Source organism: Anopheles coustani, chromosome 3 (genome assembly GCF_943734705.1).
Source record: "Anopheles coustani chromosome 3, idAnoCousDA_361_x.2, whole genome shotgun sequence".
NCBI lineage: Eukaryota > Metazoa > Arthropoda > Insecta > Diptera > Culicidae > Anopheles > Anopheles coustani.
In genome coordinates this window covers 52,764,025-52,835,890 of record NC_071288.1, presented here as the reverse complement: position 1 = coordinate 52,835,890, position 71,866 = coordinate 52,764,025, and the positions used below count along the sequence as shown (strand labels likewise).

Below are 71,866 nucleotides of genomic sequence, written 5' to 3'. Positions count from 1 at the left end.
TCTTTTCAATTAAGACGAGAAATATAATAAGGGAAAGTATTTCAAGGAGCCTCGATGATGTAAGATGTAACGGCACTATTTTACAGAATGATTTCGTTTCAAAATAAAGGAAATAATCCTATTAAAACTTCACGGCCTCAAATTAACTTTTCATAGAGAAAACGAGAAAAACAAATGATACCATCATTTTAGGTAATACAAGTGTCAAAATTATATACTTAAATCGACCAAATATTTTTATAGTACCTTAAAATGTTGTTTAACGATATCCAAAGGAAACTGTTTTAAAAACTTTAACATTTTAAATAAAAGGGAAAACTGCACCGGCATACGTGTGGCAAAACGCCCTGACATTGAAAAGATTGAGGCATACTGCACCGTCAACAAAGAGCAACTCAAAGTTGGGCCCATGCTGCCGTCATAACCCATGCATTGTGCATTTCAATATGCAGTATATTGAACAAGAGATGTGAGTTTAATTGAAACGGATAGGGCCGGGGTTTCATACGAAATTTAAGTAATTTTCTTGTGATGGTAAACTATGTTTTCATATCATAGGTATACAGGATAGCAAAATATCAAATATTGACTCCTCCAAAAGTGCTACAAGTGGATGATGTAAATATAAAGGTTATGCTAAGACGACATGTATGAAAGGCTATAAACAGAAAAATGTTCAATAACTGTCTTTGGAACACTACACCACAAAACTCTGACCAATGCTTGTTATGTGGATTCACTATCGAACTGTTTACTTGCGCTTCTGCATAGACTAACCATTCGACAAGCAACCTTTGGTGCTTCTTCTGTTTGTTGCGGGTAGTCTTGCCCATGTTTAAGAAAGTGCATTATGCCTCGCCATCCTGCCCAATCCGTCCCACAAGTATCAATGAAGTGAATTTGATGTGTATTTGCATATTTTTCGTAAATAAAAAAAAATGTTTAAAATCCAACAATTAACATTTGGAATATGTTTCATTAACAGAGTGGCAGAAAGAGGAGCATTTTCGATTCTTCTTTTTGGCATAACGATCGTCTTGGTCCGTAACACAAAACTTGAAATTTAACGCCAAGTCAATATGCCGTAAAATATTAAATCTGTAAGGTGCCTACTATATGAACAGGTAATGAAAAACAAATGAGACCAAGAGAAACATGCAAAAAACATCTTTTTTACCATACTTTTCACTGATCAGTGTAATATAAGTTATGACCTTTTCCGAAGCCCACATCCTTCTTTGACTTCTGTGGTAAAAATTTGGAGAAAAAAACCAAAACAAAAAACCGTTCATCAGCCTTTGCTACCAATCTTCGCGTTCGTCCGTGGCCAACGGCTTTTTCTTTTCTGCGGACGGAACAAACATCAGCCAAGATAAAAGCGTGGCGGTCGAGGAAACAAAAAACCGTGATCCTGGGGTTGCGAATGTCCACTCGACAAAGGGCCAGAGGGGCGAGCGAAGGGCTGGAAGAAAAAACTCCCTTACGGCCCACGGCTCACAGAGGAAAATGCGACACCGAACGTGACTGCGAGCGTCCGTACGAGTTTTCCCCGGGTAAGTGGCCAACACCGCCGACTCTTCCGGCGACGGTTTAGCGCAATTTTCTTTCGCACAGTTTCCCCCTTTTTCACTGTGCCTTAGATCCACGATACACATATATATGTGCGTGAATGTGTATGCGTGTGTGTGTTTGCAGTTCAATCGAATGCGAATGCAGGGGATTCCATCATGCCACATCGGTTAGGGCATTTTTCTTCGAAAAGAAATCGCCCCAGTTCGTCTACTTCTCGACGTACATCAAAACGGCGACGTGGACAACGAAAGCCTGCAGCGAAGTTTTGTTTTTTGCCCTTTCGCTGCAAAGCTAGCCCTGGCTTCCATTGCGTGGGATTTATTTAGGATTTCCACTGGCCGTGGTGGAAAACGCCGTCGGCCATCGTCGAAGTGGGCACACTTTGGAGACCGGAAAAAGTGGGTTTCTCTCCAATGCGTCTTTGCCAAAGCCCTCATCGGGACATCGATGTTTGGTCTTTGCTCCATAGCTGGATTCTCGCGTGTGTGTGTGTGTGTGGGTAATTTTTATTTTGTCTCAGGCTCGATCGAAAGATGTGCCGTTCCGTTTTCATCTTGGCATCGCGAAAGGTCCCTTTTTTCTTTTCACCTACCGAAGGCTAGACGTGTGCAAAAACTTGAGCACAAGAGACCAAAACCCATCCAGCACAAGGATGGTTTCGAGCTTCAACATCGGCCCTTACCCCGGCCTATGCCCACGGCCGCGGATGCGATAGGTTTCCACACACCTTTCCTTCATCCGATCCTACGGCATGGAACCCCTTTCTCCAGCCGTTCAAAGCAGCGGCACAATTTGGCCGCCAAGACTTCCTTTACTCCTCCATTCTTTTGACTCCAAAAAACGTCATGCGTCATGGTTGTTGTTTTTTTCTGGTTTCTTATTGTTTCGATTTAGTTTTTTTTTTGTTTTGTTTTGCTCTGCCAGCATCATCTTTTGTCCAGCGCGCTGCGACGCGGAAAACCGGTACGTGCCGTTTAGCGTCGTTTGCGTGCGGACGTCGTGTGTCGCCTCGCGTTCACGCTCGAAAGCCAAGGATATGGAAAAGGTTCCGTCCGTCCGTCCGTCCGTCTAGGACTCCGTCATTCCGGGCAGCTGGCAGTCGGTTGCGAACGGGTTGAGGAAGCACATTTTCTACACAACAATCAACCCGACCGAAAAGGCGGACGAAAACATGGAAGGAAGCACTTGGTGAGAAGGGAAGGTAGGGCGGAGTGAAGAGCGAAAAAAACCCCGCTAAGCAGAAAGTCCTTTCGTGTGTAACCAACGCCGACGAAAGGCCCTACCCCCGCGGTCGTTGTCTCCCTCGACGGTTGTCAGTGTCAGCGCGGAGAGTTGCCCTGCGGAAATGCGACTGCCTTGAATTAAAAACACGCAGAGGATGGAAAAGACGAACAACCGCAACAAACAAGGCGCGCAAAGAAGATGAAAGGCGACGGCCAAAGGATATGTGTGTGCCATGTCGCGGAAAAATTTCCATTACAACCACCTTCGTCCTACGTCCGCGGACCGCCGTGTTCGACCTCGATGCTTCGTCCCCCGGCCTCTGAAAACGTTCCTTGCTCCTTTCGGTTTACCGCTTTTATCCCGGTTTTCGTTCGTTAATCACTGAACATCTCTGGTCACGGTCACGGAAAGGGGTCTTCTTGGGCCGCAGGGCCACACGCTTCCTTCGTACGTGTGCGTGTACGTGTGTTTGTACTTCTTTTCGCCTTTGTGCGGGGGTGTGCGAAGCAGGGCCGACAATGAGATGAGAACCGTTTTGCGCCGCTGACCGAAGGAGAAAAAGGCCCGTAGGTGACAAACGTAGGTTTTTTTTCTCGAAAGGAGGAAGAGAGTTTTCCTACGAATAACGATGTGCTCGCGGATGCGTGGGTCGTTTTCCACGTGTATGCGTGTGTCCACCGCCCTGATTCATGTGTGTGATTGTGTAAAGGACAAGATTTGGAAACAAAAAGAAAGAAAGAAAGCGGATAGCAATCTGCACACGGCGCCCTGCGGCCTCGCGAAAAAAGAAGGGACGTAGCTCGGGAATAGCCGGTCATCCCTCGACCGGTGGACAACGGTGAAAGCACGCACACGGGCGCGGGGGAAAATCTCATTCGCCGGGGCAGAATCCTGCCACGGTGGCCCGCTTTGTCGCGTTTACCTTCCCGACGCCGTTTTCTATCGCTTCACCTCACACTCGTTATCGTTATCTCTTTCGCCCTCGATCAATCGATTGCTGGAGAGGACTTTCCAAACCATTTCCCTCCTCTTTTTCGTGTCCCGGAGCAGTCGCCGGACATCCTTATACGTTTTGTTTTGTTCTTCTTGATGTTTTCTTGCGCTCAACTTAAATATACACCATCGGTGTGAACTGCCTCCTTTCACTGGCCATCATTTTGTGCTACCTTTCTCAGAGCCCGCGGTTGTAAATTTCGGGAAACGTATAAAGATCCATGCCACAGATACTATTAGTTAAATTAACGGTTGACGAAAAACACCGGACCAGCAATGGTTACACTCGCAGAACGATGTGCTAGCTTAGCACGGACGCTATGTTTGTTTTCAAAAAAGTTTTGGGGTTCCTTTGGGTTTAAGAAACTAACAAAATGTGCATAAGCAGGTTGACAGCCAGTGTCCAGTCTTAACCAGTTTTAACATTACTTGAAAAATCTTACGAATTAAAATGCACACACAACTTCTAATCTATTTTACAAACCATTCTCCCACGAATTCGATTACTTCTAATATCGTTCTGCGCGAGTTCCCCACGAAGGGCGTATTAGTTTTCAATTTAAACTATGCTTGGCTGGCTTTTTTTCGTCGAAATATCTCATTCTTATTTAATTTTTATCCAAACTTCTTGAATATTTGAAACATACTTCATAATAAATTCTTTAAATTTAAAAGACAACGCACCAAGCTGAAGGGAACGATATTATCTGTATTCTAGTGTGAAAGTATGAACTATCAAAAATCGAAAGCCTTACTCCAGCTAACAAAAATGTTATATATTTTATCATGTTGAGGATAAAACGTACAAACAACATTATGTTGTAACATCCGATATTTTATTTGAATAATGTATAAGTGGGTTTTTCAAAATAACTATGTGTATAAATCAAATAAAATCAAATGATAAATTTGTAACACGCGATCTTAATTGGAAAAACGGCCAAAGCAATTGGATCAGTGATAAAAAACAAAAACGAAATTCGAAATAAATAAAGACCACAGGCATTAAAAAAAATCTTAAACATCGCAGCTCTCAAAAATACCCCTCAACTCATAACAGTACCATTTCTTTTAGCACTCATTCAAAGCCAATCAACCATACGTAGAATGGCATGTGGAAGTTGTAAACGGTGTCCATATTTCACCGGTGACCATTGATTGGCCACCGCACAAATTTTCTCCAATTTGCAGCTGCAATTGTTGCGTACCTTTCCCGTCGCGAAAGCCCGTCCCGGCCAGACCCTCGTAGAATGCAATATGCCTGACTCAGTCACCCAGAAAAGGTTTCCTGCGAAGAGAAGTTTCAATTGAAGTGCGGTGATTTGTGCTGCATTCATTCCTATTTCATGCGGGGTTAATTTTATCTCGCTTTGATCTCTTTCGTAGTGTGTGGAACTGTCCAAAATTTAACGAGAAATAAACTCGGCTGCTTCTTCGTCCTCGGTATGCCTTAGCGAAAGAATAACCATGTATCTTCCTTTTTCATTTCCCGGGTTTCCTCAGTGCAACGGGACGTAATGTTCCGCGAACTCTAAGCCAAACCTCCACCATGTGCATAGTGTCGAAGCGCCGGAAAAGCGATGAGCGTGCGGAAGTGGCACGGATTTTACAATCGAAGAAATTTGTTTGCACAAATCGCGCGCGGAGGATGTAAAAGAAAATCATCCAGGTACACACGCTCAGGGACAGCTTCGGAGTTGCAACGATAGCAAAAAAAACTGCTGTAAATCTTCCGAACGAAGTCCACCGTCGGACGCGCAGTTCTTCTGGCGAGAAGGATGCAAAGGGCAAGCTAGAGAGCCCGAGAGGGAAGCAAGATAGAGCAAGATGCAACACACACCGGAAGTCGGCAAGGATTGAAGCTGGCGAGGATTAAATGCAGCAAAGAAAGTGTACATAAAACGAGCGCCGGTCGAGCGTGCACTCTCTTCTTTGCTGACCATCGGCCCATCATCGTCCTGGCCAGGTCGCAAGAAAAGAAGCCTGGCGACGACTCACACCCCGGAACGGCCGGACGCAAGGATATGCATACGAGGTCTCGTGCGTACGTGCGAGCATGTGTCGCTCCCTATGTATGTGTATATATTGAGCTCGCTCGTCCGTTTCCGTGCGCCTTGGCAACGGGATGCCCATCCTTACAGTCCCTTCCCAGCGTCCTGCCACTGGGCCACTCTTTCTTAACCGTATCACCGCCCCGCTCGCAGGCGAAAGTCGATTCGGGAGTCAGCGGCGCTTCGAAGCTGTATGCTAATATCTTTCTCGCAAGGACTCGCTCCCCGGCAGCAGCGAACTCCACGACGCCGACGACTGGACGGGTCCTCAGTTGGACGTACATGTTCTTTCTTTCCCTTTTTCTGTCTTCCCTGTCCGACCCATTTGCTTCCACTCCCCTTTGCCACCCTCCAGCAACCCTCTCCTAGCGCTTTTGCGATCGATCCAAGATGAATGGGCACCGAGCTGCTGGACTTTCGTTCTTCCGTCCGGGATGCAGCAAAAGATAGACCTAGAATGGACCAACCCTTCGCCGTTCCCTTCCTCAACGCTTTGCCCGGCTGGACATCTTCGCCCATTCCATCGCATCTGTGAAGTGGCTCGAAATTCGTTTGGAGATTTGGGCAGTTCCGCAAGCGAGGAACTCGAGGAGCCGGGGACATTTTGGGCCCGACGATCAACGGAACGGTAATATTTCATCCTCGACCTGGGAGGCACGGTTGCCATTCAGAAAGAAAGACTAATTTGCTGGAGGGAAGTGATTTTTAGACCTTTTTCAGCGAGACGACAAACTCAAGCAGGGAATGTTGAGAGCGACATCAGTGAAGGGAAGGAGTGCATTATTTATTTATGAAATGACCGCACCGTAGCAATTTGGATATAAATGGACAGTAGCTTAACCCCTGAGTTTAGGGTTCCAGTTAGATCATTTCAATGTTAAATAGCTAACTTTCCCGGTCAGAAAAAGGCTTGATATTTGTGAAATTGTGAAAATAAAATGGGACGAGTTAAGACAGCAACTAATTGAAAATACTTTTAATAAGTTCCTTACACTTTGATTCAAAAACAAATAATCATTTCATTGCTACGAGTATAGAAGTTATCTTGATAAGTCATACAGTGCATCGCAAACGGTTCTCTTGAACCGAGTTGAATTAGTTACCCGACCTGGAAAACCAAACCTCGGATGGCACAGATTTTAACCCTTTCTCCAAGTGGATCGCAAACAAACGCAAACGCATGTGCGTTCCAAATGCATCTCAACCCATCTTTAAACGCCGCTCCCGAAAGAACTGTTGGAAGAAAAGTTTGCAAGACGCAAACTATCATCACACCCACCGGACCCCCTTTTATCTATCAGCAGCTGGGGATGCGTGCTCTAAAAAGAAGCTGCTCGCACGCACTCGGTACGCATACGCATCCGTCTCTGGTGCAAAATATGTATGTACTTGACGCAGACCCGGTTCACACAGCGTCGGAAAAGTGCCCCCCGGAGAATAAGGAAACAAGGACCAAGGTTGTGGGAGGGAAAGAAAAAGAGAGCCTGCGAGAGAGGGAGAAGTCAAGGATGTGAGGGTGAAAATGAGCGAGAGGGTTGCGGGTTTGAAGAATGATAAATAAGCTCGCCCATGCATTACCTTTTTCCGGTGTCTTCAACGGCGCAACGACAAAAAGGCATCTAGATAGAGGAAGATGGTCCGGCGATAAAAAATAGAAACACTAAAAGCTAGCCGAGCAAGGGATAAGAAGTGCGCTGGCTGGCGCACTGGCAAACGGCATGCGTGGTGGTGAGGATAAAAGGCATTTTCCTCCCGCTGCTAGCCAGAAGGCCGTGTATCGCTCAGCCTCCTGCCATCGAGCCGCATCATCTCACGTCCGGCCTAAGAAGCCCAAGCTCTTGTATACCACCTAAAATACAAACACACGCATACACACGAGCGCGTACGCATCTCGCGGTCCGAACACATATGCACTGGGCCAGATCGGAACGCAATATTTAAAATGAGATCTCGTCCCACCCCTCCCGTGCGTTGGAGATGGCACTTTTCCTCCGAAATCTATAATCTTCGGTCCACACAAAACTCCCCGACGCGAAAGTGGGGAGGGGAGTGGGGAAGGGGATTCTCTGCATGTCCGGCGCGATGTAGGCCGATGTCGTCAAGAAAATGCTGGAAAAGTGCGCAAAATTTTCGCGCAAACTATCCTCGGCCTTGCTATCCCTTTCCTTCGGCCACACACACTCACGTGCGAGCTCCATTAGCTTCTTTCTCCGGTATTTTGCCGTTTGTCTAAAACCATACCACTCGCTTCCCCCATCTCCCAACCGACCCCAACCCAAGTCATTGCCGGACAAGGGCGGCTTCGTGGAAAACTAGATGCTGAAGCACCTGACGCGCGCTTCTCGGTTCGTTTCTTGCACGTCGGGGGTACGAGAAGCACACCATTTCTCAAATGCTCCCCCACCACCTCATGCATGCTATTTTTCCCTCCCTACACCACTTCCCCTCTCTCTCTCTCTCTCTCGCTCTCTGTCACTCTACAGCGTGTGGAAAATCGCATCCGTTCGCAAACGACATCGACATCCCAAATGGAAAACCCCACGCACGGGAACCCTGCTGCGGCCGAAACGTCCGGTCAAAGCGATCGAAAAACGTACCAAAACCCTTGCTCGCCCAAACGCGGTCAGCGAAGAAGCTCGAGATGGACACATCCTCCCCGCACAGCCTGCTCTTCTTGCCCTCCTCGTTCACCATAGGATCTCTAGGAACGACGACGACGACGACGAAAGTGTTCGGGGACCAGGAGAAACCCGGGGGCAAGAAACCCGGAGACAGTGAAGGTAGCAAGAGCAAAATTTTCATTCTCTAAAGTCCTCCCTCCTTCCCCCGTAACTTTCCTCTGCCTTCCCTCATTCGACCACCCACATTTTGTATGCCCTTTCGAAGAAGTCCAACGAGGACGTGGTCATCGTTTTCTATTTCGCCTACACACCGCCATACGGGCATCGGATATTTCGCCAATCGAGCGACGACGGAACCCCTAACCCCCATCCACACTCATGCACACACACACACACCCACACACCCACACACAAACTGACCAACTCCTTTCGTCCCCGAAGCGGTCCTTTCGAGGTGTGGGGAAAGTGTGGCAAGCGGATGCGAGAGGCACGAGGTTACAACTACACGGGCAAAATAAATTTTCTTAGCTTTACTCACTTGGTCAGCCTGCGCTTGCCACCCCTACCACTCCGGTGCCGCCATGTGAAACATGTGCCGAGTTTTCGTTTCCTTCCTGCCGCAAGTGGGGCTGCTAGCTGAGAAAATGAAGCATCGTTCCGCTCGCGGCCAATTTTTCCCTCCGTCGTTTGTGCGTTGCTAGGCTATCGGCTTGGAAAAAGGATCGGCCATCCTTGGCCGAGCCGAGGAAAAACAACCGTCGGCGCACGAAAATCGCCAATGGTCAGCTGATGGACTTCGGGTTCGCGAGAAAATGCGAGCGGGAGAGAAAGGGAGATAGCGAGAGAGTGAAAGAGGGACAGAAAAACTCGCGGCAAGTGAAATGGATTTTTACGTGACTGTGTGTGTGTTGGTTGTTTTAAACGAAGTGCTACGAGACGCGGGCGAGAAAGAGAGCGCCCGATAAAGCACGTGCAAAACTGCGGCTGAATAAAGAGGGACGGGAAAACCCGGGAACCAACGTGACTTTCCGTCCGGTGAGCGAGTACATAGTGCTGGTTTAGTTGGAAATGCTGCCGAGGGAAGGAAAAGCAGGGTGCTTCGCGTGGCCACCTTCCTTTCTCCGCGCTGTAACGTGCAAGATTTTCCCGAGATGGCGACAGTCTTGGGCAGCGAATCGGGGGGCCCGGCATGTCACAGCGGGGTGACAGAAAGTCCAGCAAACTCTTTCGCAAATGTATGTACGAAACCGTCCCCACATGTGGCGCCCGGGAAAGCGGTCGGCTCGAGCGAGGGAGGAAAACATTTAAATCTCGGAAGAAAGAGTCTATGGAAATGGGAAAGCTGGAGCAAGCGGCTGACATAACGATAGCTGGACTGTTTGGGATATGTCTTTTTTATTGAATCACTCAGGATTTATAACAAATTATCTTTACCAACCATTCCTGTATTTGATTTTTAATGATGCGAAAAGTACTCGATTTTTATGACATGACACTCATCCCGCGATATTTAAAACTGTTTCCCTAATTTCATTAGCAAATAAAATCTTGATCATTTTAAGAACACTACTTGCGTTTCCCATATCCTGACTTTTCCATTTTCCACCTCACCTTTCCCTCTTCAAAAACACACAAAGACGCCAAGCGTGTGACCATGTGTGGCGTGTGTGAACGTGAGCGCGAGATCCCTCCCCCGGGTCCCCACCCCAATCTCCTGGCACTGCCGATTATCATCATCGATCGGCCGGAAACCCTCCCTCAACTCCATCCTTCCTCGAGTAAAGGGGTAAGTGACCAAACCAAACAATCACGCACGCCCGAAGCGGACGCGGAATCGAGCGAAGAAATGTGATTGCTAGCGAGCGGGAGGGCTGGGTACGGGACGGGGACATTTTCAAATTTCTTCCGCAGCAACGTAGCAGGCGGGGGAAGCAACGAGCCCGAAAGGAAACGCTGACCCGCGCGCATTTTGGTTATCCCTTCTTGGCGATTTTCTCCGCGTACGTGCATGTGTGTATGTGTGCTGCTTATTCCAACCAGGCTCGCTCGCCCTTCTCTAGATGGTGACCACCCTTTCGGATGCGATGGGTTTGGGTTTTTTGGGTGAAAATCGAATCCTGTCTTTCATGGCAAAAAGGATAAACACCGGTGAACGAGGAAGAGATGCTGCGTGTGTGTGTTCCTGTATGCGTCGGTTCCGATGGGACGGATGGCGGGGAAGGTAATTGAAAGTAGAGATAAGACAAATGGACGTCGATCGTGCGTGACACGGGCGTGCGTGAGGGACTCTCAAACGCGGTTTTTCCGTGCGCGCACAAGGGAAATTATTTTCGCTGCTGTATTTTTTCCTTATTCTACCCATGACGCAAGAACGCCACTACCACTAACCACCGGGAACCGACCGCAACCCCTCCACTCTCGATTCATTCCATCACGTTGCTGTCTGTCAAATTAATACGAGAAAGCGGCCAACTAATGAAAACCCCCCCTACCGGTGGAGGCGCATGGTCTTTCACGCAAAACCCTGGCGGTGCACGTGTTTCTCCGCCGTCGCGACGGTGCGTGAAGGCGCAAAATGGTGGCCCTAGTCGTACACCCGGTTCCGAGTCAACGAAAAGTGTACAAGGTAATATTCCCAACCCTCCCACTGCTCCGTTCGACGTTCGTGCGTTAGTTTCTTCGACGTCGAGCGCACATTTCGTGACTCCCCATCCGCACCGTCGCTGGTCCAGTTGCCCGAAGATCAATGTTTTCCACCCACTCGCCCAGCCCACATGTGCCATCAGCGTCACAGGCGCGCGGATTCCGTCAACCGCATCAACAATAACGCACCGCGCGGTCAAACAACTCCAACGGCAAACTCACGCCTCCTCCCCCTAATCTGATCCTTCTCCACGCAAGTAGTCCGGGGACGTACACACACAAACACAAACACACACGAGAATAGGTCTAACGCCCGGTGGACGACGACCCGGTACGCAATCAACTCATCTCATCTTCCATCGTGACCGACGAATGTTTTTAGCTGAAGCTGCTACACTTAGCCACATGCCCATGGATGCGGGGTGAACAAAGACGGGCGTGTGTGCGGATGATGAAAGGGGCGAAGGGGGGATGGGGGAGAAGGAAATTGTTTGGGACGTCGCCATCAGCCGTCGGTGCAGCGAGTGTTCGGCCCGGCTCGGAAAGGATACACTCTTGCAAGAATATGTGCGTGGCCCCTCAATTGCGCCATCTTGCCGCTACGGCTTTTATCCTTTCGCTTTTCCCCCGCCCTCCGTCAAGCATCTCCTTGCAAGCGTCCGCTAAACCCCTTTCATTTAGTGCGATTCGCTCCACTCGCCGGCTACCGAAGTCGTAGTCTTGCTCGTCGCGAATCGGCACACGGCTGGACAAACTGGTCGTCCTGTCTGTTTGGTGGTTTTCCCGCGCGCGCGACACACGGTCCCGGATCCTTTGGTCCACGGGCCATGGACGAGAAGAAATTGCGAATACGACGCTCGCGCCATCCCGGAGAGGGTAACCAGAGCAGCTGAAGAAGGATCATGTACAAACAGTGAGAACGGTGCTTTGTGAATGTGCTAGGTTGAGGTAAAATAGGTTCACAGTATTTGCAACAGTTAATTTTATTTGCAAAACTACAATGGCATAGTATACTTATTTTGAATTTCCATGTTTTTACTTGGTTAAAAAAAACCGTTCATTTTATAAGTTATTAATTAGTTCAAAATCTTTGATTTGTTTTAGGTTTTGGAAACTTTTGTTAAGCTTATTTATAATACACAGCTTTATATTTATTTTCTGAAAAGAAAATAAACCTCTATAATTTAAAAAAAAATGTGTATAAACGTCCCGTATTCTTCCGTGTATAACAACCCCCTTTTAGTTAAAAATTGATCATAGTCAAAGGATTAAGTGGGTCGTTATACACGGGTAGTAATGTTTCGACTCGATCATATAGTGGAGGTTAAAACACGTATAACATTGTTACAACTGACAAAAATTAGAAAAACAATTTTTTTCCTAAACATTGATTAATTTTTATGGGGGTCGTTGTACAAGAAAAATTCGGTAAATAAATAATCCGAGTCTATATTAAAAGAGTAGACTAAACAACAAATGCACAATATTAAAATTAAAATGTAGTTTGACTGAAAATATTATTCAAAAACCTCCGTTAAAGTCGTCAATAAAAAAGATCAAACAAGTACCTAAAATTTGAAACAGAACAATATAGAAATCTGCTTAAATCAATGTGTCAGTAAATGTACACTGAAAAAAAGAGTATCTAACTGCGTAAAGCATTTAACAAGAACGCTGGACACCGTCGCGCGATTCTTCCAATTAAGTCAAGCAAGTAAGCCGGCTTCCGTGTCAAAGTGCAAATCGCTGCCTGCGAATCCGAGGAAAAGTTCTCGCCCAAGCGCGCCCCGCATCTCGAGCCAAAACATGCTAGAAAAATCCACCTCCTCCAGTGCCTACCAAATGCTAAACCATCCCCTCCGACCGCTCCACCACCCTTCCCACCCGGTTCCTCGTAGACGTTGGCGACGTTCGCAAAGAAGGCGAGCAAGGAGGCTCGTTTGGCGTTCGTCGCGCGCTTTCTCTCGGTGTGAGTGGTCATTTTCTTTGCGCGCGCGACCCCGGCCGCTGTATGTGTTTGTTTACGTGTGTACCACCCCGTCCTGTGCCGTCCCGTGCCGTCCCTACCGGCCGTACGGTTCGCCGAATGGCCTACGGCCGACGCTCTGACCCTTCTTCTTCGCGATTGCGAACCGCCCGGTGGACGCGGTGTGTCCTTTGTCTTCGAACCTCACCCATACAAACACACACTCCCAACCGTCCCAACATCCCGTCGTCTTTGCACCCCTGTCCCGTTTCAACCACCGGAGATTTTTCTCCAAGCGCAAAAATCTTTACCCGAAGGCGATTCGATCGCTGTTCTCGCTCTCGCATCCGAACCGGCACGTCTCCTGTCCCGCTTCAGGCCGCCGCTTGACCACCGGGTGGAGGGATGGCGATTGTCCGGCAAAAGTCGTGACCACCGTTCGACGACGGCGCGCGGAAGAAACGGTAAACCCCGCTCCGAAAAATCCTCTTCTCGCTTGTACGCGAACCGGTCAACTCTCTTTTTCTCCCGGCACCCGAAAGGACACAGGAGAGTGTCTTCGTCAGTCGAACTCGTGTATGTGTGTGCTCTCGGGCACTGCTCCTTCTCTCGCGCAACAGACTTCGGCCGCGACCGGACGCAAACATCTTCAGAACGTTGCCAGTACCCGAAGGCGTCCGTTGCTATAGTTTGCCTTCCGCCAGCTCGCAAGGATCGCAAGCACTGAATGTCCTTTCCGCCGGTCCGTCAGTTGGTGTGTAGAGCACTAACACATTGCCACCGCCATCCCGCTGTGCGAAGGGGCAGGGTGCCCCTCGACGGTATGTCCGGCGACTGGACTATATGACTTTTCTCCGTGCGAGGTTTTACGGGACCGAAAACCGCCGCCAACGGCACGGGAGCAAGCGAAAGGACAATATAAACACACCACCGCTGCCTTAAACGATTCCCCAACCCTCTCCCAACCCAGCCCACCACGGTCACTATCTCCCTACGACCCTCGCCGTCCACGATGGTACGTTCTCGCGGCGGAAAAGCCGTTGTCCGCGAAACGAAGCGGTTTTTCGCAATTTCCCGTCCCACAGCGCAGTGTGCCCACTCCAGGTCGGGCTCGTCTTCTTCGCCGCTGCTAAACAAGACGGGTCATGTGTGTGCGCTCGACAAGCGGGACACTCGCGCAAGGATATATTAGCGCCGGACAGCGCGGGACAGCCGGGCGGGAAACGTGTGCCCTGAAGGCACCCTTACCTAAACCTACTCGAGGGTGAGCTCGTCTCCCTCGACGTCAGAAAAGCGCGAATCACTCCCCTCCCGAACCGCCTCGGCGTTCGCGATTTTCCCCGCACCCCGGCATCGGAAAAACGCCAATCGACAATGGACGTAGGCGACGGAACGGCGGACGCGGCGAGGGACGAGTGAACCGACAAGGGGACTAGCTGCTGGTCAGCATCGCTGTGCACCATCATTTTAAGAACATGTGTGTATGTGTGTGTCTGTATGCCATATTTTGAAGCAACTTCGTTTTCTTAGTTTCCTTTTGCCCTCGTTAGTCCCTCTTTCCGCCGAACCCGGGGATCAACTTTCTTCAACGCGCCCAAGGGGCGATGGTCGCGGAATTCGCTGACGTGTCGGATCGTGGAAATCGTGCAAGGGAGAAAACGCGAAACCCCCCGCTCCAGCCCAACGCTGGCGTATATTAAAACCGAACACACGTGCACACACACGGGCCACCGACTCCGGTGGGCCTAGGACTTGGGAGGAGGGGACGGTATGGTATCCTTTACGGCACCGTTCGAGCAAAAGAAAACGACTGCTTTGGCGTAGTCGTAGCGTGTCCTTTTTGCGTTGCCCTGCGCTCCCCCACGCCTGTTTTTCTTCCCCTTCCGGGCAGAAGTGGACCCTCCACGCACACTCCCCCCCCCCCCCCCCCCCCTACCTCCTACCGACTATGGCGCGAGACCGCGGGAGATAGATTGTGTTTTTGCCTCAAATGAATGTGTTTCTTTTATTTCACGCCATGTACAGTCGGTAACGAAAACGATTATTTCAGGAATGGTGCTGCAGAATGTGTGTAATATAGATGAAATTGCTTGAACATGTTTACTGTTTTATTCCAAAACCAATATTTGCCTCCAACAGGTATTCAATAAATAAAGGGAATTGGCAGAGGAAGCTACTTTTCTAATAGTGTAAGTTTGTCAAGACGGCGATATCTCAACCCTTCATCAAATAATCGAAAAAATAATAAGACTTGTCTTTACAATGGCGTAGCGGTAGCGCGAGAAAACACCACGCCACAGGTGTGGGATCGAATCTCGAGACTGGCAACCCCGTATAACGAACGGTTGACCACCTACCTATACTATTCCGTCTTTCTCTCTTCCAAGAGAGACCTAGTCCTACAAGGGGGATGTTGTGCCAAATAAAACAAATCTCTACAAATACTGACTGATCCTTTCTTATACTTGTGCAATGTTAAACATAGAATTAAATATTCCCGCATATTTCGTCCTGTGTTTTTCCTTTTTATTAAGTCTGTGAACATGTTAGAAGAAATGTTTGGAGTGTTTGTAGGCAGTAACGAATTGCATATGATTGTTTGGATGTGAATATAATTTTCAAATTTTAATCAGATTTCGCCTGCTATGTTTTATTATGTCACTGTGTAACCTCGCGGCGTCCAAGACCCATACAACATATACTTGGTACTTCAAATCTTTCCTGTAGCTTTGTTATGCCCATCACTGTCTCCTCAGTATGAACACATCCGTTGCCGGTGGCCCCCTGGTCGGAAGGTTGTGGTAAGCACAAGTATATCGCGAGTCCAACGTAAGGACTTTGCCTCGCGGGACCCTCCATTGCCTCAGGATAGCGACCAGCAAGCGGCGGATGTTGGTCTCCGTAGGCGACGATGACGATAGCGATAGGTCGCTTACGCGGGGAGAATCTGCAGCTTGCTCGGTTTGACGTTCAGAAACAGGTCCGATTTCGTCGCGTAAAGACTTGAAGTATTACCGCTGGCCGTTCGTCTGTTGCGCGTCGTTGCTATTAGCTTGAATCGAAGCCTTTGAAACCTGGCAGTTTTGAAGCACATTGTAGCTGCTTATCTGGGTGCTTAGTTGATCACGTTACTGTACGGAAGGACTCGCGGATAAGTCCTTCTTCAGGGCTAGCAGCAGTGACGGATAGGAACCGCGAAAACCGCATTGATCGGTATCCCGTTAGGCGCTTAACAAATGGCTGGCAAATTCTCCGCTACCCATCGTTTACGAAGCGTCCGACAGAACGAACACATGCTCAACTAGCATTCAGCATGATCGACGGTACCACAGCATCCAGTAGATCGACTGGTTGGTCTCGTCCACGCGGTAGAAGAATTCAAATAGTGATGCTATTTTACAGCCAGATAGCGAATGTGCAACCACTATCTCTAAGATAAGTGGTGCGTGTGTTGAAAACATCTCCATAATTCATTTACAAACCTTATAATTAAGGGCAGAAAAAGTTAAATGTTATTGAGTCAATTGCACCTAAAGGACTCTTTTTTGATACTCAGTTGTTGACAAAAATATTTAAAATGATTGTTTTTGTTAGGTGATTCCTGTGAATTTTTATAATTAAAAAAACCGCGTCTGCGTTGGTAACTTACAAAAACAAAGCATCCTGAATAAGCAATTAAAGTACATGGAAAGTGCCGCCGTCAGGTGTGAGATTCGCCAAAGCTTGCTGGCGCACGTAGTGTGGGTGCGATCGGTCAAAAGAAGAAAGTCTTGACCACATCTTGCTATTGTTGTTCGCTGTGGTGGTGGCGGTAAGGCAAGGAGCAATTTTGGAGGACGCTGCCAAATCTGTGTTGATGCGTGCGTACCCGTAGAGTCTGTTCGGACATTCAACATCCCTGACACTGGCACCTCATCCTTTCAGCCATTCCCAAGGTGATCGTCTTAAAACAATGGTGCGAAAGCGGGACAACGGGTCCGTTTTTTGGCGCACGGGAAAAAAATACACCGTACTGGGGTGGGGGTGGACAACTGATGGTAGGTGGACAATTCCTTTCCCTTCCGCACCGGTCCGTCACCTTCGTGCAACACACCACGAGTTGGGACTTCCGGTGCAACACGCGCGTGGGGCTTCGTCGTGTCCAAAAGGATGCCCTTTGAGCGGTCCCTCTCGCTCACTCGCACGGTCCGACAAAAAATAAAGGGGAAAACGCACACCAACAGTTGGAGCAGAGGAACGCGCGCGATTTCGCCGTCCCTCCGCCATCCGCACAATCCCGCGCGCGGAAACTTTCTCCCGGCGAAGGGATGCCTCGGATCGCACCCTCTCTCTCTCTGCCATGCTCTTTCTCGCTCTCGCTCTATTTTGTGTTCGCCGTTCCTCTTAGCATCGTCGCGATATGTCCCTACATAACCCGCGACCCGGCGCAGTGTGCAAAGGATAGCAGCGCGAGTGTGCGACTGCGAAGAAGGCATCCCTCACGACGACGAGAGAGTTCGCGAATCGCAAATCGGGAGAGAGCCGCTTCGGCGCTTTTTTGTTTTGTTCCACTTGGCCCACTGTCCCTGGAACAGGCTGTGCAGGCGGCGGGAGCGGCTGGCAGAAACGCATTTTTATCGTAATTTTCGTACACGCTTTATTCAAATCCATCCGTCGTCCCGCGGCGCAGTTGTGTTCGAGAACCGCTACGCGAAGGATGCTCTCCGGGAGCTGAGTCCACGACGAAGACGAAGCGCGCGAGCGGAATCCGATAGCACCGCCGTGGTGGTGCAACACAAGACGCGACGCAGCGAGAGCGAGAGCGAGAGCAGGCCGGCCCTTGCCGTCTCACACACACGCGCGGTTCCTGGCAGGAAGACGTTCGGTGTGTGCCGCGTTTCGAAGCCGCCGTCATCGTCGTTGGCAGTCACAAACAAACCGGACGACGAGTCGAACGCACGTCCGCACACCGGAGCGCGCGACTTTGGGAAACACTGGTTTGGGCAGGAACGACTTTTCGGCAGATAGTTTTATCGCAAACAACACAAACAACACTTGTGTGGAGTGGACGGTTTCGGTCGCGGATTCGCGCCGCGACAAGTGCTGCAGGATTATTTGGCCAAAAATAACGGAATTGTGGAACACAATCTCCCACAAGTGAAACGGTGCGGCAAGCGAGTTGGAGAAGGTGAATTTAGTTGGTCTGGTCAGTGAAAAGCAGTTCGTTACCAAATTTAACATTGAAGCAAACGAAACGAATTCATTTAAAAACCCACCAAGGTGCTTCTCCGTCGAACAGGTAGCGGGAAATTTAAAAGGGGGAACACAAACAAAAGAAGTGAAGCAGTGCAACGGCATCAGCGAATATTGCGATCATAATGTACCCGTCGTCGTCGGTTTGGTGCCCGTGTCGTCGATCATCTCCGGTACCACCACGTCCACGGCTGTGCGCCTCCGGTCGGGCTAGGCTGCCGTGTTGAAGGATACGTTTTTTTCCCCCCATCGCCCAGAACGATCCGCTGCTGCTGCACCGCCGAATAATAGTGGGTGTTGGTAGTGTGAGTGCACGCGTAAAAATTGGCGGCGATCCGATCAGAGCGCAATTTTTCTCGCCGTGTTTTTCGGCCCCGAGTGTGCGAGGTAACGGATTTCGGTGGCTCGTTTACTTTCTTCCTCCCAACACACAACGCATACACTTACCGACCCCGTCCGGGCCAACGACACCCGGGCTCGAGAGGCTCCAGAACGTCTACCCGCCAAGGCGCACCGGTATTATTGTTCGAGAGGAATGTCCCAGAAAGGCGTCGGCGGCAATTAGCGGTGGATGGTTTAGGTGTCCGATCGACGCTTTTCGGACGGTGTGTGTACGCGCAGTATGCAACACGTAGTCGTCATAGTTGAAAGTGCTTCTTACGGTAGTCGACGGTCTAGGATCCAGCAAACCTTTTTGGTCGCGGATTGTTCCACAAAACGAAAAAATCAAAACGGCTATCCAGCAGAATCGTCAGAATCGCGAGTGACGTTGGACGTCTAAAGTCGCTGGTGTGCGGTACTGATAGTGAATAACAAGAACGCCGCATGATCGTGAGGCGAAAAACGGCGAACCGCGTTTAGAATTGAATGGACGGCAGCGTTCCAGCGAATATCGGGGAAGGAAAATAAAACATCAAAAACACAGCACAAGTCGCGCAGCAATTGTTTCGTTGCCGGTTGTTCCCAACAAACCGCTGGCAAGGTGTCCGTAATTGTAGGCAGTGTTCGAAATAAGCAATAAGAAAATACTTTGTGCCAAAAAGTTACGAAAGAACCGAGAATAGATCGTGGACCCACGCGCTTGACCAACGGGCACTTCGGGTGGGGTCCATTTTGAATTCCCCCTCAAATTTGCGCGACAAGAGCGCGACGTTCGCAAAGAACACGAACGTCCTCTCGTTAGCTCACTCGAGCGCGTGTGTGTGTGTATCTGAGTGTGGGAGTGTGGGTCAAGACCCAGAAAGCCCTCGGCCCTCAAAGATCACCCGCGGAACCTCGTGGTGCGCGGTGTGAAGGCAAAGGACGTGCGGTGCAGTGTAGTGTGTGGTGCAGAAAGGTAGAATAGTAAAAGCAAGAACGGTGGAGGTGACCAACGGAGCCGGCGAACGGCTCGAGGGCTCCTCCGGCCTCGTACTGGCACGGAACCGGCAGCAGGCGACACGGGGCGGCCTCGCACACCACCACCACCACCAACACCATCCCCATCCGCAGCAGCACCAGCGGCAGCGGCCACGCCAGCGCCAGCGTCTCCTGCACGATCCCTCGCAGCCTCCCAACCTGGCCTCGTCCACGGCAGCCTCCGCGGCCCTCTCTTCCTCCCCGTCGCTGTCAACCGAAAGGTTAATCACGTTCGGTAAAATTCGGAGATTCCGGGAAACGAGTGCCGCCTCACCATCGTCGAGGACGTCACCAAGTGCACGTAAGTTGGGACAACTTCCTACTTCCTACAGTTCATTTCGAAACATCTCAGCACAAAACTTCGGGGCTAATCGTTGAGGGGGGGACACCGTTCACGCCGGAAGTTATGCATTCGTCCTGATTTATCTGCTCCAACATCACCACGTGGACGTGAATCAACAGATGACGATGATGAGTATCGGATCCTCTCGCTCTGGCCTTGGGTTCTCTTTTCCCCGGCCCATTAATATGCTCTCACCATAATATACCACGTGAATTATTCAAATGTGTAACATTCGACACCATTTGGCAATGAGCGCAATGCTATCGTGGCATCAAATGCATTAAATACCAATACACATTTACTGATCCTATGCTTCACTTGACCAACGATGAAGATACAATGTCAAACCAACATCATACAAAATCATAAGAGACATATTTTAACTACAAGCAAAAGTTTATAGTTGTAAAAACTTTCCGTCCTTCGTTTTGCTTGGTCGTAAACAAAACCACTCGGTGTATTATTGTGAACACTCCCACATCAAATCGTGTCGATTTGGGTTTATGTTTTCTTCTTGGCCTTGAAACTGTCCCTGCCTTACCCTATTGTAAAGCAATATCAGTGTGTATGCATTCCTGTACGCTCCGTTTCTTCAAATCCGCAGGTAGACGTACGAAATAAAATAGGCAGAAAACTTGCGCCCGCTTTCTTTTACCCTAGGTCCGTTTTTATTGAGTTCCAGGGTAATTCGGTTATTGCTGCACCATTCAACAATGCTGATGTTTGAAGATACAACAGCAAAGGAGAATGCAGAAAGTGGCTTGCAAGTCACATGAAATGTGAAATAGGGCTTGGGGGTAACGGAACTGAGGATAGAACCATAAATAGAAACAATCTTGCAGACGAGTGTATCGGATGAGGAAAAATATACCTTTTTTGGGAAGAAATTAGCCAGTTTAAAAAAATCCTTCTCCAGCGTCAAACAGCCAACAATTAAATTTAGTTTCACATAAAAGTAATTGTTGGAGAAAAATGACATGGCGTAAAGTTTTGCAAGCTAAATTTTGTTTTCATTTAGAGCGTGACTGGACTGGAAAATAGTAAACGATTTTTTCAAAGCTCTTATATGTTGTGCCATTGATAGACAGATGAAATTAATGATAATCAAATCTAAGCATATAGTCTTTACTGCAGTCTGTCTACTAAAAAGATCAAAACTGATCAAAAACATTAAGTTCAATCTAGTGCAAGAGCCAACGACCTACCAATATTTTCGTTCTTCTTAAAAAAGCTTTCAACATAATCTTCCTCGCTATAGTCAATAAGTGTGAATGTGAGTTTAATAAGAATTTTCTTCAAACATATATTTTTTACTCAAACTTGGTACGTTGTTGAAAATAAAAAAGAAAATTGGTGGAAAACACACGCTATTGCCTCCCAAAGGAAACCAATTTTCACCCCGAACACGAAAGTGCATAACCGGTGGAGGGTCATGCATCCCCCAGGAAGAAGGACGTGCGATCAAGAAGAAGATAATGAGCAGCGGCATAAAAAAACCGAATAAAGGCCCCGTGTACCCTAAAGTGCTCCTTCCCCGTCCCGTCTACATCTGCTTCTTGCATCCCACGCCTTGAGGGACTCGCGCCCTGCTCCATTCCTTATGCACGTCCCAGGAAGGTTTGCCTTAAAGGCCATCATCCCGTTGTTGGTGTGGCTGCTGCTGGCATTTTTTGGGACGTCACACATTTAATTCCCTCCCGAAACAGAATGATCCGCCCCGCGCTCGCTTTTGAGCCGCGCCGGAAGACGGTATGGCGAACCAAAAAAAGAAAACCCTTAACAACGGCGGAGGCCGAGAAAGGTGTGTCGCGTCGCTTTCGAGCGTCGAGGGACAAACTGCAACAACAGCAAAAAAAAAACGCAGAGTTAAAGTTTCCCTCACACACACGCGCGAGCGGCGCGGCTACCTAATTTGTGAAGGACTCGCCGGTTGACGGTTTGTGTCGTGCTCAGTTTTTCGCCCCCTTTCCTCACTGTCCTCGTCGACGCGGGAACCGGTAGGTTGCCTGATTTCCTTTTTTTTCGGCTGCCTGGTGCGTGCTTTTTCCTCTTGTTTCATTCCCGCGAAAATGACGCATCGCAAAAAAAGGAAGAAAAAAATAAAATAAAACTAATCCCGAAAGGTGGCCCAGGGGTAGAGGACGAGAAGAGGCATTTATTATGGCCGGTCACCGCAGACTCTGCACCGGGCAGGCAGGCAGGCAAGAAGGTGGACCAGGCAGTCACAGACACAGACACAGGGGAAAAATCGCGGTAGCGCGCTGAAATCGTAATGCTCCGGGGGTAAATATTTTTTTCGGTTCGGAAGGACCTTCCACAGCCTAGCCCCTGCATTGAAGAGGGTGGATGCGTGGAAGGTGGCCGATGGGAAAGAGAGGGTAGTTCTTGGAACTGTCGACTGCAGGGCGACGACTTGACACGCCGACGACGACGACGACGATGTTTTTGAAGGAGGCGCGAGCGATGATGTTGAGCAAAAAATTAAACCCAGTATACTAAAGACTAACGACGGCCCAAATAGTCAGTGGGAGGTTTGGAGAAGGTGGGAGAAAAATTCGAAGAGATTTTTTTTCTTTTTGAGCAAAAACACCCCCCATTTGTTGTTGCTTCTTGTGCCCTTCTTAACGAGCAAAAAAAGGTAAGCGGCCAAACACGCCACGAGAGACGAAGCGGTGTTGGGGTTGGGAGGAAAGTTCAATCCAAGCGCGCACCCACTCGCGGATCGGATGTCCGAAAACTCTTGACTCTAGCAAACAAAAAAAATAAGGCAAAGACACCCCCAAAAACCACCCCACTTACTCACTCCTTCGTCGCGATTTTGGTGGATTCGCGAAAATGGCCACCGAAAGGAAAGAAGTGGCCAGCAAAATAAGGCAAAAAAAGGTAGGAAAATGCACCGCAGCACGGAAAGAAAAATCGACCAATCACCCTCCCACCAAACCCCCACCACCACACACCGATATTGTCCTTCCCTGCAGAAGTGGCGAAACGCCAGCGCAGAAATCCAAAACATTTCCTCCCTCTAGTCCTTAGGCTTTTTAGTTTGAAGGGACCAGCCTGACTTGGTGGGGGAAGAGGGTGCGGAGGAGGGGCTGAGGTCCTGTCGCGGGTGCAGAGAACTAACGTCGCTTCCAACGGACGGAAAGAAGAACGGTCGTCGGTCGTTTCGTCTTCTTGCTCCATTTTGCCTCCTTTCTTTCCTACGAAAGAGATTGGCATCGCGCCTGGTGGATGCTGCAAAAACATGGAAGAAACGAGGGACGTGTGAATGTGTGTGTATGTATGTATGTGTATGGTAAGGACGAACCCACGGAATCTTTTCCAGCAGAAGCCGCGCGGCCAGCAGACGACGTGTGTCCACCACTGTTGAGCTCCGATGGTTTTCCTTTTCCCTTTTCTTAAACACTCCACATTCCCCTTCCCCCCCCCCCCCCCCTGGTTTGCCATTTTCTTCTGGCCACCTTCAGCTTAGTTTTTTGCACATTCAGCACACAGGCACACACATACCGCGACCGTTAGCATCTCGCCAGCATGGCCCCGGGAGCGCGCTTTCCACATTTCCCGAATATCCTTTCATTCTTTGTCCGTTTTAGCGAAGTCGTAGTTCGTTGGCTGTTTTTCTTCCCACTCCACCGGCCTGTCCAGCACCGCTCCACGTGTGTGTGTGTGTGTGTGTGTGTGTGTGAGTAATGCGTTGTGTTGACCATCCGGGGGCGACAGGGGTTTTCCCTCCGGCGGCCCGATTTTTGGTTTGGTTTGGTTGACTGGAAGTAGTAATACATTTCCCCGGGTTTTTCCTTTTCTATTCGCCCTTTTTTTCTTTCCTCCTTTCTCGCGCTAGTCTCGCGGGCGCTTGTGTGCTTGATGATTCCACCAGCTCCCTTCCCGTTCCCTACCCATGTCTTCCTTGCTTCTTCCCACCCGTTCGCCAGAATGTGTCCGTCCCTAATCTATCACGTCTTGCGCGTCCGGTGGCCATTTTCATTTTCCCTCCCACGAACATTACCTTCGCAGTCTTGTCCCTCTCTTGCGTCTTCTTTCCCTTGCCAGGAACGCCCCGGGATGCTTGAATATGGTGGTGATGGTGGGTTTCCCTTTGGTAATCATCCTTTCTCCGGGCGTTCGGGACGTTCCTTTTTCTTCTCCCCGTCCTCCTTTGCGTCCCACCCCGAAGGACGTCCTGCTGTTTGTTTCGCGACGTGTGGATGTGTTTTTTTTTCATCCCCCCCGCGGATCAATGTATGAGTGTGTATGTATTCAGAATTCTGTCGCATGCTGCGCTTTTTTTTTCCTGCAATGTCCTGCTGCTGCATAGTGGGCTTTCTTCGAAGGGCACCTTTTTCCCGCGGACACGACAAACTCCCGGTGTCCGTCCGAGCGAAAGAAGAATACCATCCACTCACACAAAGCGTGCACTATTTTTCTTCAGCTCCAACTTTCCCGTTGGTTCAAATCCAGACGGTCTGGAAGAGAAGTACAAGCTTGCTCTTAGTGCAAAGATGATGACACTAATGATGATAATGATGATGGTGGAGGCATGGTCTGGTATTTTTTCGTGATTGCCAGAACAAACTGATCAATCCATTTACTCTTTTCCACTGACGCGACACCAGAAACTAATTGGAACTAAAATATTTATTCGTTTCTTACAATTTTATTAAAGAATAAAAACGTTATTAGTTTTGTGATAAAACAATAAACTCATTTGGTTCGGACAATCTGCATCGCCATGTAACTCAAACCATGCTGGGGTATAAGAGATGCTATGATTATAAATCCAGCCTCAAACAAGAAGAACCCTATATAGCTGGGCAACAACCTGACGCTAATTCTGGAGACGGAGGGAAAGAAAAAGGACGTGTTGCCTTGTTCCCGTATTGAAAGTGCAACTTTGCATGGCAAATTATTCTGCGCCCATTTCTTGCGATCAACAGGGGTGTCCCGGCCCTTTTACAAGCTTACTTTATATTTTCTCCAACATCGGTGGATGGATCTCGTGTTCTAACTTTCGCGTGGTCGGTCAGATGATTAAGCATGGGGTCGCAGTGGTTGAACAACAGGAACACATCGGGGGTCGTTGTTTTGCACACGCACTGCCGGGTGTCACCCTACCTTTATCCTCTGTGGCACACACACACACACCCATCGTGGGACAACTCGCGAGGGGTCGGTCCAGTCGAGCATAAAACGTCAGCGACCCTCGCGGTTTAAAAATAATATCGCGACTCGCTGTCGTCCATGTGACCGGCCGTCTTCGCCATAGCGCGGTGTTGGTGTGGTGATCCTGTCGCAATCCCTACCCACCCCAGGAAGCCTGTCCTTCGAGCCCTGCTTCAGGACCAGTGTGTTTTGTATGTTGTGACCATATGTTTCTTTTTTCCATTTTGTGATTTTTTTTCAACCCGGCATTTAACACAACTCACCTGCGATTATGTTTTCGCGGGGTTTGCGTGTCTTGGCGAATGTATGTGTGTGTATTGTTGCTTCTTTTTCTATCGATTTTGCCAATAACATCACCGCCAGAGCAGAACGGTCCGCGACGCTCCCGGTGTCTGGAGGCTAAAAACCGTTAGAATGGGGCCCCGTCCACCCGGCGTGGAGGGAAGAGAAAAAAACCAACCTGCAACGACCGAGGGATAACAAAAAACTGCTACAACATACTAATAACAACACGCAAGGTGAAAAAAGGGATCCTGCTGCCAAATGACGGTCGTCGTCTCTCCGGGAAGGCGAGAAACCTGTATTTTACGCTGGGGCTGTGCACGGACGAGAAAGCAAGCAATTTTGGGGTTTTTTAGGGCCATGGCAAAGAAGGGGGGAGTGTAAGGGTTCTTTTCTCGGGTCGCTTCGGCGGGGGTTTTTTCGAAAATTTCGCGTTTTCAAGCCACAAGTTTTCGCGAAATTCGTCGCGCGCGCCAGCCTGAAGGTTTGGGGTTCGCGAGAACCCCCCCCCCCCCCGCCCCCCCCCCCACACACGCACACACACACACACCCTTCAACTATGTGGTGCGGGTTTGTTTTTTCTCTTGTCAAATTTTATTTGCAGTCTTTTTCCCTACACCTTACCTTCGCGTTCGGGTTTAATGAAATGCAATTTTCTATTCCTTGTTCAACGTCATTTGCTCTCTCGTCCCTCTCGCGTGTTCGAGAAGCCGCCGATCGGGAAAGAAAGGCAGCAAATTAATGCCAAACTTTTTATTTCTCGAGTTCTCCAAAAAACTGACGCGTCGCCTTTCGTTGTTCGAAGTCGTCCTGCTGCAGTCGCCATCAACTCCGCTGCCACCTTTTTTGCATTTTACTAAATTGGACGCACCCTGTCCGTGTACGTGTGTGTGTTATTAACCGTTATTACCATCGTTTTCGGATGGACGATTGATGAGAACGCGACGACAACGGGTCTTCCGTCCACGCCGTCTTGCCTTTTGCCAACATTTTCAGCTTATCCACGATGCATTAGAATTCGCTGACTTGCCAGCCACGGCTTAAACGAATCGATAGGCGATTCGCGAGAAATGGACCACAATCGCGCGCCCTAATTAATGGTATTTTGCAAAGGTCCCGGATTGGATCGTCCAACGGCCCTTCGGTCCCACACAGGGGCAGCCACTTTCCCCGGCATCTTTTCGCTTTCGCCTCTCGACGAGACACAGCGTCTTATGTCCATTTGAATTTTTCGATCCAAAAGGCTCTTGTTTTTGCTTGCGCCCTCGGTTTAATTTGCGTGCGCGCAGAAATTTAGCGTTTCTCAGAGCTCCCGCCGCGGTATGGCCCTCGGGGGCCATAACTTATCGAGACTTACCGGCTGAGTGAAAATAGACCGTCCCAGACGGGACGGGATAAAGGCAATCAAAGCGTCAAAGTGGCAGTGGCTGGGAAATTAAATCAATTATTATAAAATCCTGCTATCCTTCGGAGCCGCGTTTTCTTGATTTAAAATACATTATACATAGAATCAAATGCTCGACAAAAAAACCACGTCGCATCCTTAAAAAAAAAAGGTTGGGTATATTTATATGCGTTTATGCTAATCAATCTTTTATGTTGTTGCATGCCAAATAACATCCTGCTAACTTTTTCTCTACAAGAAAAGCAGAAAAATCAAGATAACCTTGACATTATTTGACTGCTTTGTCTTTTTTCCACATTTGAGGACATCATATTTCTCTTTTATCAGAAGGACTATGGTATAACTTCAAACATATATATGAAATTATAATACAAATACTTGTAAGGACACATAAAAACGTGGATTTTGGCGGTAATGAAGTTTTCACATGAAATCGACACAGTTTGATTAAAGTAATAGTAACAGGAAGGAATATAGGGACACGATCTACGAGTAGCTGAGTCAAATAGTTGAAAAACATTTCTATAACAATGATGAGAAACACCAGAAAATCGTGGTTCAAAAAACAAGCAGAAGTTAACGTGTTATGTACAACGCGAGCTCCACATCATTTCACGATACACCTTGCGTGTGGGTGGTAGACGGAAAACATGGGGAGAAAAAATATAATTAACTAGCAACCTGTTGCTGCCGCGTTGCATGCACAGACGGCGAGAGCAGAGAACGACAGACAAGAAGCCGCATTAAAGGTTTCCTGAGTTCTCGAAGTCCATCGGGCACCGGGAGGGAAATCAGAGCGTGGCGGGGAAAACGGATCAGAATGTGTAGCAATGTGTTGTTGTTTTACAGCCGTTCTCCGCACCTAAAAAGGCTCCAGATACAGTGATCCGTGAGGCTCGCTCGCTGCTTGGTGCAAGTTTCTGTGCGTGTCGGTGGCCTTAAGCCCGTGTTGTATGTTGCTAAAACGCTTAGGGAGAACGATTATGATGATCGTTTTGTGCTTCGCCGTAAGAAGATATTACAAGCCCAAGCCAAACCGCGACAGCAAACAACCATCGAGAGAAGGGCAGCGAAGTAAGTACACGACATCATTCGTAAAATGGCTGGTAGAGAAACCAAAACAAACCAAACTAAAACCGTCGTCGTCGTCTGCGTCGGCAATCCTCCGACCCCCGGCGCGTCCTTGTGCATCCTTCTCAGGGCCGAATCACACAATTCACCCAAACGAAAGGGAAAATGGGCACACAGTGGAGCAGAACCATAAATAAATCAAATCGTAAAAAATACACATAACTTTCATCGGGGGGAGGGAGAAGAGGGAGAGTTTTGGTGCGGTCGGAGGAAAGGAAGGCTCCTCATCCTTTGGAAGGAAACGAAACGCACGGAAGTGGCAAAGGAAGTGGAGAAACACTTGTTCAGCTGTTTTTCCAGACGACCTTCCTGACTACTGATGGCGTTTACTACTACTGCTTTCGGGTGCTGCTGCTACTACTACCATCAACATGTTGTACAATAAGACCACAGGGAAGAATTCATCGTCTGTTTTTTTTTTTTGGTTGCCTCGTTTTGAGTCCTTCCATTTGCTTCTGCTGAATGAGTCAGTATCCATTTGTTGATGTTGGTTGTAGCCATTGTGTGATAACAATGGAACAGGAGATTTTTTACGCTCCAACACGTTATTATGGAAAATATAGAGATGCAAAAAAAACATGACTGTTGCCTCAATCAAATGATTGCTTCATTCATGGCACCAATTTTTTTTCGAATTAATTCTCAAATTAGTTTATCGATAACTTTCCAAAGTCAATGTAAGTAAGTGTTAAAACAATTAAATTTTGCGCACTTCATAAGCTTAACTTCACTAACAATGGAAAAGCAACCTTTCTTCAAATTTGATCTAACTTGAGTCAAAGTTGATATGTAGAAGTATTACAATTTTTGACTCAAACATAAATTGTGTTGTGTTGTGGTTAAATGTAATCAATTGAATAATTGGTAAGAATTATATTACTGTCATAATGTATACCTCAAATTGTTAGCATTTCCGTATAAAACCGTATAAAAAGAACTTTGTCATGGAAAGTAATTACTAGCGAAATTCACATATTAAGTTTGAAAAATAATGGGTAGCGGGACCCCATTTTTTGGTTTTTTTCGCATGATCCACGCATGAATGAAAGTATCGTAGAGATTCGTGACAGATCCATGAAAAATTCATGAAGATTCATTATCTTAATGAATTTAATGTACCCACTAAATGAATACCACTAAACACGGTCAAATTGGTTTACTTTTAGTGTTGATGTGTATGCTGCAAGTATTTGTAGAGATCTTTTCGCATTTTTCTAAGGTAGCTTCTGCCTGTTTAACTTTAAACCTAAAACGTTTGAAAAAGTCTATCTGAATCATTGCCAATATTTATTCCACGTAATCTGTGTCATCCACTCAACAGTCTCGCTTTAAAACAATATGCAAGTAAATCTTTGAAAAGTCTATGGAAAACAGCACGTGCTTCGGTTCTTCTCTAGCCTAGAACTAGTAGTAACGGGAGAACCGCACAGAAACAGTTGTAATAGTAGTTGAATGCTTTCACTTTCCTCCAGCGTTTGCTCTCAATGTCACGAGCAACAACAATTGTAGTAAAAAAGGAGGGCAAAATAAAAGTGCATCCTATTCTCTTTCGGGTTGGAAACGAGTGACTGAACGAAACGAAACGGAAACGCTCGTTCCATCGTGTGCAGCACACAGAACAATAAATTTCAGTAAATGAAAGTAAAAGTTGTCTATTTCCATTTACCCAACCATGTGGTTTCCACCGGCTGCGGAGTTTCCTCTACTGTCCTATTCTCCTCGCTTGCACATGGCTTGCGAACGGGGTTTGTTTATATGAATTAATGCTAGGAAAACTGATTTTTCCTCACAACCACCACCGACGCTCGGTCGGAGCCGCATGGATCCAAGAGCTCCTTGTTGTTTTTCCCTCCCATCGGTTCTTCTGTTGGTTTTTCCTATTATTGTTGTCCCCCTCCAGATACTTTAGTCAGCTCCATGCCACGGGTCGGTACCGTCGGAGGCGAACGTGCTAGGCATGATAATGGAAGCATAATGGGTCGCATGGTTTGTGCAGCCGGAAAAATATGGGGGGCCGCAAAGTCGGTGAGTGGAAAATCTAAAGGAAAGCGCAACGACACAAGGTTGCTCCAGGTCGTAGCGCGTCAGACGGGGCGAGAAAAACGTGCTTGGAAAAAGCACATCCTTCACCAATACAATGGGAGAACGTCAAGAAAATAAAATCCCCTGCAAAATGCAGCATCAGCGGGTCGGAAAGCAAGCATTACGTAAAAATTGCAACTGAAAGAAAGTCGCTATCCCATTTTCTCATCTTTACGCTGCTACTTCCAAACTTCGAGCAGTTTTGCCAAAGGTCTTTCGTAGCTGTGTGGGTTCAAATGAGTTTTTGTATTCATTTTATCAAAATAGACCATACCGAGAAGATGTCCAGTGAAAAAAACCTACTCTGACGTAGAAAAAAAGTTCATGAAGAGTTGCATTGTTGGTGTCCTGCTCTTACCCTCACACAAACGATGCTTCACATTTAAACACACGTGGCCTCTCTTACTTGTGCGCATGATAGTTTTCGCACAATGTATTTTTTCCCTTTTGTGCTTTGGTTATGCCAAATGTGGAAAAATCGCAAATTTTCCCCATGTATAGTTTCTAACGTACAAACAACAGCATCAAACTCTGGAGAAAGGAGAGCATCGTAGGAATGACATTAGAGAAAAAAAGTTCGTAAGAGTGCAGCAGTGTCGGGTGCAGCTGCAGCTGTGAATGCAGTCGAAGGGCGTACTGAGCAACAGCACGCAAAAAAGGCTGCTGTGCGTGTACTTTATGTGCAACATTTAGGTAAACAATCTCAGCATATGGGAGAGAGCTTTACGGTGCTTCGTCCTGGTGCATCTGGCTGCAAGGGAAAAAGGAGGAAAGGAAATTGGACGGAATGAAAAAAAAGAGAAAAATCTCGCCATTTACGCTTTTTATGTATACGAACGTAGAGAGCGGGAGAGATGCCGTTGAATTGATGCTCCGGTGAGTTCCACGAACGGCGTGTTTTATGAATGAATGCGTGGCACTCACAGGAAGCTTGCTCTCGCGCATATCGCATCGTAGCGATGTGCAACGGCTGGGGATGCACCTCGGCGCGAGCATAAACTCTCCTTCTCCTTCAACGGACAAATGAGACAAAAAGTGTTATGTTTTTTGCGGGGAAAAAAGCTCACGCTAAGGGAGCAAACGCATCACACAACAAAGCTCTCGAGTTCGCTATCCTACGCGGGAAGAATGAAAAAGTCCGTTGCGTGTATAAACACACTTCGTGTGGCCCTTGCGAGAAGGTGATGGGAGAACGAGATCTGCACGCACATGACCACCCTGCTGGTCACCATTGGTGGTCTTCTTTTTCTTCCTCGAGGACGCGGGGACAGGTGGGAGAAAGGTCGGTCGAACGCTCTCCGGCGTGCGCACAAAGAACCGGACACGGCGCGAAACCAAATCCCCCACCCAACGCCTGCCAAGTGGGACACTTCGTGGATTTCCGGTCCAGTGAAGGAGCGAACGGGACGACGGATGACACCCAAACTGGCTGACCAAACATCTAGCAAGAAAGAGCGGAGAAGAAACTGTGTATGCGCCCCCCAATCCAATAAAATGGAGGAGAAAAGATCGCGCCTCTTCTCCCAACCGGTGCGATTTTTCATCCTTTTTATTATTCTTTATCGGTAGGCGGTGACCAAATCGGCAACCCGCACACCCCCATCCTGGTAGGTTTGTGTGTGCGTGTGTGCTCCAATGGTGTTAGTACGGAAAATGCGTGCCCCCAAGCCGGGCCAGAAAAGCGTATGTCTACGCATAGCGCATGTGACGCGCAAGACGCGATGCGTCTGGTCGTCGTTATTGGTTGCATTTTCCTCCTGATGGTATGGTGCTTGGTGGTGTGAGAGGAAAGGGCCCGGTTGGAGAGGGTATGCAAGCGTATGATCTCGTGCCAATTGGACAACACCTCCATTGCTGGGGCTGACGGAAAAGTGTTCGAGCTACGTATTTTTCCCATCAAACATTTTGCAATGAAAATGAGACAGACAATCAACATAATGGAAAAGAAAAACTGATGGGGAGAAGAGGAAAACGAATGTGTGAGGGGGTTAATTAATAGCAAGTAAATCTGCTAGGCATCCTAATGACCCCAGCTGGAAGATTCTGCAAGCAATTCCATATCCACTGTAAAGAAGAAAACAAGGACCAGAATGTCAAGTGTGCTGAGGTTGTTAAATTTGGTTTCAAATAAAAATAAAAATAAAAAACTGTCACAAGTAGATCTTATTCTTCACACGATGATGTGAAGGTTAAAGGAGTTAAACAAATTAACACGAAATTTCCATCCTGACAACGACACATCAAAAACGTTATTTTCAGCTTGTTTTGTGTATTAGTAAAGATAATATTATCAAACGAAGAACAAACTCTTGCGCTCGACCCTTTTCCATGACTAATTTCTAACCGTATTGTTCTTTCTTCTTTTCTCCCGACATACAGAATCTCTTCTAATGATGATGATGGCAACAGCAACGAAGGGCAAACGCCCGCTCCGCCACCTGACGGCGACGGATAAGATCGACGCGATCCAGCGGATCCACGACGGCGAGTCGAAGGCGTCGGTCGCGCGGGACATCGGCGTGCCGGAGTCGACGCTGCGCGGCTGGTGCAAGAACGAGGAGAAGCTGCGCTACATGTCGCGCCAGTCGGTGGAGAACGCGGAGAAGCTCAGCAACGAGGCGACGGCGGCGGCACTAACGGCGGCCGCGGCTGCCGAGCTGTTCAGCGGGCCGCCCGAGAAGCGCCTAAAGCTCGAGTCGGCCATGTTCGGTGGCAACGGTAAGCTCAAGTACGAGGACAGCTTCTACAAGGTGGCGGCGGCGGCGGCTGCATCCCGCGGTTCCCTCAACGGGCTCGATTTGTCCGGCGGCGGAGGTGGTGGTGGCGGTGGGGGAGGTGGCGGCGGTGGTGGAGTGGACAAGTCGGGTCCGCTCGGAGTGTCCGGTGGCGATATGATCATGAACGGGTTGGCCGGGTCGGCGGCCGATTTTAGCCAGTTCGCCAAAACGGCCGCCGAGATATCGGCCCTCAGTAAGTCGAAGGCGTACGGGGCGGATCTGGGCAAGCACCATCACCACCACCACGGGGGTGATCCGAGCAAGTCCGATCACCACCTCTCGATGGCGGCCATCAGTCCGCTGACCAGCCTGAGCCACCTGTCCGGCATGTCTGGGCTCGGGCAGAGTCCGCTCGCGCTCAGCTTCAACGACATCGCCACCAATTTGAACCTGTTCGCGCAGCTCAACAACAACCACAGCCTCGCGACCATGTCCAGCCTGGCCGGGGGACTAAATACGGCCGCGGCGGCGGCTGCTGCCGCCCAGTCGTTACGGAACGTTCGCCCCAAGGGCTCCGGCAGCTCGGCGGCTAACAACAACGGCACCAGTCACCAGCAACAGCAGCAGCAGGGAGGAGGAGGGCCAGGAGGTCGAGGCAGCTCTCTGCAGGACACGAACGGCAGCAGTGCAGGTGGAGGAGTCGGGTCGAACGGGGGTGGTGGCGGAGGAGGGACGGAAAAGTCGTCCTCCAACGGCGGCTCGTCCGGGCCCTCGCTGACCGTGCGCAATCTGGCCAAGCTGCAGCAGCAGAAAAGCGGCTCGTCGTCGTCGGGCGAACTTCTCGGTAACGGTATGCTTCACCAACAGCCACACGCTGGCCTCACTAATCTGTCTGAGCAGTATAGAAAATCAAGCAACAGTAGTAGCAACAACCACCATCATCCCGCCACTAGCACCACCACTACAACCACTACCAATGCTTCCGTAGGTCGTGACCCGAATGCACCCGCTCCCGTCGACGACGCGCTCTGGTACTGGCTCAAGTCGCAGCAGGCCATGCTCGGCCTGAACAACCTCTACTCGTCGCTGCCACGCGCCACCAGCCACAGTCCCCCGACGCCGCCACCCGTGACCAACGCTGCCGCGGCCCACCTCGGACTAAGCGGCGGTTCGCCCACGCACCAGCAGACGCTTCCCACTTCGACGACGCACACACCGCAAACACCCCCGCCGCCTTTGGTCGGCCCGCCGCTCGTCAGCACGCCCCAACCGACGCCACCCTCTTCCGCACCGTCGCTCACACCGGAGGACACGAAGAACTCGTCCTGGTTCTGGCAGTGGTACAAAACGTTCGGCGCTTCGCTGATGCCCGGCGGTGGAGGAACTCCTACTGGAGGAGGCGGAGGAGGAGGCGGAGTAGGTGCCGATAGCAAACAGCAGCAACGCGAACAGGCTCAGCAGGCCGCATTGGCCGCGGCCCTGCACCACAACAACAACAACTCGATCAGTCAACAGAACAACAACAACAACGGCAGCAGTCATCATCAGAAAGGTGGTGCCGGTTCAGCCGCCGCCTCGCTGACGGCCGCCTACGAGAACATCCTCTACTCGCAGCTCACCAAGGGTACGACGACGCCGACGCCGACGGACACGCTGAACAACAACCACCACCACCATCTGAACCACCATCTGAGTCACCAGCATCATCATCAACCGATCGATCTGAACATCGGAAGCACCGCACAACGCCGGCAACACGAGGGCGATCCGAAACCGGAGGATCTGTCCAACCACCACGGCAAGGACGGCGGCGGTTCGCTGGCGAACGGTTGTGGCGATGGTCGTCGCTCTCGGTACAACAGCAATCATCACCCGAGCCGACCCACGTCGGCCTCATCGGTTGCGTCGACTTCCTCGATCGGTGGCGCCCATCACCGGTCGGCGTTGGACGACGGTGGCGCCAGAATGCTTCAGGTGGGAAAGGTAAAGATCGAGGAGTCGTTGGTACCTCTGGAGGAGGAACGCCAGCTGGACATGATGGACGATGATGTGGAACTCGATCGCAAGTCGTCGGGACTTTCGGCCAGTGGCGAAGAGGCACTTCCGAGGGAGCATGACCAGGAGCTGGAGGAGGTCGATGAAGAGGTCGTGACTGAAAGCCGGCTTCGTGCGGAGGAGGACGAAGATGATCTGGCCAACGAAAAGGCAGACGACGAAGACGATAACGACGAGGAGGACGGAGTTCGGCAGAAGGATCATCTAAAGGAAGTGTTGACAGACGACGGCGAGGAGAGAAAGGAAAGCGCTGCGGGCGTGGGTGGGAAGCGAAGGCGCTCGTCCACCGGGACCGCTAGCGCGAAGGAAGTGCTAGATAACATCCTGTACAGCAGCAACAGTAACGATCGGACCATCGATTCCACCAGCAGTCCGGCCGTCACGCCGTCCCCGATGGCGATGGTACGCGAACGGTCGGTCAGCCCGGCGGGTGGCAGCAGCAGCAACCACGCGGAGGATCATCTGCTGTCCAACAACAACAAGAGTGGTGGCAGTGTCACCGGGGACGATCTCAAAAGCGATCTGTCCGACGACTCGAACCCACACGACCCCGTTGTTGTGCCAGCGTCGTCGTCGCTGTTTGCGGCCGTGGCAGACATTCGCAATTCGGCTGAGGCGGTCGAGCATGGTGAGAAGTTCCTGAAGTGGCTGGAGGCCTGCAGCGATCCGAACGTGACCGCGATGCAGGTGATGCAGTTCAAGTACCTGCTGAACAGTATTAAGCTGAGCGCGGAGCGGCAACAGCTGCAGACGACGGCGGCCAGTGGAGGAGGTACGTTCGGTGGAAACGGCCCGGAGGAGCGAACTCGGATCCGCAAGCGGAAGTAAACGTTCCAACTACGCCAAACAAAACCAGCTCGTTATCTCATAGGCCCACTGTACATAGTTTGAAGCAATTTGCGATGGGGAATGCATGTCATAAAGCAGATATTTCTTCGAGAAATACAAAAAAACACGCTTCGAAAGGCGATCATCCTGCCGGCAGCAGCTAGCTAAAAGGGAGACAGTTAGAGGATCTCAAACACATTCCAACCCATACGGTCAGAATGGGGAAGCTGAATACAAACCTGTACGCTTCCAAACTGGATCTCCCAATGTTTGAGAATGCTCGATCTGGTTTTGCAATGCAATGTTAATACCTTACATAAGCGTCAACGATTAGCTTATCGCGCCAGGCCCAATTGAGGCCGTTTAAATAAGTAGTTGAATTTTTTAATTTTCCCTTACCATTCCCACAACATACTGTGCAACAATAATAGGATTGTGTGGTAAATCTTTTTTTATATAATATGTTATTACTATTGCTTATTTTAGTGCCTCATTTTAAAAGAGTTAATTTTACTCAAATTCTAAAACGGAAACGGGACAGCAAAAACGAAATTGTAAGCAAAGATTGTTTTAGTCGAACAAATGAATTCAACAATCATAACCGTCAATTCGTAATGATCGGTAGCAGTGGCAGAAATAAATGAAATATACTTTAATAGTGAGTTGGATCCACATTTTATTTTCGATTCTTATAGGTTGGATTTGAGTTTTCTTCATATCCCCAGAATTCTATTTACCGTTGAAATAGGACTATTAATTGCAGCTCTTCGTTGCACACGAATTGTATAATGGAGGCTTTTGATGGGAATATCAAAGCGGAGTTGCATTTCTACTGCCAAAGTATTTTCCAATGGGTGAATTTTGGGAACGCAAGTTAAGGTTATCTATTCCGTTCCGAAAAAAAAACGCGAAACAATACCATTAAGTCCAGCACTGACCACAATTATATGATGATGATGCCAAATGTACAACTTCTTACAATTCACTAATTTATGTATCTTTACGGAGTAGCCTGAATAATAGACACGGAAAAGTTATAAAAATATAAACACACACACACGGTAGCACACAGACATACAACACCCTTAATTCCCCTCCACCACCACCGGTGGTTGGCGACCCAAGATCTCCCAAGAGTCTCGGACACGCATTGAATTGATGTATTTTTGGTGTGTTTATGCTCGTCAGATATAAGTGCTAAGGGGTAGCACCCAGTTCTCAACCCCCAAAGATGTTAGAAGATTCGCTAATAGTGTGCGAATGTGTGTGGAAGGTGGTATATCCGATGCAAAACCCACAGTAGGTAAAAAGTAGACGAGTGGGTTGAAAAAAATATAGGACCCCGATGTCACAACATTCCATTAACGCGCGGAGGTAAACCAGTCCAGAGCTGAAACTTTTAGACTGTGTGTATCCCTTCGCTAATCAATCAAAAGACATAAGATGATTGTACTAGAGTAACCAGAAGCAAAAGATTTAAAGTAAATAAGTAGAACGAAACGGATGGGTGAAGTCATCTGCGCAAAGTAAAACAAGTAAAAAACATTTATAGGCGGAAAAGCAGGAGCGAAACCAAACAAAAAACCAGCGAAAAGCGAAACATTTCGGCAGCGCGACAAACAAATGTCATTGTGATTTTTTGGACTATTTCCTAGCGAACGTAAAAATTCCTATAGCAAAGATTAAGAAAAAGGTGAAAGTTCGCTGCACGCAGCTGAGGGGCAGCGGAAAGAAAATCAGTAGAAGCGATGATAAATTTAGGACCTAAACCTATGAGCAGGCGCGGAGACGGGAAGAGAATTAGTGAATTCCCACGGATAGCTAAGAAAATAAAATTAAAAAACTCAAATATTCCTATGTATAAACACGAAAACGAACTATTGTAAAATTTGAACTCTTATCAGTAAAAGAAAATGTTGAACATCATAAATGAAATTTGCGAATACACACCACCACCACCCTACATTAAACAAAATGAAAAACAAATCGTGTAACGTGTGAAAACTACTTTAACAGAAAGAACAGAAAGTATTGCTTGTCATCGCCATTTTGGGTGCAGAAAGAAGTTGGCAATAAATTATTAAAATTGAATTCCCCGCCGAGTTTGGCTTCAACGAGAATGGAAACGAAAGAACTTTCAATGACAACCAGACAGGTAACTATGGTTACGGAGGGGCACTTACCATATTGACTTGGTTGTCGAGCGGCTCGTAGGCGATATAGTCGGCAACAAACGCAGCAATCTCCTCCCAGGACCCGATGAGATCCGGAAACAGCAGCACCGATGGCCGGAGCGTGGTGCTGACAAACTTCTGCACTCCGCACTCGTTCGGCAGGGCCAGCACCAGCGGCTTCCGGTGGCCAAACTTCTCCCGGTACTGACGGCGAAAGTTCTCTGCGAACAGCAGCACCAGTTTTTCCTTCGACGAGAGCGTGCGGTATGTTTCCGGGAACGATTCCTCCACCGCCGGTTCCGGTGCGCCCTCCTCCGTGGTGGACGAGCTACTGGGTTCCGGTGCCGGTGGTTGGTACGACGGGAAGCAGGTGTCGATGACGCCGAGCTTCCGCTTGACCGCGTCGAGGGTTTCCCCGTTCGGCAACGACTCCACGTTGAACTCGGGAGATTGGCGCACGGTCGGTTCCCGGGTCGGGGTCGGCGGAGGAATACGAAGCTCGCGGGCTTGGGCACGCTTGTCGCGCAGCTTCTTAATTAAAATGTCAGCCACATTGGCCGAAATAGAACTGTCCCGAGCGGAAGCCATCACGAAGGTACGCACGCACAGGTGAAAGAAAGGAACGGAACTGAACGTTTGCGACGTTCGAGAAATCAACAAACTTTCCAGCCGCCTTCAACCATTGCCATGGCGACCCAGCGTTCGCAATGGAACAGTACCGAACTTAGGGGAACAAGGGGTAATACAAACTGACTTAATTTCTAAAATTTAATTATTCTTCTATTTCACTGTTGTATGGAAAGTATTTTACACTTCACACATATAGTGGAGACTTTATATTTCCCAATCGAAGTAAAACGAATATCTTGTTTTTGACAAAAGAAGTAAAAACGATTGTAATAAGACCCACAAAAGTATAATTAAAGAAAATATATATTTTATTTCGGGTGTTCTTTAACAACACAACAACAAAAAACAATGTTTGTACCTTGCATTTAATCCTAATATCTAGTACATTTTCGACTATGTGCATAAATAAAATCTGCAACGAATATTCAATACTAGTTCACTTGGTAATGTTCTATCTATTTTACTAGAAGTTCACCAAACTTGTAGCGTGCTAATCTTTCATAACACCACTTTACTGTCAGTTCATTGTTAACATAACGGAAAATATTTCTTTAAAAGTACAATTGACACGAACAATAATAATCGTACGTGAAAAAGGGTTAAGCAACTACGAGACATTTGAGAAATGCTACGAAAAGGTTTGACAAACCAAACGAGTTATGCAACCGTTAAATTAACGTATCGTGGTTTTCCTATCAAGCCATCGTTTAATATCCGTCTAGGTTGGGTTCGCCTTACTCATCCCTGTTACACAAGATTGTCTAGCAAATGATGATACCAATTCTAGCATCAATCCAGTTTCGAATACGACGAAAACGCCCCTTTCTTTGTAATGCTCCCGCCCTCAGTCTAGTCCCACAATGCGCATGTTCTGTTTTCGGTCGATCGGAGACTTCAATGCCAGTCGTCTGTCATTTCACAAGAAACGAACCGTTTAAAACGCGGGATTCTTCTTTAAATCGACCTGTTTATCAAATTAACATAATTTCATGAAAAGATTTCTGAAGCCTATATTTTGTGAAAATTGTTAAGAGATTGTAAGTTCTGAGATTTTTTTAAATTCCTTCCACATTACAACGTGGCCAGCTCTTTCTTAAATGCAATCTCAAAAGCTTTCATCAACAGTTCGTTGCCTGAGCTTTTTGCTAAGACCGGTTGTGATTTCCTCCTCAAGACGTTGGGCCAACACAAATACAAACACGGTTCTCCCCTGTACTGAACGCCGATCTTCGGTTGTTACGGCAACTCTGGGGCAGAGATCTCTACCAAGCTCGCGATCATTCGAGCCACGATCGTTCCACGGTGCGGACGCATAGCACGACAAACCACTTTCCATTTCGTGACTCCACGTGTGCATAAGGCGGGAGCGAGATCTGTCTCGCTTGCTCCCGTTTGGCGTCGGATAGAGTGAAATACACTGAACGACCCCAGTGCAAGTGCCCCCAGCAACGCATCGAAACGGAACTGACAGTTTGTTTGTTTTGATCGTGGCGTAGGCGAAATTTTCGAGAAGCCAATTGCTCGGCGCACTGTTTGATCTTCAATTTGCAGCTAGAGCTGTCCCGTGCCTGTGTGTGGAATCGAATGTAAAAGTGCAGGATGGCCTCTGCAACGGCGAGCGAAAGTGATGCTAGTCCCAAAAATGCCACCACCAACAAAACGATGGCACCGCAGAAGAAAGCAGGCGCGCCCGGAACGAGTGAGAAAAGTGAACAGAAGTAAGTTTATGTGATGCTGTTGTTGACAAAGTGTTCTCAACTTGGAAGCGGGGAGATTTAATGCGATTAATTCAGCAATGCCTGTAGTGCGACCGAGAAGCCATGGGATGGAGTTGTTGCGCAAGAGTTTGTGGTGAAAGATGGCTTCGTTACGCCCGTCATTAACTCCAACAGGGCGGCCTTTCGAAAAATACACGTTGTCGTCTTCTATTTGAAGGTTAGCTGGCTTTGGCTTCGGTGAAGACCGGTTTTTGGCTCCCGGGAAGCTGTTAAAGAAAAAGACCAAATGTCAAGTTAAACGCATTGCAAAAACTAATTTTTTTTTTTGTGGTGTGATGAGTGTATTTGGAATTTACCAGTCATCATATTTTATTAGCGTCAAAATAGTATTGTAAATTGGGAATAAATGGGTAATTAAAATCAACCCCACCGGGTTTAAGATCTTACTAACATTCGAGATACAAGATCTTAATCTTGTTAGAAAGCAACAAAATGATCGATATGATTCTAAAATTACCTGCAGGACCTGGTGGTGGCTCCTCTTTGGAGTTTTTCTGGCGCTCACCATCGGCACCCGGTTCTACAACGTGACCGTGCCGGATCATGTTTGCTGGGACGAGACCCATTTCGGGAAGATGGGCAGCTGGTACATCAACCGGACGTTCTTCTTCGATGTGCACCCACCGTTGGGTAAGATGCTGATAGGCCTCTCCGGCTATCTCACCGGATACGACGGAACATTTCCCTTCGACAAGCCCGGTGACAAATACAACGGAACCCACTACGAGGGAATGCGAATCGTAAGTGAAAGAACTGGAGGAAGTGTCGTTTTCCTTCGGTTCTAATGTGTGTTGATAATCTTGATAGTTCTGCACGGCCCTCGGTGCCGCCATCGTTCCGATGACGTTCCACACCGTATGGGACATGACAAGCTCGCTGACGGCGTCCACGTTTGCCGCCGCCTACATCCTGTTCGATATCGGTATGCTGATCTTAAACCGGTACATCCTGCTCGACCCACCGCTGATCTTCTTCATGACCGCGTCCGTGATGGGAATGGCACGCGTGTCCCGATTGACGCAGCTGTCGGCCAGCTTCACGACCGGCTGGTGGCTCTGGCTGGCCTTCACCGGTGCGATGTTGGCGTGCACGATCAGCGTGAAGTTTGTCGGGCTGTTCGTGGTGTTGCTGGTCGGCCTGCATACGGCCAGCGATCTGTGGGATGTGCTCGGTGACCTGACCCGACCGATCTCCTACACCGTCCGGCAGCTGGTGGCCCGTGCCCTTACGCTCATCCTGCTACCCATCGTGCTGTACGCCGCTTTCTTCTACGTGCACCTGGCGGTACTGAATCGCAGCGGTAGCGGTGATGGCTTCTACAGCTCTGGCTTTCAGTCCAATCTGGTCGGCAACTCGCTGTATAATGTGTCGATGCCGCGGGAGGTAGCGTACGGTGCGGTGGTGACGCTGAAGAACCACAAGACCGGCGGTGGCTATCTGCACTCCCACAATCATCTGTACCCGAAGGGTTTCGGCGCTCGGCAGCAGCAGGTCACGACGTACAGTCACAAAGACGATAACAACAGATGGCTAATCAAACCGTACGATAAACCGGTGCCGGACAACATCACCCTACTGCGCCATGGCGATCTCGTGCGCTTGGAGCACTTGGCAACGAGGCGTAATCTCCACTCACACCGCGAGCAGGCTCCGATTACCAAGAAACATCTGCAAGTAACGTGCTATGGAGAGGTAAGTAGCTAGAAGCTTGCTAAATTTTATGAATGTTCATTTTAAACCTTCTTGGCAAAATGCAGGCAATGTTTTTCAAAATTAGGCAAAGTTTTTCAAGCAGAAATCGTTTTAATTAATTTTAAATCGTTTCTGAGTTTTTGGAACAATTACTTAAAGCAGTCACTAGTGCCACCTGGAAGGTAGAATGAAAACATAATTGAAATGTGTCTCGACTAACTGAGCTTCAAAGCATGAATAGATGGCGCTAGTGGATTTGAAATTCTCTTTTCGATTTCTTCTTTTTTCAAATTCACCAGTAAAAGCCTTTTACTCACGTTACTCGTTCATTTTGTATGCCTTTTTCGCTCGTTAGGAAGGTCAAGGGGATACGAATGATGTTTGGGTGGTGCAGATCGCTGGTGGACAGGCGGGCCAGACCGTGGAGACCGTAACGAGCCGACTGACGTTCTACCACTACATCGAACGGTGCGTGCTGACGACCACCAGCAAGCAGCTACCCAAGTGGGGCTTCGAACAGCAGGAGGTCACCTGCAATCCGAACATCCGCGACAAGGCCGCCCAGTGGAACGTCGAGGACAATCAGTTTGACAAATGTAACTAAAGCACTCCTTGTTTTCCCAATCCCTAACGTGTTTGCTATGCGTCCAAAGGAACGAACGATTGGCACCATGCTTTCGTTAATTTTGCCGTTGGCGATTTTTCTTTCACATCTCTCGTCGCCTCTAGTGCCGAGCGTTAACTTTCAGGTGTACGCTCCGGGCTTCATAAGTCGATTCCTTGAGTCGCACGCCGTGATGCTGCAGGGCAACGCCGGCCTAAAGCCAAAGGAGGGCGAAGTAACCAGCCGACCGTGGCAGTGGCCCATCAACTATCGGGTGAGTAAATGTTTGCCTGTTACTGCGCTGAAGATGATCGCTTTTAAAGACAACAACAACACACCAGCCGGACAAACGCCGGAACAGATGAATTTCTAAAGAAAGTATTTAAGAAAAACGTTGGGGGCCTAAGTGTTCAGTGGTAGAAAACCTATTTGCTTCCCATTTTAAAGCCTCATTTAGGATCGAAACAACTGCTGGACGAACTTATTTTAATGTCATGTTTTCATAATTAAATTTATTGGAATTAATATTGCGCCAAATCTAATTTTTGTAATGTGTTTGTAATTTGCTTCGTATCGCCAAGGTGGTGTTAAGGACCCTAATGTCGTTAACTTATTCCGCGAGGCGGCAGGTGGTTATAGCAATTATCTTTTATAGTCTTACGCACCTTCGTCGGTACGTGACCGTTCCCGTAACACCGCCATACTACGCATGTGGTAAATGAAATTTATGATAAACCAATCACAAACTGCAGCGATGCGTATCGTCGCTAAGGAATATTCGCTATACCCTCGTTCCAAATGGACCTCGATTGCGTTTAATTGGAACCCGGATTGGAAGTTTTCCACGCAAAACGGCATCCTGTGTAAGGCTATTCATAGCCCATGATATCTTTGCGTATGCTTTCCACCTGGCGAATCCCAAATGTCCTAACGAGTTGAATCCTCTCCAACGTTGCGGATTTTGCGTGTGGAAGGCAAACATTATTATTATCGTCTTCGGAACCCTTTAGTTAAACGATTTTTACTATCCCCGGTCGGTATGCGTCATTGAGCAATTACACCCGGTACGAGCCTGTCACCGTAAGTCGGCCGTTGGGGTGTTAGTGTGAGTGTGAAAGCCATCCCTGTTGGAAGGGAGAGAAGTAATTAAGAAGCCTCAGGTCGTTCGCATACCAGGCGGTTGGAAATGACGCGCACCGCTAACCGGTGGACTCCGTTTGCGGCAGTTCTTGGGTGGAAAACTTAACGCAAGAAGAAGTTTACCGTTGACTGCAGAGCTCACGCAATCAGGTGAAAGAATTCCCTTTTCTCTGTGTCCGTCCGCCTAAGCGTAAAATGGAAGACGATTAACAAGATTAACATTGCTTCTATCACTCGTGAATAATAGAGATACAGTTGATTTTAAAAACGTTTCTTTCGCGACGAAACTCGAGTGTTTCGGTTGGCATTTATTGTGGGTTTTAAAGATAAAATATGGAAGTAATACGAATAAAATGGCAGTTGCGATTTCTGTTTAATTAGGTTTCTAATGCAGTTAAGGGTTTTGAAGTATTCCGTAGCCATTTTTGATAATTCAGTAACACATCTCAAACTTTTTTTTCAATTTTACCAGATATTAAATATTAGTTTTAATGTAACTTCAAGGCTGAAGGAACATGTTGCACAAGTTTGGCGTAGCATTTCGTATCCTCTATACGTCTCCTATGGTCGACACACAATTAACACTAATATTACTTTAATAAAAAGAAGGCTCCAAGACTTCCTATTCTAACGTTTTGTTATTTCTTCTATTAGCCTCTAATTTAAAGTAAACTATTAATTCATAAAAAGCCCAATTGTTGCTCTAATTATAATTAATTTTGCTCATATATTTAATACAATCTCTCGTAACAACTAAAATGTGATTCCGGTCCGTTTGGTGCAAAGTTCAGTCGGTTACAATTTTGCGCTCCATTGAAGAGCATTTAAAACCGAAGCTTTAGCACCCGTAAAATCCGGAGACTTTTCGCATTTTCATGCCTCTTTTCTTCGCGGCCGGCCCATCTATCTTCTCCGTCGGAAGATGGCGCAATAATGACTGAGAGCATGTACTAAAGTTACGGTAGGCTTTTTTCCTTTTTCTGCCGCATGTCGCAGGTTTATATTTTTTACTTGCTTTTCGTTTGTTTTCGGTTGTCCGACCATGACTGACGCGAAATCTCCCCCGACGCTGGGTACTTGTTTCCACTTGAAGAGACGTCCAATTTTACCGCGATTGAGGTGAAATTCACAGTCCCGGATCAGGGGAAGCAAAAAATAAATAAACCATCCTCCTTGCGCCGAGTTTTTTAACAACTTTGTTTTTCACTTTTCCTTTCTTTCCGGCTTTTTTTTTGTTCTTCTCCCCAAACACCAGGGTCAGTTCTTCTCCGGCTCCGACCATCGCGTTTATTTATTGGGCAACCCAATCATCTGGTGGAGCAATTTGGTATTTTTAGCACTCTTTTTAATCATCTTCGGCGTGGAGATTATCAGATATCAGCGCGGCTCGGCGGAAAACAACACCACCAGCTCTTCCGGCGTCGACGGTAAGTGAGGTTAAGAGGTGCTTCGTTGTGTATCTTTTGTTGCGATGCAGATCGAGCGAATCCCGGCGGGCGAGGGCTTGAGAAATGGCGTGAGGCATGCCGGGCGGACGGGCGGTAAATTTAGTACCAGGGGCGCGTAGTATTTCACGAAATACGGCTCGTCGTAACTTTTAATTGTCCCACCGTCCGTCCAGTCCGGCACCTCTCGCCACCCGTTAATGGGTGACCCAGCCGGTGACCGCGTGAAAATTGAGCGTACCGGGAAAGCGGCAGGCTGGGAAGAAGCATTTTCGCGGCCCCAGTCCCCAGGATGCCTGTCTTTAGAGAAGGTGTCATTTGCACGGCAAACGCCTCCGTTCGCTTTCGTTTGTAACCGTGGTAAAAAGACGGACAAACCTTTTTTGGTGTGAGGAAGAGAGTGTTCCTACAAATTAAGACGACAAATAAGCACTGCTTGAGTTCAAGGAGGAGAGTTTCGCGTTTCATCTTAGATAGTCAATACGGTTACAGCTATAAAGCGTTCACTAGGAAGAACAATATTGCATGCAAATTAGGTAGAGCCTTTGTTGCTTGAACTACAAACTTTTATAACGTAAAAACAAAGTTAACTCTTAGACCAAACCTTCCCGCCTTAATCAGTTTCGATAATAAGTCATATAAATTAACGGGTTTATATACCGTTTGCAAAATTAATTTCGCTCTTCTCAAGATGTCGAATTAAAAACTCATGCAAACAATTTTTAACTATAAAACTGACCTCTAGCCTAAATCATTCAACTGCAATCATTTATCAAATCTCAAGTGAATTTGAATAAAAAATATATGTACAATCGAACCATCTAAATCATATTTAACATTCTTGAACAAACTTACGCACACAGCGTTAAAAAAAATAATTCAAAAAGCGCTCAAGCTTCGGTTGATTAATATCTTTTCGCCATTTTGCAATCTTCAATCGATATCGGACACAATTTCGTTAAATTAATTATGCCCCTCATTTCGTTCCAGAGAATAAATGGCGACTGCTTCGGGCTGGCCTGTGGCTATTCGGTGGCTGGTTAATTCATTACTTGCCCTTCTACGCGATGGGTCGCGTCCTGTACTTCCACCACTACTTTCCCGCGCTGGTCTTCAACTCGATGCTCGCCGGTAGGTAGAACCGACCGGTTGTCACTTTTTAATTAATCATCCATTTGTCATCGTCATAACTTCATCGTTCCGGGCGAGTTTTTAAGAGTTTTATCATTCGGCCGAACGAATGAATATTCTAATAATCATTCATCCTCGGGTGGAATACAAAGTGGGCGATATTTCAATATTCTTTCGCTTCCGCAAGTGACGTTCAAGCTCTCTGCGTGCGTCCTTTTAATGGGATTATTTAATGTAATTTAATTGATAAACTTTCTGCTTAACCCGTACGCAAACTTCCTGCCATCTCGGGTGAAACGCGTCCTATCACCCGCTGTCCCAATCGAGTCGATGGGACAGTTTGGGGTTTTCCGTCTTGTTTTTCTCCTATTTACGACTATCCTTCCGACCCTCACCAGCGAGCGCTTGATGGATGCGATTTTAACGAGGCAGCTCTCATTTCGATTTCCTTCCTCGATTTGCCTCGACGCACTGATTGACGGGCTGGTTTGGATGCCACTTCGAGCTGACTTTCCGGCGGCATCCGGCATGAGTGAATGGAGGGCCTTTCGAATCCGGCTGGGAAAATGTAATGCTATCTGATGGGACGTTTTTGGCACACACAACCAACAGAAAAAAAAAATAGCAACACCATTTTCCATTTGGAATTTTGGTGTGATCCAAACCATATGGGGTGCATCGAATGGAGAGCACCCAATGAAAAGCCCATTCGATATCGGAAATTCGGACTTCATTTCGGAACTGCCGGTCCGGTTCTAGGCGACCGAACACCACCGACCGCTGCTGTGCGTTCACTTGAGCTGATGGAAAGCGTGATGGTTGGCGTCAAGTGAATCGGAACTCGAACCTCGATGCCTGGATTGCATTCCGATCGCTGCACTTCGATAGGTATTTTCATACGATTTTTTTCCTTCCCCCCTTATTATTATTATTTGTAATATTCATATTTTCGTGCATCATCAAGCGAGGAAAACGCATTGCATTCGTTTGGCCCAGTCCGTTTTTTCAGCATGGGTCCTCAAAGGACGCAAGCAGATGGTAGCGTGCGAATGGAAAGGTAAAATGGATAAGAGACAAGCTTTCGGAAGGACGGTTCGCCTCCCACTCGGAGATGATTTTAATGAGCTGCATCCCGAGTTTTTCCCCTTTGAAAACGGAAGATAAATGTACCCACAAAAAAGCCACAACCTACCAGCTTCACAGGAACAGCACTTGATTTCCACCGGTGGTTCAATTGGCCGAACGATTTAAAAAAGCAACTCGGAAGAGCGTTGGTTCGCGGTGGTTGTGCGGGGTAGCCACTCATCGAAGCGTAGAAATTCAATTTCATAACGAAATTAGTTTTCAACCACTCCCTTTCCTCCCAGCTCCTCTTCGGAAAGTGATACACCCCCGGGTGTCCATCATAGTCGACGGTAATACGGTGCGGCTTGCGGGAAACTCATTATGAAAACCATATGGGATTCACAAAAATAACGAAAGGAAAATGGAAGCGCGTGAAAGGATTCCGAGGATGCAGAGGGCATCATTAATTTACGGTGAAAAGCATTTGCTCGTGGCTTGTTCGGCTGTCGTCCGATAAGGGGTTTTCCGCTTTTGTCCGCCCCGAGACGGCCGGGGAAACTTTGATTGGTGTAATATCGCATTAGTGGAATCAATTAATTTGTAAAACACCCGGCGCAGGTCCTCACACTTTACCGAACAAAACGGATCAGTTCATTAGCATTTTGGGTTTGCCAAAAAAAAAGGGTAAAACGTACTTTCCTGCAAACAAGCGATTCGTTGAATCCGGTACAGTTTTAACTCTTTGTTGTGTTTCGGGGGGCTTTCTTTACACTGCAGCACTATGTTGATAATATTAAATATAAAACGGCGAAGAACACAAATTGTGATAGAATGTGATTACATCTTTATAGTATTTCTTTATGTTAATTTCATCGAAAGAGATATGACTATGGATCAAAACTTTTTCTTCTATTTCCATATAGACAAATACGTTTTGGAACAAATAAGATATCGAAGATGATCCAATATTTACCACGGATTATCCAAAGCAGTTGTGTAGGCTGTAAGACATGTTTTGAGGTCAGTGTTCCGACTTCTCGCTGAAATTTATGTGACAAAGAATTCCTTTTCAAATAAACTTCATTAAAATTTTGCTAAATTTCCGCGATTCTTCTGATCTTTACCGTTATTTCATGTCATATTAAGTTAAGAATTTTTAAAATGTTAGCCTGAAAAACCTCAGAAATGGTTTACACAAAATGAATTAAAATCGAAAAAAAAAATAAACTCTGGGAGATACTTTTCGAAAGGTTTTGAATTGTTTTGTCACGCAGGATTGGTTTTCGACGAAATTGAACTGCAAAATGGTGCAAAAAGAGCATAGGCAAGATACGCTTTACGCACTCTCCTCCGAAGGCTCTCCGTAAGAATCAATCTTTTTCTCGGCACAGATTGTTCACCTCCATTCGCAGAGGACTCCTTCGCCGGGTTCTTTGTAGGGGTAAAATTGTTTTCCATGCTCAGGTAGAAAGGGGAAAAAACAAAAGAAAACCAAATCGAGCCAGGGCGACATTCGAAGGTGCCAACAATTCATTCACTTGGTATGTGCGGCAGTCGGCTTCCATTTGTTACACAATCGGTGCTTGGCCCCACTTTATCCTCCATTTGCGTGGGCTCGAAACCTCGAGTGGTGTAGGGGAATGGGACGGAGGGAGAAAAATGTTAAATTACTCCTAAATTACTTGCTCGAATAACTTTGCACAAAGCTCTACCGGCGCGTTGGGAGAAATGATGAAAGAGACCAACGTGGGGGAGTGAAATTGGCCTTAGACGAGATGAGGGAAGGACAAAGGGGGAGGCCCCGAAAAAAAGAAGGAAAAGTCCTGCATGCAAAAGGTCAAGGCAGGAAAAATCCAATTTCGTAACAATCAAATAACAGCGGTGAAAAATAGAACTTCTACGCCTGGCGCAATAAGGGCCTTACGATGTGCTCGACCGATTTCGCACGCTCGGGATGTGAACCTCGCTCGAAGGAAGCCTTCCGCAGGGTGGAAGGCGGTAGAGAGCGGAGCTCGATCGACGGGAATATAAAAGGGAAGTAACGGAACGAAAAAGAAAAATCGAACTAACTCAACGGAAAAAGTTTGCGGCAACTTGTAGCGAAATGTTTGATTTTTCCACCGACGGCGACCGAGTGGTCCGGGGGTTTCCTTCTTATTTCTCCGGAAAAGCTAACGTGAAACGTGTCGTCTGGCTGCCGTCCGGGAGCGACGGTGATGATTTCTTCCGCCTTTTCCGACGGTATGACCGGTCCGCTTCCGGTGGTTTGCTTGCGCGCGGGTTTCCTTTTCATCCGAACGCGTTTTACGCGCTCGGACATCATCTCGTTTTCCTTCATTTCCCGACCCATAGTCCTCCCGGGTTCGGGTGCCACATTTCCACCGGTTATTGGAACGGTGTGCCTTTGCCGAGACGAGAGGAAATCTTTTATTGAGGCAAAACATCTTACAATCTTCAGTTGCCTTTCGCCGGAAGGACGCGATCGATGGGTCAACTTTCCGTCGGTTCGGTCAGCAAAGTTGTTCCATCGCATCACCGCTTTTCGTTGCGTCGGACGGACGATGCGGTTTGCGATTTCGATTGCGAAGGAACAGCGTGTTTTCTTTCTATTTTTTTACTGCCGGTATCCTTCGCTGGATTTCCCGTTTCCCAAAGTAAACGAACCTAACAAAGTAAGTCCAAATCAATTGGATAACGAGTCATGGGTTTGGCAAACAAGTTTTCCACCATGCTTTCGTGCTATTGTGAATAATAAGGTCGAGGGAAAATTCTAGCACACAAAGTAACAAAAAACGATAACGGTTTATGCCAGCATTTTCATTTCCTAACGTACAAAGCAGCATTTAAGGAATGTAAATTAATTTATTATCATCACTTTATGGATTTTAGTTTAGTTCTTCTTATTTGGAATCGAATCCATCGAAAATAGTGTTAATCATCAATTTTTTTTTATTGTCCTATTTGATGACGTTCTATGCCTAAAGTATTATTTAAACGATAGCATCGTTTCACTCACCTTTTTCTTACTTGAGAAGAGACGAGAAGAATCGGCCCCGACTTGATCATCTTTCGTGTGGTTAATCAAAAATGGATTATATGGATCAACACAAGATTAGACGTCAAAAACTGATCATCTAATGAGTTGCGGAGAAATTAATGATCAGCTGATTTGTTCGGGAAAAAATTCGGACTAGTACAGTAGATCCTCGCAGTACGCTATACCCGATATACGCGACTTTTTATTAAATGACAGCCTATAGCGTTCAGCGTTGTTGCTTGAGTTCTGATAGGTCAACTTTGCTTTGATTTAGTGGAATGATGTTTTTAAAGCTCAGTTTTAAACAGCCGTTTAAAGGCAATGACTGCAACGGCCTGAATTACCCAAAAAAATATCCATTGTTTTCGCAATCAATACACGTGAGTTCTTGTTTCGTTAAGCTGCTCTCTAATCTTGAAGCGATTAATATGGCATCAAATAATAAAAAGTAGTCGCAAGAAGTGTGCTATACAAATTTCAGAAAAGTTTAAAGGAGTGAAGATGTTCGAAAAAGGAGAGAATTATGCAGCAATAGCCCGTAAGATGAAGTATAAACAATATGGCAGAGGAAATTCGAAATACGCGAAAACTTGATATACGCTTTAGCGTTCGGTCCCAAAAATAGACGTAAAGCGGGGAGTACTCCACATCAATTTTATGTTTTTGAGAGTGCTCTGAATATCAGTTCTCGGACCAAGATAATGTTATCGTTGTTTCGTTATTTAAAATTTTAGAATGCAGCAACCTGCGGCTTTACTAGGTTTCTACCGTTACCAAGCACTAATGTACCGCGTCGAAACTTGGTGAAATACTATCGGTTCACCACAACAGAACTGACGAAAAGTTGGCTCACATCAAACACTAATCGTGGTAAACACGTTCGGTCAGATTTAGTTGGCGTTGCTTCGCGGCTATGATGGGACCGTTCCGCCAAACCCGGTGCTGAACCGGCCGTCAAAATGCCAAAAGGTCCTCCCGATCGTATCGCAACCGTTCATTGAGCAGGGCAAGGATCAACACTATTTGGGTGAAATCAATAAATTAACGGCTAAAAAGTCGACCGAACCAAGCCCTAGTAAATCTCCGTCGGTCGGTCGGATGAATGGTCGGGAAAACGAACCGGGGGCGAGGTTTATTGTCCCACACAATATTGGTGCCGCTCATTAGCGTAAGCTAACACATCGAAACATTCGGTTCGCTCAGAGGCAGTCGGTCACTTTTTGGTTTCCCCGCAATCCACCGCGATTATCGTACTCGTGGAGGTGGAAAATTAAAATACAATCCTTTCCGCCGGTCGGGTGAATGAGCTTTTCACACCAGGGTTTCGGTGTATTGTGGTTTGAGGTACGTGGGAGCGATGTACGCTCGGTGAGGGTCGAGTTAATTATACTGAAGTATATGATAACCAAACTTGCATCATAAAAGCATAAAATGGAATACGATTAAGTTGCAATTTTGCTGAATCCAATGATGTATATGTAAATCATTTAAAAACTAATAGTTTTAATCTATATTCACTCTACTTTTTACGATCGCTTGAGCACTTTTTTGTAAAATTGTAAAACATCTGTTTTGTCTCTCAAATGCGTATCAAATGTTACTCAAAACTTTATTACCTTAGTTAAAAGGAATCTTTTTGGCCTACCTAAATCCATAAGTCAATATTAACCTAAAATAAAAGATTCAAACAAAAAGTAAAATGTATCACGCAAAGAACAAATTATTTGTGGAACAGAATTTAAACATTCAGTTTCGCAACAATTTACAAAACGTTTGAAAAAGCACTATTCTTCGGTGCCTTTTTTCGTACTTCAAGTCTCTTTTTGACAAATTTATAAGGAAACGAAGAAAACAGCATATTAATAGCATAACGGCATAGGAGCTTTTATTAATCATTGTTGTTTTATATCATTGTGGGATCAACATTCTATTTGTTTTTGTGTTTTTCCTTCGTAACGTAAAGTGTTTTATTAATGCGGTCCTTGAAGTAGTTATTTTTATATTCATTGTGCTTGCATTATTATTACTTATATTGAGATGTGTCCTTTGGCTACTTATTTCTTTTATTATAAAACCCCTTCGAGTATTCAGATCTTGTGGTTGGTTTCAAACCCTGATTGCCGTATTGTACCAACACCATCCTTCGGAGTCTAATGTGTGTCAATTGTTGAGCCGACGAAAATTGGAGGCAGCTGCATTATCCCGTGTTGCACTTCGACGCCCGGCTCACGTTCCCCTCCCGTCTCGTCCGGGTGTCATTACTCTCGCATGCAGTTGTTCCAATTTCAACGGTCATTAATTTTGAACGACGCACCAAAACATCGGATGGAGCCGGGCGAGGCAGCGGTGCGAAAACCACACCGGGACGAGATTTATCGAACTCACCTGTCCGAACACGCTCCAATTGGTCAGGCCCGATCACAACCTTCGAAATTGTGGTTTCATGTTCAATCAACCCCCCGTGTTGACGAGGTGTTCCTCTCTCGTCAATTCGTCCCGGTGGTTGCGGTTTTGGGCACCGTGCTCGGAGTCGCATTCCGGGAGTGGGTCCTGAATCCGGTGGCCAAATAAAAATAAACCGGAAAAAACAAACCGGTCGGCTTTTCCGAGGACTTTTCGGGGACTTCGTTGCGGTTGCCGTGGTCGGTTCTTCGTTGGCCAATGGTCGATGGATGAGGGCCACGTGCCCTCATCGGGAAAGAATGCCATCTATTTTCCCTGGTTTTTTGGTGATACTTTTATACTAACTCGAGTTCCCGTTTCCGTTTCAGGTGTAATGTTGGACTACGTTACCGTCCGGTTGCCCGCCTGGATGCGCCATGCCGTGCTCGGAGCCGCGATGGCTGGATTGGTGTACAGCTTCGTCCTCTTTTCCCCGCTGGCGTACGGCATGAAGGGCCCCTTTAGCCACGAACCAAACTCGACCCTGGCCGGACTGAAGTGGATGAGCAGCTGGGAGTTTTAAGTTGCCGAGGGCTACGATGTTGTGGTGTTGGCGAGGCAGGTTGCCAATGTGACTACAACAATTAATCGTTCTGATTTGATCGGACTTCCGTCGCTAAAACTGCCTTTTGTCATTAAGCTCCATAGATTGGAACGTTAAAATCCAATATAGTACTGTAACAATACTCGTGTTTGCAATAAACAATTGTTGAACTATCTACTTAGTCAAACATAACCAAACCACATCAACCAACGTTTTGACATAAACTATCTGACCCCATTAACCGTATTCAGATTTTAAAATACCCATCTTCATAGTTTGTCCCTTTTAGGACCCCTTGAGGATCATATTCGTTCATTCACCACAACATAGCATTCTTTCGGTTCAAACAAAGACACCCCATCTCCCATTTCCCCACTTCGTGCGGTTTCCGGATCATTATGTTGCCTGCTCGTTGTTTTTGATTATAGGTTCTTTGTCCCGAGCTGCTGGTCAGTATCAATCCCAACTTCTTTTGGTTTTGGAGTAGTGCGGGAAAAAACCAAAGAAAATCGATGTAGCAACAACAACAGCTGGTGAAAAATGCACCATAAAAACGGAACTGGGTTGGAGAGGATTTCCAAAGGATCGCCCTCGTAATCCACAATAATTTCAATCTTTTTCCTTACCCCTTTTTATTGCTTCCAGCTTCGGTTCCAGTCCATTCGCTCTATCGCTCTCACACACACGCCGTATGACTAGGATGAAAGAGCAATTGGACGAGAAAGATTTATTCACATCAACTAACGCATCCGGTCCGGTCTAATGTTTCTCACCCACTTAGAAACCGCTTCAAAGTGACCTCGGGGTTTGATCCCTCCCCTGCCCTGCCGCCCGCCATAAGCCCCACCCTAACCACCTACAACCCACGGTCCGTAGCTTGATCTCGTTTCGGGTTCGGAAACTGACGAGTTGTAAAGCTGCTGCGGCGAAATTGACCTTCGGTAATAACGATACAACCTATTAACACGTCTTCTAGTGCTGGATTTCGATGGAAGATGCCATGGGAAGCCGGTCCTCCTGTCGAAGCGCTGTCCAAGGACCCAGAAGGAAGGTTCATGCAGGGATTTACAAAAGTGTACCCAGCGTGTGCCAGGGCATTCGTTTGGGCAAACATTTGCTAACAAATTGTAAATTGCTTTTCGGAAAATCCGGCGGAGCAGCGGAAGGTGGTACGGAGGGGCAGCATGCTTTCTGAGTCAAGTCAAAAGGATAACCCCACTCATCCCACCCCTAACCCGTCTGTTATTATGGGGCGGGGGGAAGATGGAAGTAAATCTTTTCCACCCCTTTGCCGGAGCGATGGAAACGACTCAAGTCAAGACAAGTCGTTTTCTGCGGACGGTGTGGATTTAACTTCTTATCGTGCCCGCTCCACCCCTCCCCGTCTGAGGATAGGGGACAGTTTGGTTGTCCATCCAGCTGCATGTCGTCCAATTAATTTACTTGCCTTCTTTCAAGACGGTGACGGACTGGGTAGTGGAATCCGGAAAGGCTAGCTTCGGTTCCTTCGTCATCTTTGTCGCCGGAAGCTTTTTTCATTGCGATGATAGTCCCTTTTCTGCTCACTTCCCTTCCATCCCAATAAGTGGTTTCTAGTCTCAAATGTCCTTAGACGATCATGTGGAATTATACTTACAGCTTGAAACGTGTCGTACTGGAGAGGAGATGCCAGAAGTAACAACGTGTCTTTACGTCTAATGAGCTTTTTGTAGCGATGTTAAATCTCTCTATAGTTTTGATGCGTTATAAAAAACTATTAACAGCATATTGAAAATCGTCAAAAAAAGCAGTGTCATAGCTAGCATGTATATAAACTTAATTCATATTCAAGGAGGATGAATGTGAAGTAGTAGTAGTAATGGATTCTAGATGCTTCGAGAGGTTCGGCATCTTTCAACTATTCTTTGAATACATACTAGGTAAAACGGCCCGGTTACACGGCCCAGTTACAGGTCCCGGTTCCAGGGCCCGTTGACAGGTCCCGGTAACACGGCCCGTTGACAGGGCCCGGTAACACGGCCCGTTTACAGAGCCCTGTAACACGGCCAATTTACAGGGCCCGGTAAACGGCGGTAAGACGGCCCTTTTACAGGGTCCAGTACCACAGCCCGTTTACAGAGCCCGGTAGCACGGCCTGTTTACAGGGCCCGGTAACACGGCCCGGTAACACGGCCCGTTGACTGGTCCCGGTTACAGGGCCCGGTAACACGAACAATTTACAGGACCGTTTACATGGCCCGGTAACACGGCCCGTTTACAGAGCCCGGTTACATTGCCCATTTACAGGACCCGTTTACAGGACCCGTTTACATGGCCCGGTGTCACGACCCGTTAACAGGACCCGCTTACGTGGCCCGGTAACACGGCCCGTTTGCAGGGCCCGGTAAAAAGCCCGTTTACTGGGCCCAACCTTATGGATGTAGTTTTATTTTGCGTTAGTTATTTTTATTCTGCGTTGGTTATTTTCATCACGTTGAAGAACCACCTTTCCAAACAGTAGATGCAATGTTCGATTCGAAATTGTCCCCAAAATCACAAAAACGTTTCATTTCCTTTTGTATGCACAGAGAAAACGGGAACTATTTTACTACGATGGTGCAAACATTATTACGCATACGGTAAATGGGGGTACACGGTGGTGCAAACATTATCACGCATACGGTATTTGGTTTCCCTTAGCAACAGCATAGCGGTTAAGGGGAAATTTCGACGCTTAGGGGAAATTTCGACGCGTCGAAATTGTGCATCTCACTTTGGCGCTTGCTTCGCTCGGCATCTTCGCTATTGCTGTCTAAGCTCAAGGTTGAAATTGTCGAAATTGTTTGCATCTCGCTTAGGTGCTCCCTTCACTCGCCTTCCATGCTATTGCTATCTAATGCCAACGTCACCTTTAAGCGCAATTTTAGAGTGGATATGTTTTGCTATTGAATGTGGTTGCGTTTCGACAGAGTCGACCATCTTTGTTTTCAAATCATGCAAATGGGCAGTCAAAGTAATCTTATTGATATAAACATGGGGTCGGCACACGTTTTTCAATAAGGTGCGGGCCGGATACTTTAAACGATGATTCAATGTTTTCAAAGTAATACTAATCCCTTTTGAATAGAATATCAACTTTCTAAATAGTAAAGTTACTTAATATAAAGTGATATAAGCTAAACTATTTGAAATTTTATCGTTGAACTTATTTCAACATTTTCATACTTATTTTCGATTAATTTTGGTCAACATATAAATTTTGGTTTTTTTAACTGTGAACTACTTTTTTAAATTGAACTTCAAGTTCATCCTACATGCAAATTATTTTCAAAAAGTTTATTTTTACTGGTGAACTCTCTGAGTCACTAAAATAAATCAGCTTCAATAAGTTTTCAATATGGCGAGCCTTATTTTAGTTCGTAATGGGTATAAACATAGATATTCCTTGAATGTAGCTATTTTGCAAATCAAACAAGTTATTGCCGACGGATTTTAGACGATATTCACGACGCTAGGAAATTTAAGAACGATCAATAATACAAATACCATAGAAAAAGTCTAACAAAAAGTATACAGGGTGAGATGAAAAAACTGCAACAAAGTAACAATTCATATATTTTGTATTTATTGTTTAATTTAATCAATGAATGCAAAAAAATGTTGAACAGAACATCAAATTTCATAATCAATTCAGATTTGTTCGAATTGGCCACCTTTTTCACGAATTATAGTCTTTAGACGGCCTATGAAGCCATCGCATGCTGCCCGAAAGTGGCTCTGCGGTATTTTGGCCCATTCTCGGCGAAGCGCTTGCTTGAGCTGATCGACACTTTGGTATTTTTTAGTTCCAACCTTACTTTCCAAAATACCCCAGGCACAATAGTCCAACGGATTGGCATCTGGTGATTTTGGTGGCCATTGTGCGGTGGAAATGAAGCGAGGAACCTCATTTCGTAACCACTCTTGGGTGGCGCGTGCTGAGTGCGATGGTGCTGAGTCCTGTTGGAATGTCCAAAGTCTGTGGCCAAAATGTTTCCGTGCCCAGGGCTTCAGAGTTCGCTCCAAAATATTTTCACGATAGATTTGCGCATTTATTTTGACCCCACTGTCGATGAATACGAGCGGTGAGCGACCATCGGCGGTTATGGCGGCCCACACCATCACCATGGCCGGCTTTTGAGTTCTGGTGGCCAACCGAAGTTGCAAATTTTCAGGTGACCTCTCTGGCAAGTAAACACGATCGTTTTGTTTGTTCACAAACTGCTGGATAACAAATGGTTTCTCATCAGAGAAAACCAAATTCGGTAATTCACCACTTTCGGCCAAGCGAAGCAACTCTTTGGCTCTCGTGAGTCTAACTTTTTTTTGTGCATCGGTAAGATCTTGAACTTTTTGGAACTTCAAAGGCTTTAGTCCAAGCTCATTTTTCAATATTTGCCGAATAGAATATTGCGATATGTTAAGCTCACGAGCCATTTGTCGACCACTGCGACGCGGATTTCGTTCAAGCCGCTTCTTCACTTTTCGAACCATTTCTGGGGATGTTGCAGTTTTTTTTCGTCCACTTCCTTTACGTCTGGCTACGCTACCAGTATCACGGTAACGAGCGATGGTACGAGACACAAAAGATTTATTAACATTTAAATGCTGGAGGGCTCTAACGATAGCCACTTGGGGTTTTCCAGCCAAATATAAAGCAATAACGCTGTCACGCTTGAACTCAACCATGATTAACTAATCTTCTGATCAATCAACAATAAAATGGTCTGGTGCACTTGTATACAATATACTAAGCTGTCACTGGAAGAAATTTGACAGCTGTCAGACGAGCGGTTCAGAAATAACAGCAGCCTGAATTTTGTTGCAGTTTTTTCATCTCACCCTGTAAGAGAACATCTCTTGACATTGAACAACTCGTTCAAAAATTTTAATCCCCAGTTGGGGAAAAAAGCAAACCAGGCATCGTAAACAAATCCGGTAAGAATTGAGATGGATTTTTCGTATGTAGCACTAAAATTTTATAACTGGCCAGATAAAATCAGTTGGTGGGACAGATTTTATCCGCAGCCCGGACTTTGCCGACCCCTGATGTAAGGCACTAGATCGTTCTGAAATATTGTCTACAACTACATCATGAAAGGAGCAAATGGTAATTGACCGTTGTATCGATTCTAATCTCGATCCGGCGAGTCATACAGAACCTGTCAATTAAATAATTAATTCCGAGTTCTATGTAAATATTACACGTGTGATGCTGTAATTCCTGCAAACAGGTAAAATGAAAGCTTATTATTGTGCTTCACGGAACACTTTGATCAATATTTGTGCATTTATAGAAATAAAACAAATTAAAAAACATTTTTCAAGTGGGCTCCGCTTCAGAATTTCAAAACGCACAGGAATGGCCGGTTAGGTAATTAAATAGCCATTCAGCCTAAGACGAAACCGCACGTCTTGATGTTTGCTCGGTAAATGCATCCGGGCTGCTTATGAGAAAATGCACCCGAGCCCGGATTGTTTGTCCGAACGGCAGGATTAACAGGCCCACTCTATTGATTAGAAGCAACATGTGGTTTTGCTTTGTGCAACCTGAGGTCAGAGCAAGTACTGCGTTGCAGCATTTTGCAACAAGTGTTGCATGAAATCATTATTGCATCCGGTTGCGTTGTGAACAAACATCCGGGGGCATCACCGAGCAGCTTGCGTGAATTTGCCTTCGGTCAATGAGTTCATCGGAGTGATGTTATATATTTGTGGAAACGTATATTCTGTGTGCAAGAAAGTAGCAATACTTCCAACACTTCCACAAGAAAATATCTTAACAAGAAAACACAACTAAATCTTGCTGTCTTCTATTTATACAAAAAAACTTATTATTTAAATGCTTATCGATTTAACACCACACAGTCGTACAATGTTTTTATTTTGATTTTTCTTCTTAGTCACACAAAAGGAAAAGGAAACAATTTTGCCCTTGTTTATCCCAGAACTAATTGCCCCTTGTTTGCCACCGGATATTGATTCCCTCTGCGTAGTCTTGGTTCTTTGTTCTCGTACAAAAAAAAAACTTTTACCAGTCGGCTCTTTCATTCGTTCTTACTTCATTAGTACACACCGTTTCCCGGAATGGAACTCGGCAGGGCGTAAATCATAAAGCAAAAAAACCGCCCCATTTGACACGGCGCGATAGCAAAGCACACACTGGCGGACATGATTACACACGCACAAACCCACACCGGGCGCCTCCATCAGTTTATGTTGGTCAGCGAAGCCAGACGTGCGGAAGTGCGCTGAGGAAACGTGCGTCCGAGCGAAAACGTGGAATCAAAACACAAACCCCAAAAAGGCCCCCCCCCCCCCTCCTTTGGTGCTCCCGTCATTGTGGTTTGGTTGTGTTTGTGTGTGTGTGTGTGGATTCTGCTGAAGCCTCGAAATGTCAAAATAAAATGAATCGATAGGCTCATGAGAGAGGGGAGTTGGGAGAGAAGGTGTCGGTTGTTCGGAAAGGATGGTGATGTGCTTCCTCGTGCACTAAGAAAAGAGAGAGAGAGCAGCCGAGAAAGCAGCAAAGTGTGCGTGTAAGTCACGTTGCGCATACTCACCACTCGGTTGCCGTTTGACACATGGATGTTATATTGACAACACTGCTGCTGCTGTCCAAATGAGTGGTGAATTACTCAATAGCTTAGAATGCACCAACACACTCGTCGGAAGGAGTTTTGTTGACACGTGTAGGTTCGAAATTGTTCCATCAATTCTTGTTCGTTGGATCGAAGCAGTCGATGAGCGACACAAATTTCTGGTGTGTTGGTGTGCAGTGAGCCGTCAAAGGAAGCGCTACTCACCACGAAGCCGTGTGCGGGCACGAAGCAGGACTTGCGAAACATATCATCCTCTGACAGCAGCGGAAGGACTCGCTCCGTTTGTTGGCAAACGTGCACCAAACGTCAACGTCGTCCTTGCGCGTGGTGGTAGTGGTGAACTGCGTGTAGTCGTCGTCGTCGTCGTCCGCTCGTCGCCTTAAAATGGGCCGAATGGTGAGACACGGTTCTCAGTTCAGCGGTCTCTGTTCGTTCGTTCGGTCGATGGCGGACCCGTGCCCAGCAGTCTCGGCTCGCGTGCTCGGTGCCTTTCTTCGGGAAAAACGGATCAAATCCTAGCTGCGCCGAATTTCTGCCACCGGCCGTCGGAATGTGTTTGGCCGCGCGTGGAAGCTGCGGTTCGGTGGAAATGGCAGCCGTTTGCTAAACGCCAACCCACCCGCAAACCTAAAGCTGGTCAAGGTGAACCGATATTCTGAAAACGGCAAGTTTATATACCCCCGTGTGTGTGTGTGTGTTTGTGTGAATGTTTGTGCGGCAGTGGTGGAAAATTTGTACGGAACAACACTCCACACGGCACACGGCGGTGGCTCGGGAAAAGTTCGTCAAAACGGAAACTGGCTGTCAATTGACCGTACACATACCGTGCCACCACCATCTGCTCTTGTGTGTATGTGTGCGCGGCCTATGTTATTGTTTTCCGATGTGGCTCGAGCAGGAGTGGAGCCTAGCCAAGAAAACTGGTGTGTTATTCCCAGCCTTGCCGACCATGAAAATGTGCCAAAGTAATCGAACGAAAAGCAAAAGCTCGTAGTCGCCGTATGGAAAATGAAAACCTCCTCGGCTTTCCCCCCCCATCCCTCACTCGGACCCCGTCCATTGTGTTTGTCTTGATTATTATGAACGGCAGGAGGCAAAAAGGGTTCCCCAAACAACGAGATCTCGTAGCGAGAGCCAAAAACCCCCCGTTCGAAACGCTTCGTTAGGAGTTAGAGGGAGCTCGATTTTTGTTTTTTATCCAGGCTTCTCGATTGTCAGGCGCCAACTCGCCGCAGGCCGCCTTCGGGTCGAACACCCTCTCCGCATGGGATTATCTTTAGGGGCGCACGGAGTCCCGTCGTCGCCCGCACGGCTGCCAGCTGGTCGGTTCGTGTTGGGCGGCCGTTAGTTAGTGTATTTTATTGGAAACCGATAAGTAGCGACACGCACCAGCACACTCGCCAGGACAATGGCAAACATCAACACCGTCCGATGCGAGGGGGACGCAATAAATTTGTAAATTTGTCGCTCCGCAAGTAGCCTGCGTGTAGCATCTTCGCCCTCGGTGGTGGTGGTGTCTGTGGACGATAAACGAATGTTTATGAGCGGAGGAAGTGGAAGCTCTACGGGAGGGTCGAGGGTGCCACGCCAAGGGAAAATGTGATAACGTGGTCGAGCAGCGACCGTTGGGAAGACCGACTTTCTTTTCTGCGCCCTCTTTACTTCGGTGGACGATGGCGTCGGGGTCGTTGGTCCGAAAAACAGGCGAATCAAAACAGAATTCCAAAGCCAGAAGCGAGTCGTTGCAGTCGCCTTACATGTCCTTTTTCATTCCCCTTCCGTACGGTAAAGTTCGGCGGAAGATGTGGAAGTTCTTCGAGTTGTCTGGAAGGCGCCTAGATTAAGGCGTCGAAAACTTGATCCTCGCAAAAAGGCAAATGTTGTTTGCGGCGCTCTTTTCTTTTAAGGGAAACAGTTTCCATTTAGTTCAGCAAGAAGGGTAGGTGACAGAAGAAAAAAAAACAAACACAAAGCTGTACGGGTTGCACAACGGAACGTCCTGTCCCTGGCATTAACGAGGAGGTTCGATGGGCTCTTTTTTTCTGTCATTCCATGCTGATGGATGCTGCATACCGAAATGGAGTGCGTTTGTAGGCTACAGTCGCAATCCGTCGCAAAATTTCGTAACGTCACGGTTGGTGATTGTCAACTTTTGGCACATTTTTATCGCAACCATTTAGAAGGTTAGCATGCAGAAGAAGTAGGCTGGGTGATACATTGGGAAACACAGCTTGGTTGGACCATGTTTAGCGCGCATCGAGGTTTCTTTCGTTAGTTCAAAGCTCTGAAGTTCGACCTTTTATTATTCATTCAACCCCCAAAACACTCGTTAGAAGAGTTTAATTTATGAAATCCCTACTCTTCCCTTTCGCCAAACAGTGTGTGTTCAACGGTATTTTTCTAGTTTGGTGCCCGAAGTAAATGTGTTCAAACAATCGCAGCGTAGCGCAATACGAAATAACGGAATAGGTATTGCTCCGACGCCACGGAGAAGGGGTGCCTGAAAGTGAACCTAGTTTGCGATGATGATGATGATGATGATGATGCTGGTGAAGGAACCGGAGGCTTGAAGTTCGAAAGCATCCCACCACCCACTCTTCCGCTCAATCGAGGTGGAGAAGACGGGAAAACGAGCGACCACTTTCGCAGCGCGTCAAGTTAAAAAGTGATAAGGATTACCGCTCTCGAGTTCGGGGCCACAAAGCACACAACAGCGTGCAGGGCAGGAACGAGGAAGGAAGGAAGCGGAAACACAAACTCCCACTCGCCGACAGCTTGTTTGTGGGGTGTTCGTGGAATTTGCGTCAGACGGAAACGACACACGCACGCACACCGGGCCGGGTAAGTAGCTATTAGTTAATTAGAGAACAGAACGAAAAGGGACCGAAGTTGGGCAAAAAAAGTCGAGAGGGCATGGCAGAAGGAAGGAGGGGATGGAGCCAGTGGAAAAGAAATCGCACATAGACGTGGGCTTGCCCCGGTTTCTAGCCGTTTCTGGCCCTGACGGCTGGACCGCCGAACCGCCAAAGATGCGTGAACAGAACATTTCAGCAACTTGGACGTCAATCGACAAAAGCTTGGCGTAACAGATGCGGGAGGGAGGGGCGGGTGTCCGGAGATTTTGTCTGAGCCGCCGAAATTAACTTCATGCATGATTGCGTTTGGAGAATTTCAAGAACGTCAACGACTCGGTAGCTTCCGCCGTGAGTGGATCCTGTCGTGGAAAAGTGGATCCCCCGTCGTTTGCAGTCATCTCAAGTTTGGCAAGGAGGGTAGGGGACCGCTGCTTCTTACATTCTTGACGTTGCGATGGTCCTTTCTTGACACCAGCCGTAACCAGCGTCTTGAGCGGACGGTTACCTGTTGCTTTCAACGTTGTGCTAAGGCCGAAAACAATGTCTATCAAATGAAAAGTTATATCGTGATATCATTAGGTATTTTCATGACACTTTACATTTTTTCTTGATTAATATTCAGCTAATATGAAGTCAAAAATGAACATTCCTCAAATGCCTATAACATCAAATGTATTTAATTGTCCTAATGTCCCTGATAGTCGATTTTTGCTACTTCTTTATTACAACAACCGGCAGATTTTAAGGCGGAAGGAGCTGGTCTAGCGCACTAGTGAATGCATACAAGAGATCTCCTGGAAGTGCTTGGCAAATATTAACTTCTGGATGTTTCATTCCTTGCCGTTTGTTCTACTTTATCTAGTAAGCATACTTGTTGCTGGAACTCTTGATAATATTGCGTTCAATATACCATTCAATCGCTTTTCTACTTTTTGATGAAAGCTTGATAATATCATCGAAAACGGTTCCTTTAAGGAGCTTTGATCCGTCATTCTTGATTTTAATCAACTCTACCAATCTCAATTGTAGAGATTTCACCATTACGAATGTGTTTGGCTCACAATTTATGATCAATCAATAATAACCTTCACTAGTGTAGCGTTAACATGCTCAAAAAGTAATATCATTACTAGAAGTCTAACAACGCTTTGAGAAGTATCAAGCGGTATAGCTTTAAAGAAGACAATATTTCCAAACTAAAATTAGGTTGAATGTGTCATTCAGTTGAAAATATACATTTCTACGAATAAAAACCAGCAAATGCTTGTTCCCTGCCATTTTCACTTCATTTTCCCATTAACATTTATCCTTCAAAAAATTGCCGCTAGTTCATTACAGGTTGACATTAGAGTTGTCGTTCTGAAAGGCACTCTAGTACTTTGAAGCGTTATCGTTCTTTAGGCTAGGGTTTAAATCACTTCAGAAATCTCCGAGCGGAACGGACCAAGGGCTCAGTTACAACTAGTAAACTGATTGCACTGATTTCATCCCGTCCCTCGGGGTAAACCTGACCGAGCCGAGGTCACCGAGGCACATAACCAACCATGCGTTTCTCGCCTTCCCGTCCGACATTGAGGTGTGCCATGCCTCGACTGGTGATTAAATCAACATTCACAGTGAATTATACAACCGGTGCGGAATTATAGCTCCCGAAGGAAATATTTTATTTCAAGTACACCTTTGCCACACACACACACGCTTCACTTTCCCGACCGTACTCTTTGTTGCAATCGCTGCAGATGTGAAGAGTCGGGCAACAGTCGCCCGGATGGATTCGTATAAATCTCACCCGACCAAGCGTTATTTAGTGGGCCGGTCCGACAGACCGTGAATCCTGCACGGATCAACCCCGAGCACATCCCTCGGACAGGCAGACGGTTAGTCGGAGCAAGAATATCCGGAGGCGAACAGCGCCCGGCCGAGATTACGCCATGACTAAAACCACCTTAAAACACGTTGTGCAATCGGTGGGAGAAGATTCACCTAAAAGGTTTGATATAATAGGGTAAGCTGGAAGAGTGGGTAGAAGGCCGGGACAAGCATCAATGCCTGTTGGTTTTTCTCATGTGTTTTTCATCCGTTTTTCATTGATCCAAGCGAAGTGAACCGATTCGATTGATTAGCGAGTGATCCCAGTTCAAGGACTCAAAGGCAGGCTTTCAAGGTTGCTTTGCTAAACGGCGGCCAGTTGCACTCGTTCCTCTTCCACTGCCGGTTTTTCACATCACACACACACACACAGACACACGCCCACTCTCTAAAAGCTACTGATTTGCTTTCAATCCGTCCTGCAGCTAGCGGACAAAATTCTGACCCATCATGGCGCAGTTGCATAAAGAACGGAAACATTATGCAGATTACTTTTATGCATTTCGCATCCAAAGCCAAACGGTCTGACGCAAACCGTATCCAAACGGGCACGATGTTTTATTCAACATCGATCTTTTCCATCGGACTTTTGCGACCACGGGACAAACCGGGCAAACAGTAGCCTTTTCACGGACCCACTGGATGCCGCGGCGCTCGTCGAGGCACGAGCGTGGCCGGGAAAATTGTTGGAAAAACCTAGCTCTCCTACTTTCGGATGTTTTTCGCAGCCGAAGCCGGGTGGCATGAACCTGCCGAAGACGGTTAGTTAACTATTTCCGTCAAATGCAACACCGACACTCTACTCGCGTTGCAACGGCGGAGGGAAGTGAAACAGGACGCACGGTTGATGGCTCTATCTAGGCCACGTTCATTAACGCGAGCGACAACAAAGTGCCCGGCTTCGCCCGGGGATGCAGCGACACACCATTTCCAGTTCACGGCGTGACAATTCACGTTACATTTTGTAACGTTAGCTGCGATTTGCGTCGCCATGCTGGACATTGCGTGATCGCTCCGTCGATAATGATTGCTTTCAGCCGTCGGAAAAACTGTCAACAGATTATTTTGCTGTGTGTGTCGTTGTGTTTATGCCTGTCCGGTGGAAACGTGAAATGGTGTGCATTTGCGCCAGGTTGATAAATTATTTCTCCGATTGCAGCTGACACATTTCGCAAGGGTTTAGTGTGGTTTGAGCAATTTGCTGCACTCGGGTTCTTTTTTGTTCCTGGTAGGGATATGTTCGTCATACTTTTTACAAATCCTGATAGCTTAGATTTGACATGTTGACAATGTTTCTGGGGGCGAGAATTGTGAATAGTTTATTTCTTTTCCTTCTCTTGACGGTTGCAACAGTTAGATGGTTGGAATGATAAATAAATCCATCGAGAAAATGAAATCAATGCAGGAAAGTCACAAACCACAAGCATGATTCATGCCAAATAGTGAAGAAATATTGCTGTAGAGTATTAGTTGGGAAAATCTTTTAATTCCTGACCATTAAACTAATGCTTTTTGTCTGCCGAAAAAAGTTCGAATATTGAAAAAGTTGGAGTAAATCCGAGTACATCCTGGAAGTTGATTTGTTAACTTTGGAAATTCAACGGAAATATACAGTCATGTGAATCAAGTTCTTAAATTTGTATGAAAGCAAAATCAATTGGATTTATCATAACTGCTTACCTACTTTCGATTGTTTAGCTACGAAGTAAAATAGTGACCACCAAAATTCGGTTTTAAATCTTGATATAGAATTTCTCGAATCTTATTATCAAGGTGAAATAAAAATAATAAAGAAGAAGTTAATGTAACTGCCTTTGTTAGGTAAGAAAAGGGTGTAAACCTTTCACGACAGGGTTCTATTATATTACGTTAGTTTTTTCATGCACTGAACCGAGATTACTGGGAAGAGTACTCCAGGATAAACAATTATTCGCTTCTTTTCGTTTATCTGTTTCTAAGAACTTGTTTTCCTTGAATTATTTGCGGAAGCAAATGCATTGACTATTCATCAGAAGCAAATTAAAATGTATGATTAAGATGAGTTTGTGCTGTAAAACATAGCAATAACCTTGGTCAGGCACAACGTCCAACGGTTTCCAGCAAATTCTCAGTGCCATGCAAAGAAGTGCTTATAAATAGAGTGCTCAAGTCGTATTAGATGGGAGCAAGTCAGTAACAGCTTTCCACGGAAAAATCTATTTTCTATCAAAGAATTGATGCTAGATTAATGACTATAACATAATAGTTTCTGGAAAATAACGTATGTGAAGCTGAAAATAATAGCACTACAAATAGTGAACCTATACGCAATGGCGTTCGTAATACTTCCCCATTTCCCAACCCGCTTACTTTGGACAATTTTCCGATCCTAAAGGCCTCTCCAACGGCATTCGGCCGGTTTTTCACGGACCCAACAAAGGCAGAAAATTACAACAAATGTCAGTTCGCTTCAAACGTGCCACTCGACACTGATGAACCTAGGTTGTAGAAGTTTTCGCGATATGTATCTCTATTTAGGTATTTCCTAGCATTCGTGGGAAAAAGGTCACGCGGATGAAAACTCGGTTCTGCGTGAGTTCGTAAGCGCACTCTCGTGAGTCACTTGCATGGGGCGAGAAGAACGCTTTAAAATTTAATGAACTCCCAAAACCCACGCACTTCCGCGTGTGTTAGGTAGGTGGGAGGATAAATTTTCTCTTAACCGTTCGCATGCAGCAAAAATCCCATGCACTGCAGCCGGCGATGATCTAACGCTTTTCTCTGAGGGGCGCGCACCGCCCAAACGTTCACATACGCCTTCGCACGGGTGTGTGTCACATTTCGCACGAAAACTTTTCCTTTCCCGCAGCACACCGAAGACACCGAGCTACCCGGATCGCCCGGTTGAGGATTTTCAAAGGCACACAAGTTTCGTTGCGCACCGGGAGTTCGTTTTGTTTTGACTGAATTTGTTTAATATAATTACAAAAGTTTATCATTTATCGCATCTTTATCTAATTAAATTCAAATTCTGAGGAGCCCCCGACGTGACATGACACCGGGCTACCAGAGAAAGTGGATGGGTGAAGGTGGGGGGGGGGGGGGGGGGGGAGGTCACAGCGATGAAAGCACCCCCTCGGGAAGGAAAAGTGCTCACCACAAGCTACAGGCGGTCGTCGCTGATGAACAACTTTAGGAATTCGTCACTCTTCTCTTCAGAGTCCATCAGGGTCGGATCCAAGGGACCTGAACCAAGCTCCGGAAAGGACATCACTTCATCTAGATGTAGATAATGACCGGGTCGGTGGTCGCCGACCGATCTCTGCGGCCGGCGGCACCTCAACACTCGCTCCGATGGAGGCGCCCGGTGGTTTGTGAGTGAGTTAATTTACGAAAAGGGTTCGGTCTGTGCGGCGTCGGTGTTTGTCCTTGCACCGTGCAACATTACTACACCGAACCAAAGCTGGAGAATGTAGAAAAGGGAGATGAAAAAGGAGACACACGGCGTGGCAGCCGGTAATGCGACGACGCGACGATCCCTTTCGTCCTAGACGTGCAAGTTTCTGCTGAAGTTCATCGAAAAAGTTTGACCTGCTGGAATGCAAACTTTCGTCCGTTTCGTCCTCGGTGAGCATCGTTCCAAAACTCGAGTGACCGAAGGGAAAGGCTCCGAAAGGGAGTCGCGCAAAAAGACGAAGATTGGGAAGAAAATAAAAAAGGAACTCCTCCCGCAAAGGTTGAAGATTGCCGGACGGCAATTCACTCTTGCACCGTTCCAAAGGAGGAAGGAAGCATTGACACTACTTGCGCCAGAGGGAGGCAGGCTTCGAAATCGGGCCTGAATTTTTGACAACGATGATAAAATTCTGCTCCACCAACTTTTCCCAACAGAACACGAACCCAAGATCGTTCCGTGGAGTGGAGTGGAGTGGAGAAGGTGGATGAAAATGGTGACACTTGTACGGCTTGTCAGCTGTGCCAAGGGAATCGCCTGCCAAAATAAAAGAAAAAAGAGAAAACATGGGGAAAAAATCGGCGCTGATGAAGGAAAAAACTAAATATTTTGCCTCCAAGGAAAAGAACTAACACATTCGGCGAAACAAACGAGGATGCTGGGTAAGGGGGTGCACCCGCAGCGCAAAGAACCAAAAAAAAAAAACGGACTAGATCTAAAGTTTGAAAAAAGACCCGAGCGTAGCTAACGAGTTTTGTTCCCTTTCGGTGAGCCAACGAAGAAAAGAAAAAGAAAACCCGAGGAAAACGGTCACATCCGATGCTCCGAGGAATAGCACGCGCCGTCTACGAAGCCGCGAAAATCGGCATCAACGACACTGAAGCCACCCACTCGGTTCGACGACCGGCTTTCCTGGCCCAGCTCTCTTCCCCCCCCCCCCCCCCCCCCATACACTTGTTTCACACCCCTTCCGGCAAAACACCGCGGAACTACGATGAGCGCAAATCTTCCCGGCACCAAACCGTTTCATTTCTATTTTAATTGATGAGTTTACTTTTCCAACACTTTCCCGGGCAGTGCAAAAGTATTTTCCCTATGTGTTGCCGTGTGTCTGTGTGTGTTTGCCGAGGCGAATGTTTCGTGAAGTTGCGCGCTTATTTTGTTGTTCTTTCCCGTCTCATTTAAATGCTGGAGCACACTGTTGACACATAATTTAAAGTTCAACCCCCGAAAACTTGTGCTTTCTGCCGCGCTCTGCTGCTGCATGATTCGTTCGCCAGACATAAGCGTCACATTTTTCCACGTCAGATTTGGTTTTTTCGCCTCGCCCTCTGGCTGGGGAGCGGTTTTGGGGCGGAGGAGGTCGGGAAAAACAGCAATGTGGCAATAACGAGCAGGCGTGGATGGAAATATATCTATTTACCTTTGGCATTCTAGCCTTTTTCTCGGAAGAAGTATAAATTGGACTCATCCGTCTGCTGGGTGGACAAATATTTCCTTGAAACGGAGTGAGTTTCCACACTGACACCGACATTCAAAAAGGTTACCTTTTTACGACGTATCCGAAATGTTCGATTACATAACTTCGGGTGGTTTTCCACTCTTCCATTTTGGTTTTCCACTCGTCGCACGTAACGAGATTTTAATGAGTCTCCCGAGCGATCGCCCCGTCATTGGAATCCCAACCCCCACCCTCCCACGAAACGATCCTCACTTGCTGCACCGACGATGGATTGTTTTTCCAGCTCCGCGGGCGGAGTTTTACATTAATTTTGCGCGGGTGTAAATTAATTTCCTATTTCCATCTTATTCCATCACCGCAGATGGATGGGGCTAACCGAAAAAGAGGGTGGGATGGGGAAGGGGGAGGGGGGGGGGGGGGGGGATGAGTTGCCGACACGCGTCCGACGCGCTTATCAGCTCATCATAATTTTAATTTAATCTAGAATCTCGTCAGGCGCTAGATATTTGTCCTCTGCACCGCCCCGCCACCACTCCGACGTCTACCGCTTCGCCTGCCGTATTTTCCCTTCCCGACATGCCCGAGGCCCGAGCTACTCCGGTGCTGCAATTGTGGCTGTGCGCCCGGAAATGATTTATTTTTGAGACGAAATTTAATAAAACTTTTCCACACCCGTGGGTCACAAATCGTGGCTTTAGGAGCAGGAGTAGCAAGAAGCATGACAAACAAAAAAAAAAAAAACAACCCAGGAAAACTCGGAAAACGGCCCGAAGAACCACAGAATGCTTTTAAAAGGTGTAAAAAAGTGAATAAAAACGGGCAAATGCAAACGCGTTATCTTTTGGGGGTTACGTTTGCCATGTTTTTTCCTCCTATTTTTCCAACCACCCAACCTGAGCTTCGCCCACTTGAGCGGTAGAAGCTTTCCACCGGCCCTGGGCACCCGCTACGCCATCGCGTTCTATTTCGGCACTTATCTTATGACCACTTTTCCATGCCGCCCCTTCGTTCGTTCCCCCGAACACCCTTCTTCGCGGTGCTGCACGAACATATTGATGAGGAAGTAAATTAAATTTATTGATAAAGTTTTGCCACTTTCGTTGCGGCGGTGGGGCAGTTTTTCCCGAACCGGGGTTCTATCTTCCTTCGCGTAGTTCTGCGACACTACGGCCCTACCAGAGGGCAAGAAAAATAAAGCATAAATTTTCCTTCCCAGGTTCGAAAATATTAAGCACTCGGGTGGTTCTTATCCCAAGCCCGAGTGGGAGCACGAACGAGAACTACTTGCTCGCCTGCGCCTCCACAGCGCAAGGAAAATTTCCAACGGAACCGGCGGGGCGAGGGTGTGATTGCGTGTGCGTTGCCGTTGGTACTTTTCTTCGCAGTTTCCCTTTTGCCCTGGAGACGTTTTTCTCCATCTCAACCAGATCGAAACCCGCACGCCGAGAATGATAAGTTTTAAGCGCCTAATTTGTTAAGGTCTGGTAGACTTTATTGGATCATTGGGCACCCCGGCGCGCACCAGCCGCCGAAGGATTTCCTTCTCTCCGCCTTTCCAGCTATTCGCGGCCGATTGGGACGATACAGTTTTCCTTTACCATTATGGTTTCGTGTAGCTGCGGTAATAGATCGAGTTTGGGTAATTTATGAAATCTTTTCTCCAGCGTTGTCAAATACAAACGAACGGTAATCCTTTTACCATCAACCGGAGTTTGAGTGGAATAAATTGTTTGTCGTCAGTAGATTAGATATTGACTAAAGATAAGACACTTGAAATTTAATTTTTTATCATTTTCACTTCTTCAAAAGAGACATGATTCAAGACGTTGGCGCAACATGCTTACATTAATCCTGTTAAAATAAAATGGTTTCCCAGCTTTTCTATTCTATTTTCAATTTTTACATATAATGCAGTGATATCAAACTCAGTTCAGCTCACGGGCCACATTTCCTGCTAAAATAGGTTAGCAGGCCAAAAGGTAGCATTGGTTCATGCAAATAGGTTTTTATTAGTGGGGTAGTAACTTAACAATGATTCATGTTTTACTATTTTAAATTTTTGGTGTATTATATTACGTTTTATATATTTTCTATGAATCAGATCCATCTTTTCATTAGCTATATGTTATTTTCTTGAGATAACCACTATCATTATATCAACAATATCCAGTACAACAAGGCATAATATAATATAAGATTCAGTATGCCTGACGGCGAGTGCTTAGTGCAATGTACAATTTCT

At 47.0% G+C, this 71,866-nt stretch overlaps 2 protein-coding genes across 2 annotated transcripts; both read left to right on the top strand.

Moving 5' to 3' along the window:
- Nucleotides 1–18,015: 18,015 nt before the first annotated feature.
- Nucleotides 18,016–36,229, top strand: LOC131260496 (protein distal antenna). The gene is made up of 3 exons (XM_058262236.1): nucleotides 18,016–20,001; nucleotides 32,483–35,088; nucleotides 35,146–36,229. Exons 2-3 carry the CDS (start codon nucleotides 32,494–32,496, stop codon nucleotides 35,701–35,703), a joined length of 3,153 nt encoding a protein of 1,050 aa, XP_058118219.1. The 5' UTR covers nucleotides 18,016–20,001; nucleotides 32,483–32,493; the 3' UTR covers nucleotides 35,704–36,229.
- Nucleotides 36,230–40,106: 3,877 nt separating this feature from the next.
- Nucleotides 40,107–53,524, top strand: LOC131262696 (protein O-mannosyl-transferase 2). The gene is made up of 8 exons (XM_058264758.1): nucleotides 40,107–40,225; nucleotides 40,749–41,025; nucleotides 41,093–41,977; nucleotides 42,333–42,573; nucleotides 42,707–42,855; nucleotides 44,977–45,148; nucleotides 46,157–46,297; nucleotides 53,171–53,524. The coding sequence occupies exons 1-8, from the start codon at nucleotides 40,107–40,109 to the stop codon at nucleotides 53,362–53,364; spliced, it is 2,178 nt and encodes a 725-aa protein (XP_058120741.1). The 3' UTR covers nucleotides 53,365–53,524.
- The last annotated feature ends 18,342 nt before the right edge of the window (nucleotides 53,525–71,866 follow it).

Excerpts from the sequence above, each read along its gene's own strand:
- LOC131260496 (XM_058262236.1), top strand. The coding sequence starts at position 32,494 with ATGATGATGATGGCAACAGCAACGAAGGGCAAACGCCCGCTCCGCCAC. Across the intron at positions 35,089-35,145 it reads AGAAGGATCATCTAAAGGAA|CGAAGGCGCTCGTCCACCGG; the intron begins GTGTTGACAGAC and ends GTGGGTGGGAAG.
- LOC131262696 (XM_058264758.1), top strand. The coding sequence starts at position 40,107 with ATGGCCTCTGCAACGGCGAGCGAAAGTGATGCTAGTCCCAAAAATGCC. Across the intron at positions 42,574-42,706 it reads GGACAATCAGTTTGACAAAT|TGCCGAGCGTTAACTTTCAG; the intron begins GTAACTAAAGCA and ends CGTCGCCTCTAG. Across the intron at positions 42,856-44,976 it reads AGTGGCCCATCAACTATCGG|GGTCAGTTCTTCTCCGGCTC; the intron begins GTGAGTAAATGT and ends CCCAAACACCAG.